This window comes from Rhinolophus ferrumequinum, chromosome X, assembly GCF_004115265.2.
Source record: "Rhinolophus ferrumequinum isolate MPI-CBG mRhiFer1 chromosome X, mRhiFer1_v1.p, whole genome shotgun sequence".
Classification (NCBI taxonomy): domain Eukaryota; kingdom Metazoa; phylum Chordata; class Mammalia; order Chiroptera; family Rhinolophidae; genus Rhinolophus; species Rhinolophus ferrumequinum.
Genome location: NC_046284.1, coordinates 52,191,691 through 52,263,779, shown reverse-complemented (window position 1 = coordinate 52,263,779; position 72,089 = coordinate 52,191,691). Strand labels below are relative to the sequence as shown.

The 72,089-nt window shown below is 39.2% G+C and overlaps 2 protein-coding genes across 2 annotated transcripts; one reads left to right on the top strand and one right to left on the bottom strand.

Moving 5' to 3' along the window:
• Positions 1-15,315: 15,315 nt before the first annotated feature.
• TMSB15A (thymosin beta 15A) lies at positions 15,316-16,776 on the bottom strand. The gene is made up of 2 exons (XM_033103886.1): positions 16,677-16,776; positions 15,316-15,353 (listed from the first exon to the last, which is right to left on the bottom strand). The coding sequence occupies exons 1-2, from the start codon at positions 16,774-16,776 to the stop codon at positions 15,316-15,318; spliced, it is 138 nt and encodes a 45-aa protein (XP_032959777.1).
• Positions 16,777-30,717: 13,941 nt separating this feature from the next.
• On the top strand, positions 30,718-62,463 carry LOC117037842 (nuclear RNA export factor 2-like). Its single transcript, XM_033134379.1, is given in 24 exon segments — positions 30,718-30,800; positions 32,901-33,015; positions 33,100-33,155; positions 33,295-33,402; positions 33,522-33,580; positions 33,684-33,839; positions 56,102-56,228; positions 56,824-56,908; positions 57,016-57,120; positions 57,237-57,317; positions 57,437-57,506; positions 57,652-57,740; positions 57,840-57,947; positions 58,116-58,156; positions 58,158-58,227; positions 59,934-59,999; positions 60,083-60,138; positions 60,287-60,406; positions 60,512-60,565; positions 60,665-60,785; positions 60,887-60,894; positions 60,896-60,927; positions 61,668-61,740; positions 62,259-62,463. Coding segments are annotated over 24 exon segments (2,088 nt in total).
• The last annotated feature ends 9,626 nt before the right edge of the window (positions 62,464-72,089 follow it).

Sequence of the window (72,089 nt, the reverse complement as noted above, 5' to 3'; positions counted from 1 at the left end):
TTAAGTACACACTGTATATCCAAGGCTTAGTAAGAAATAAAGAATGGAGAATAACTAATTGATAGTTTTCTTATGCTGTTTACATGTTGAAATGATAACATACTGCATATCAAAGACAGTAAAGAAAAAAGAATGTAAATTGACTGGTTTATATTGTTTACATGTTGGAAATATAGCACTGCCTTCCAAAGACTAAGAAAACATGTTAAAGTAACTGATGTTCTTTTTATGTGTTTCTATGTCAAAATGATAAAACATTGCATTTCTGAGACTTACTGAGAAAAAACAATGTGAAATTAATTAACAGTTTGTTCCTATTGCTTATATGTTGGAATGATAACCCACTGAATTTCAGTGACTTTGTAACAAAAAAATAAATGGAAAGTAATCCATAGTTTGTACACAGTGTTTTCTTGTTGAAATGAAAACCGACTGCGTTTTAAAGACAGACAGAAAGAAGAATGTAAAAGTAATTAATGATATGTTTATGTTGTGTCCAAGGAGAAATAACTCATGCTTTTCCCACACTTAAAGACTATAAAAATTAATTATTAATAAAATGGTTAATATATTGCACTTATTATGTCCATTTTGCTATAACACAGTGCATTTCTGACTTAGAATGACAAACATATTCAATTCACTAATAAATGAATTGTGTATATTGTTTCTTTGTTAAATAATAACACGTGGCATTTCAGAGACGTCGTAAGAAAAACAGAATGAAAAAATAATCTGTTCATATTGCTTACATGTTGAAACAAAGATGTACTAAAAATAACTTTATTTCTAATTTGTTTATATTGTTTCTGTGTTGAAATTATAATTTTTTAAAATTTTGTGTTAAGGATTAAAATTAAATTTAACCTGCTCCTTTCACCTTCTTCTTTTGGTTCTTTTAGGTGAAGTCACAGGTGATACTCACTTTGGGTATATCATGAAAGTGGTGTGGAATGAGTAAACCTGATCAGACAGCAAGATTGTGCTTATATTTATGCAGGATTTAAATACTTTTTGACACACGACTCAAGAACGTTGTCGCTTGTGATCGTTTATATTACATGTAGCCTAAATTAATCTACTTGATTTTTCAGCATTGTCAGCATTTCCAAGTGTGCGCTGCAAAACAGTAGGGCCAAGAAACAGCAACAGCAAAAATGTATTCTAATTTAGTACATTTTAGTATGTCCCCTGTGTGGAATACACAGGACTGAAGGTAAATGAATATCCATACCGTGTTTCCCTGAAAAGAAGACCTAGCCCGACAATCAGCTCTAATGCATCTTTTGAAACAAAAATTAATACAAGACCCAGTCTTATTTTACTATAATATAAGACCAGGTCTATGGTATGATATGATAATATAATATAATATAATATAATATAATATAATATAATATAATATAAATACAATTAACATAACCATATAAATAATATGGTGTCATATTAATTTTTGCTCCAAAGGATGCATTAGAGCTGATTGTCCAGCTAGGTCTTATTTTCGGGGAAACAGGGTAGTGTAGGATTTTTTAAGGTAATATGCTAATATGAGATATAAATCTCAAAGGGAGAGTTAGTTACCCCAACGTACATGGGAATGGAACGTTTTTCCACAGAGCATCTGAAATACTGTGTTGTTCAGAAAATAGTTTGGGAATCCCCGACCAAGGCAAGTATTTTACCACTTTAAAATGCTTTGCCTTTGTTTACTATGAGTAATGGAATGCATGTTTTTAAAAATTATAATCTGTTCTCGATAAGAAATTACTTCTGGCTCTTTAATTCATTTGATCTTATCTCATTGGCCAGTCTCTCTCCTGCTTAGATCTTTTCACTTTTTCATTCTTCAGAGATAACCCCAATTTCTAAGCATGTCTCTGCAAAAGTAAGTGCCTAAGTGCAAATCATTATAGTCTTATCTATAACAACAAATACAGTGCCTCGCTCAAGAAAGTGAGATACAACTTACCTGTCAGGATCAGCAGACCCAATACCTTTCATTTTATACAAATACTCCACACTTTTTTAAAAAAAGCTTTGTTATTATTTAATAATTATAGCTGCCATGTTGTATGTCCCTATTACATATCAAGCACGGTGTTAACCCCGTCATATGAGTTAACTCACTTAATCCTCAGAAAAGTCCTGAGAGGGTGTTCTTTTAATTTACGGAGGAGATATCTGAGTCAAGAGAGTCTGCGATATGACAATCCCAAATCTCAGTGGCTTATTCCTCACTCCTAGTCCATGTCCATGGCTGGTGCACATGCATCACAGGAGGGGGGATGTTTGGGGGATCAGAGCGACACTTACAGAAATGACTTGGAGATGAATGATCTAGAAAATGGTTAGTCACTGTGCCTAAGGGATAGAAAGCCCTTAAGGGAGGAGGTCTCAAACTAGCAACCATTATGTTCTGATCTAGAAACAACACATTTCACTCCCAACCCAATAGCCAGACCTACTCACATACACATCCCCACTCAAACAAAGGGGTCAAGCAAGAAGTACAGGTCTACCAGGTGCCTGGGACAGGGGAGATATGGAAACACATGGCAAACAGCACTACTGACTACCACATGATGGAATTGAAGCTCAGAGAGACTGAGTACCTGTGTTAAATCACAGGCAGGAAGTGACAGTCCCAGGATTTGAATGTAGGCAGGTATGTTTTCAAAGTCAATGTTCTTTCTCTACTCCTTTCTACATCGTATGCTATTTTCTTAAATGAAATGCATATAAATTTATAGTAGAGATCCCATTACGTCAATGCTCCAGTTCTCTCTTCAATGTTCATCTGATGTCCCAATGATGGAAGTGAATAGACTTGACGGCATTGGCTAAAAACACCAGCATTGCTAAGCCGCAGGTCTCTTTCAAAGAAATGAGTGCATCGGATATTTGAGTGTGCTTTATATTCAAGGATGTAAATTAGGAAATAAAACCCTATCGTAGATGTGAAGACTGTTCATGGATCATTTGCTTGATGAATGTCTTTCCACTATTGTCAAGGAAAAGTAATAAAAATAAGCAGAATTTCATGAAACTGATAACAGAAGTGGCAGAGTTTAACAAAAATGCTAAACGTCAACACTGTAGAAAAATGAGACAATAAAGAAACCCCCGGAAACTTGGGTCAAGAAAATTAAAGATACAAAACACAAAAGCTGCTTTGGGAATGAAAAAGCTGTCATGCTTGCAGTTACAGCAAAGATTCAAAACATAAGAAACAGATGAAACAGATATGTTATGAAACAGATAAGCTGATAAAGTTTAGACTAAATAGATACATCCTAGAAAAAGACTTAACTTTCCATATTGAAGAAAAAGAAAACCTTAATATTGCTAAAAGTATTCATTGTCCAATCTCAGTTAGTTATATAGTGCAAAAAGTATAGATAAATGAATAGCAAACTTCTGGTTCCACACCTGCGTGTGAACATTAAAAATCAGGAGGGATATCTCAGCTCTGGAGGTACCCCTCAGAAGAGCAAGGCACTCCAGACCCACACTAGGCTTTTTAGCCCAGGGTTCCAGTGCCAGGGAGAGAAGTCCCCATAACTTTTGGCTGGGAAAACCAGCAGAGATTGTGCCTGAGTGAGACAGAGGGCAGCTAGATTTCCAGGTGTTCCTATTAAAGTACCCATGCACGGACAACTTGCTGAAGGACTCACTTGCTCTGAGCTCCAGCGCTGAGGCAGGAGCTCAAATGGTACTAGGGACATACAGCGAGCAACTGAGTTGTCTGACTTCAGGGAGGGGCATAAAGGGGCAGCTTTGTTCCAGACAGAAGTGCTGGCAGAATCCATTGTTTCTTTGTGGAGCCATTCCCCTTTCTGGCATACAGAAGCAAGCGGGCGCCATGTCTGGGTCTCCATCAAACTTCCTAACATCATTTGTACCCCCTGCCCTGGAGATTCCCTGAGACCCAGCCACACTCAACTTTTGGGCACACCCAAGCTGCTTCCAGTCACTTTTCCATATAAATGGCCTGTCTTGGCTCACACTGCAGACTTTCCTAAAATCTTTCAAGGTTCACAAAACCCAAACAAGGAGCATCTGACCTCAACATTTCTTGGACTTCTTGGTGAGCGGCCCCTAGCCCAGCACACACATAAAGAGTAGACTGGGAAGACACCAGAACCTTGCCAAATCAAATCCTCCTTTATAGGGTCAGACCCTGCACAACACCTCCAGGGAGCCTGTGCAATAGAGTCGAATACAACATGCTATATAAACTCACTTTACCAATACTGGGAGACATACCAGCTGTACCTACCTAATACATAGAAACAAACAGGGAGGCAGCCAAAATGGGGAAAAAACATGTCCCAAATAAAAGGAGAGAACAAAGCTCCAGAAAAAGAACTGAACTGAATAGAGACAAGCAATCTACCAGACACAGAGTTCAAAGCACTTGTTACAGGGATGCTCCATGTTTGAGGGAGAATTTCAACAAAGAGATAAGAAACATGTAAATGGAGGGAGAAAACATAAAAAAGGACCGAGTTAAATGTGATATAGAAATGGTGGCGTGAGGTGAGCCTCTTGAAATCTCCCCTGGAATTTACAACAAATTGAACAACTATAATTCCACAAAGGTCTCCCGGTGCAGCCGACAGGCAAGACTAAGAGACCCATAACTGAAATTATCTAAAGGTGAGCTAATTGGGAGAGCAGAGGAGGAGTGGAGGGGGAAGTGCAGAGACAAGGGCCGTGCAGGCACAGGACATAAACCAGAGCTCAGCGCTCCCAGCGCCCTGCATTCTGGAGCTACTGTAGTCGTGGGGGAGGGAAGAATTTGAACTGTTAGTGCTCCCATTATGGCCCCCGGTTCTGCCTGAGGGATCAGCTGAATATATATGTATATGTGTGTGTGTGTGTGTGTATATATATATATATATATATATATATATATATATATATAACACAGCTGAATCCAGTGCTCACAGCAGAGACTTCTGAGCAAAGACTGAGGAAAGAAGGGTGAAAATAGTGGTTTAAGCATTCACTGCCTAGCAGAGGATAGAGGTTACAGGCACGGAGCCCAGCCAGCCGCCTCCGCTCCACCTTCCCAGAGCTCACTACACCTCCACTTTCCCAGTTGTAGAAGTGGAACAGCAGCAGTGTCAGAACAAATGAACATAATATTTGCAGTTCTGAGAACTGCAGCCCACAGCCATGGACTCGCAGCCCAACTAGTTCCAGCGAAGGGCAGAGAGCCTTGGGTGCAGGACTGGCAGTGGTGGTGGTCCCGCCATTGCTGAGACCCACTTCTCACAACCCACTCCACCCCTGCCCACACCAACTGAGCAGATTCCTGTAGGGGTAAACAGAGCCTTTGAAACACAGGCCCTGAATCTGGTCCAGGCAGAACTTCAGAACACCACATCCCCCAATGGAGGCGGTGCGCTGAGACCCAGGCAACCTGCTTCCAGAGGAGAAGCCCATCTTCCAGGGAATCCTCCCATTGTGTGAGAAGCCAGAACAGTACAGAAAAAAATATAACACTACAGCATGACAGAATAAAAGCTTGAAGTCGGAGAGAAAGTAAAGCATTCTACGAACACCTACTAGAAAGCAAAAGAAAGACCTCTTCTTACCAACTTGTTGCAGAACCCAATATTGTAGATGCCTCAGAAGAGAAATAGTAATTCATAATTTGCGATGAATAACCAAGGTAAAAGGCAGCTGAGGAAGAAAATGAAAACTCTCCAGAAAATGAACTTAAAAACATGGAAGTATGTCACTTAAATGACAGAGAATTCAAGATTTCAAGAAAACACAGACAGGCAGTTTAATGAACTCAGAAACACAATCAAATAACAAAATGAACATATTACCAAAGAGATTGAAATTTTAAAAAAGACCCAAATAGAATATCTGGAGATGAAGAACTCAAAAGAAATGAAGAATGAAACAGCCAGCTTAAGTATTAGAGCCGACCAGATGGAGGAAAGAATCAGTGACATCGAAGATAGAAATCTAGAAATGACACAGATGAAAGAAGAGAGAGACTTGAGAGTGAAAAGAAATGAAAGAACTCTACAAGAACTTTCTGACTCCATCAGAAAGAGCAATATAAGAATGATGGGCATACCAGAAGGAGAAGAAAGAGAGAAGGGAACAGACAGTCTATTCAAACAAATAGTTGATGAGAACTTCCCAAACCTGTGCAAAAAAACTGGATCCTCGAATCCAAAAAGCAAACAGAACACCTAATTACCTCAATCCGAGCAGGCTGTCTCCAAGCCACATTGTATTGAAGCTGTCAAAAATTAATAACAAATAAAGAATCCTAAAGGCAGCTAGGGAAAAGAAGATGGAAACCTACAAAGAAAAGCCCATTAGATTATCATCAGATTTTTCAGCAGAAACTCTGTAAGTCAGGAGGGAGTGGAATCAAATATTCAAACTATTGAAAGAGAGAAATTATAAGCCAAAAAATATTTATCCAGCAAAGATATCCTTTAGCTATGAAGAGATGAATAAAGACCTACAGACATACAGAAGCTGAGGGAATTCTTTAACACATGACCTGCACTACAGGAAATACTGAAGGAGGTTATTCAACCTGACACAAAAAAGTAAAAGAATAGAAAAACATGAGTAGTATTTCGACCAGATGGACAGAAGCAGGAAATGGCAAACCCTGCACCAAATAAGACACTATACACTTACACATAACATACAGGACAAAGCAGGGGTAAAAAAAACACTTCAAAAAAAAAGCAGAAAAGACAACTTGCTACTGCAGCACAGAAATCAACTCAAAGAATAAATAGGGATAATTTGTGACAACAAAAACACAAAAGGGGAGAGAGTAAAGGCATGAACGGCACTGGGGAATGGAGAAAGTAAGCATGCTGAAGAAAATGGAATATTCTACATATGAAACTTTCTTTTACATAAATTTAATGGTGACCACTCAAAAAAAATACAGAAGTGAAATACATAACATAAAAAAGAAGAAACTGAGGGAAAAGTCATAGAATGCCAACACATTGAAATAATAGACAGCAAGAAAAAGACAAGAAACAATGGAGACACAGTTCTAACAGAAAAACACAGATAGAATGACAGGAAATCTTCATATATCAATAATCACCCTAAATGTAAATGGATTGAACTCACCAATGAAAAGCCACAGAGTATCAGATTGGATCAAAAAACAAAACCCAACCACATGCTGCATCAAAGAGACACATCTCACCTTCAAGGACAAACACAGACTTGAAGGGAAAGGGTGGAAACTGACACTTCAAGCAAATGGTATTCAGAGAAAAGCAGGTGTACCTATACTGATATTAGATGAAACAGACTTCAGGATAAAAATGGTAACAAAACACAAAGACGGACATTTCATAATGATAAAGGAGACTATACAGCAAGAAGACATAGCAGTTATCAATATGTATGCCCCAAATCAGGGAGCACCGAAATATACCAAGCAACTCCTAACAGAACTAAAGGGAGAAATTGACCAAAAAACAATTATAATAGGGGACCTAAATACATCATTGACAGCTATGGATAGATCATCGAAACAGAAAATAAACAAAGAAATAGCAGCCCTAAATGAGACATTAGATGAAATGCATGTAAATGACATTTATTGAGTACTTCATCCAAGAACATCAGATTATCCATTTTTTCCAGTGTACATGGAATATTCTCAAGGATAGACCATATGTTCGGATACAAAACTAGCCTCAGCAACTTTGAGAAGATTGAAATCATACCAGGCATATTCTCTGATCACAAGACTTTGAAACTGCATATCAACTGCAAAAAGAAAACAAGAAAAACCACAAATATGTGGAGATTAAAAAAAAGACTTTCAAAGAATGATGGTTAAAGAAGAAATACGAGGAAAGTTCAAAAGATACATACAAACAAATGAGAATGAAAATACATCCTACCAAAATTTTTGGGATACAGCAAAAGCAGTATTAAGAGTGAAATTTATATCGTTACAGGCCTATCTCAAGAAACAAGAAAAATCCCAGACAAATAACCTCATGTTACACCTTAAAGAACTAGAAAAAGAAGAACACGTGAAACCCAAGGTCAGCAGAAGAAAGGAAATAACAAAAATCAGAGCAGAACTAAATGAAATAGAGAACAAAAAGACAATAGAAAAAATTAATGTGACAAAGAGCTGGTTCTTTGAAAGATTAACAAAATTGACAAACCCTTGGTTAGACTCACTAAGATAAAAAGAGAGAAGACACTAATTAACAAAATCAGAAATGAAAAAGGGGAAGTTCTCACGGACACCACAGAAATATATAGGATCATCGAAGAATACTATGAAGGACTATATGCCACCAAATTCAATAACCTAGAAGAAATGGACAAGTTCTTAGAAACATATAGCCTTCCAAGGCTGAACCACGAAGAACTGGAAAATCTAAACAGACCGATCACCAGTAACAAAATTGAATCTGTCATCCAAAACCTTCCCAAAAGCAAAAGCCCGGGACCAGATGGCTTCACTAGTGAATTCTACCAAACCTTCAAAGAGGATCTAATACCAATCCTGCTCAAACTCTTCCAAAAAATTGAACAAGAGACAGTACTGCCTAACTCATTTTATGAGGCCAACATTACCCTGATACCAAAACCTGGAAAGGACAACACAAAAAAAGAAAACTGCAGACTGATATCTCTGATGAATACAGATGCAAAAATCCTAAACAAAATTCTAGCAAATCGAATACAACAAAGCATTAAAAATATTATTCATCACGACCAAGTGGGGTTCATCCCCGGGGCACGAGGATGGTTCAACATCCGCAAATCCATCAATGTGATACATCAAATAAACAAAATAAAGGACAAAAATCACATGATTATATTAATTGATGCAGAAAAGGCATTTGACAAGATTCAACATCCATTTATGATTGAAACACATAATAAAATAGGTATAGAAGGAAAACAACAACATAATAAAGGCCATATATGACAAGCCCTCAGCTAATCTCATAATTAATGGTGAAAAACTGAAGCCCTTTGCTCTACATTTAGGAACACGACAGGGCTGTCCCCTATCACCTCTGGTTTTCAACATAGTGTTGGAAGTCCTTGCCAGAGCAATCAGGCAAGAGAAAGAAATAAAAGGCATCTAAATTGGAAATGAAGAAGTTAGATTGTCACTCTTTGCAGATGACATGATGCTATATATAGGAAACCCTAAAGACTCCACCAAAAAGCTATTAGAAACAATCAACAAATACAGTAAAGTTGCTGGCTACAAAATCAATGTACAGAAGTCCATTACATTCCTATACACTAACAATGAAATCTCAGAAAAAGAAATATAAAAAAAACAATTCCTTTTGCAATTGCAGCAAAAAGAATAAAATACCTAGGAATAAAGTTAACCAAGGATGTGAAAGCCCTATATGCTGAAAACTATAAGACATTTTTGAAAGAAATTGAAGAAGACACAAAGAAATGGAAAGACATTCCGTGCTCATGGATTGGAAGAATCAACATAGTTAAAATGGCCATATTATCCAAAGCAATATACAAATTTAATGCAATGCCCATCAAAATCCCAGTGGCATTTTTTTTAAAGAAATAGAACAAAAAAAATCATCATATTTGTTTGGAACCAGAAAAGACCCCGAATAGCCAAAGCAATTTTAAGAAAAAAGAACAATACTGGAGGTATCACACTCCTTGACTTTAGCTTGTAGTACAGGGCAACAATAATCAAAACAGCATGGTATTGGCAGAAAAACAGACACATAGACCAATGGAATAGAATTGAGAACCCAGAAATAAAACCACATAAATATGGACAGACAGTTTTTGAGAAAGAAGCGAAAAACATACAATGGAGAAAAGACAGCCTCTTCAATAAATGGTGCTGGCAGAATTGGATAGCCATGTGCAAAAGAATGAAACTGGACTGCTATTTGTCACCATGTACCAAAATTAATTCAAAATGGATCAAAGACTTAAGCATAAGACCTGATACAAGAAACTGCATAGAAGAAAATATAGGTACTAAACTTATGGACCTTGGGTTCAAAGAGCATTTTATGAATTTGACTCCAAAGGCAATGGAAGTAAAAGCTAAAATAAATGAGTGGGACTATATGAAATTTAAAAGCTTCTGCACAGCAAAAGAAACCATCAACAAAATAAAGAGGCAACCAACTGAATGGGAGAAGGTTTTTGCAAACAGTGCCTCCGATAAAGTGCTAATATCCAAAATATACAAAGAACTCATGAAACTCAACAACAAAAAAACAAACAACCCAATTGAAAAATTGGCAGAGGACCTGGAGAGACATTTCTCCAAAGACATACAGATGGCAAATAGACATATGAAAAAATGCTCAACATCACTAATCGTCAGAGAAATGCAAATACAATCCACAATGAGATAGCACCTCACCCCAGTCAGAATGGGTATCATCAACAAGGAAAATAGTAACAAGAGTTGAAGAGGCTGTGGAGAAAAAGGATCCCTTATACACTGTTGGTGGGAATGCAGACTGGTGCAGTCATTATGGAAGGCAGTGTGGAGGTATCTCAAAAATCTGAAAATTGGACTACCTTATGACACAGCAATTCCACTCCTAGGTATCTATCAGGAGAAATCCAAAACTGTAATTCAAAAATCTTTATGCACCCCTATGTTTATTGCAGCACTATACACAATATTGCAACACTTATATCTGACAAAATAGACTTTAAAATGAAGAATATATTAAAAGACAAAGATGGGAACTATATAATAATAAAGGGATCAATCCGACAAGAGGACATAATCCTAGTAAACATCTATGCACACAACATAGGAGCACCTAAATATATAAAACAGATATTGACTGACATAAAGACAGAGATCAACAGTGACACTATCATAATAGGGGACTTCAACACACCTCTAACAACAAGGGACAGGTCTTCCAGACAGAAAATCAATATGGAAACAATGGCCTTACATGACACATTGGACCTCTTGGATTTAATCGATATTTTCAGAGCATTTCACCCCAAAACTGCACAATACATGTTCTTCTGAAGCACACATGGAACATTTTCCAAGATAGACCACTTTTTAGGCCACAAAACAAGTCTTGATAAATTTAAGAAAATTGACATCATACCAATTGTCTTCTCTGACCAGTGCTATGAAATTAGAAATGAACTACAGGGAAAAAAACTGGAAGACACACCAATTCATGGAGGCTGAATAACACGTTAGTAAATAATGAATGGGTCAAACATGAGATCAAGGAAGAAATCAAAAGATATCTCAAGATAAACGGAAATGAAAACTGGACAACCCAAAATCTATGGGATGCAGCAATAGCAGTCCTAAGAGGGAAATTCATAGCATTGCAGGCCTACCTAAAGAAAAAAGAAATATCACTAATCAACAGTTTATCTTCACACTTAAGGGAACTGGAAAAAGAACATCAAAATAAGCCGAAAGGGAGTACACGGGAGGAGATAATAAAGATCAGAGCGGAAATAAATGGAATAGAAACCAGAAAAGCAATACAAAAGATCAATGAATCAAAGAGTTGGTTTTTAGAGACGATAAACAAAATCGAAAAACTTTAGCCAGACTCATCAAAGAAAAAAGAGAGGACCCAAATTAATAAAATCAGAAATGAAAGAGGAGAAGTGACAACAGATACCGCAGAAATCCAAAAAATTTTAAGAAATTACTATGAGCAACTATATGCCAACAAATTTGACAATCTGGAAGAAATGGACAATTTTCCAGAAGCATACAACCTTCCAAGGCTAACACAAGAAGAAACAGAAAATGTGAATGGACTGATTAACACCAGATAATCGAATTAATAATCAACAATCTCCCAACAAACAAAAGCCCTGGACCAGATGACTTTACAGGTGAATTTACAAAACATTCAAAAAAGAATTATCACCTATTCTCTTCAAGGTCTTCCAAACAATCCAGAAGGAGGGAAGGCTCACAAACACTTTTTACAAGGCTACTATTACCCTGATCCCAAAATCAGACAAAGACACTACAAAAAAAGAAAAGTAGAGGTTGATATCTCTAATGAACATACATGCAAAAATCCTCAACAAAATATTAGTGAACAGAATTCAGCAATACATTAAAGAGGTCATGCACCATGATCAAGTGGGATTCATCCCTGGTATGCAAGAGTGGTTCAACATCCACAAATGAATTAATGTGATACACCACATTAACAAAATGAAAAATAAAAACCATATGATCATATCAATACATGCAGAAAAAGCATTTGACATAATCCAGCAGCTATTTATGATAAAAACCCTTCAGAAAGTGGGAATAGAGGGATCATATCTCATCATAACAAAGGCCATATAGGATAAACCCACAGTTAACATCATACTCAATGGGGAATGCTAAAAATATTCCCCTTAAGATCAGGAACAAGGCACGGTTACCCACTTTCTCCAATTCTATTCAACATAGTGCTGGAAGTTCTAGCCACAGCAATCAGACAAGAAAAAGAAATAAAAGTCATCCAAATCGGTAAGGAGGAAGTAAATTGTCATATGCAGATGACATGATACTCTATATAGAGAACCCTAAAGACTCCACAAAGAAACTATTAGAGCTGATAGATGAATTCAGTAAAGTAGCAGGATACAAAATTAATATTCAGAAATCAGTTACATTTGGATGTACCAATAATAAAACATCAGAAGGAGAAATTTAAAAAAAAATCCCATTTACAATTTCTCCAAAGACTATAAAATACCTGGGAATAAATTTAACCAAAGAAGTAAAAGATCTGTACTCAGAAAATTATAAGACACTGAAGAGAGAAAGTAAATAAGATACAAATAGATGGAAACACATACCATGTTCATGGATAGGAAGAATTAATATAGTTAAAATGTCCATACTGCCTAAGGCAACATACAGATTCAACGCAATTCCCATCAAACTACCAAGGAACAGAACATACAATCCTAAAATTTATATGGAACCAGAAAAGACCCTGGATAGCCTGGGCAATCTTGAGAAATAAGAACAAAGTGGGAGGTATAACAATACCTGACATCAAATTGTACTACAAGTCTACAGTAATCAAAATAGCACGGTACTGGCATAACAACAGACACATAGATCAATGGAACAGAATAAAGAGCCCAGAAATAAATCCATGCCTATATGGTCATTTAATCTACGACAACGGAAACAAGAATGTATTAAGGTGGGTAAAAGCAGTCTACTCAATAAATGGTGCTGGGAAACCTGGACAGACACATGCAAAAAAATGAAGCTGGACCACCTCCTTACAGCATATACAAGAATAAATTCAAAATGGCTTAAAGACTTAAATGTAAGATCTGAAACCGTAAAATTCCTATAAGAAAATATAGGAAGAAACTTTACAGACATTACCCAGAGTAAGATTTTTACTGATCTATCCCCTCGGGCAAGGGAAGTAAGAGAAAAAAACAAACATGTAGGATTACATCAAACTAAAAAGTTTTTTTTCACAGCAAAAAAAACCATCAATAAAACAAAAAGAGATCCTACTGAACGGGAAAAGATATTTGCCAATGATATATCCGACAAGGGGTTAATATCACAGATTCATAAAAAATTCACTCAAGACAACTCCAAAGAAACAACCCAATTAAAAAATGGGCAGAGGACATGAAGAGACGTTTTTCTAAAGAGGACATACAGATGGCAAACAGACATGAAAAAATGCTCAACCTCACTAACCATCAGAGAAATGTAAATAAAAACCACGAGATACCACCTCACCCCAGTCAACATGGCTATCATCAATAAATCAACAAACAAGTGCTGGCGAGGATGTGGAGAATAGGGAACCCTTGTGAACTGTTGGTGGGATTGCAGATTGGTGCAGCCACTATGGAAAACAGTATGGAGGTATCTCAAAAATCTAAAAAATGGAACTACCTTATGACCCAGCTATTCCACTCCTAGGTATCTATCTGGAGAAATCCACAACTCTAATTCAAAAATCTTTATGCATCCCTCTGTTTATTGCAGCACTATACACAATAGCCAAGACATGGAAACAACCGAAATGCCCATCGGTAGATGACTGGATTAAGAAACTGTGGTACATTTATACAATGGAGTATTACGCAGCCATAAAGAAAGAAATCTTACCATTTGCAACAACATGGATGAACCTAGAGAACATTATGTTAAGTGAAATAAATCAGACAGAGAAAGACAAATACCATATGATCTCACTTATAGGTGGAATCTAAAGAAAAGAATAAGTTAATGAACTAATCAGAAATAGTTTTGGAGACATAGAGGAAAAACTGAGCGTTGCTAGATGGGAGTGGGGGTGGGGATAAGGGGGAAGGTGAGGGGATTAGAAAACAGTCAGTAACCACAAGATGGCCATGGGGTTTGAAAATTAATCTGGGGAATGTAATCAATAATGTTGTAAAGATTTTGTAGGGTATCCGATGGACACTTGTCTCGCTAGGGAGACCACCTCAGGGAAGATGTAGATGCCTGATCACTTCACTGCACTGTATACCTGAAGATGAACAATAATGAATGTCAACTACAAGTGTATATATATATATATATAGTTACAAGAAGTGGTATAAAGCATTAGGAATAGAGACAGTGGAAATGTAATGGCTGTGTGCGATGTCAGAGAGATAGTGGATGGGGGGATGGGGCTTGACAGTGTGAGGGATATAAATGATAAATGTCTAACTATTACATTGTTTTGTGCACCTTAAACTCATAAAAAACTTATATACACAACCCTACAAAAAGGAAAATTGGCAGAGGACCTGAATAGACGTTTCTCCAAAGAGGACATACAAATGGCCAATAGACATATGAGAAAATGGTCAACATCACTAATCATCAGAGAAATGCAAATAAAAACCACAATGAGATGTCACCTCACACGAGTTAGAATGGCTGTCATCAACAAGACAAATAGTAACAATTGTTGGGGAGACTGTGGAGGAAAAGGAACCCTCATACACTGTTGGTGGGAAGGCAGATTGGTGTAGCCGCTGTGGAAGGCAGTGTGGAGGTTCCTCAAAAAATTAAGAATAGAATTACCATATGACACAGCAATCTCTCTCCTGGGTATCTACTCAAAAAATCTGAAAACATTTATCTGTAAAGATATATGTGCTCCGATGTTCATTGCAACTTTATTTACGGTGGCCAAGACATGGAAACAACCAGTGTCCTTCGATAGATGATTGGAGAAAGATTTACAGAAAAAAACAAGCTTTAAACCAAGACACTCAGGCAATGTTGAAATTTGATCTTGGGAGAAGATCCTCATTTTATGATGTTTGAACACACTGTTTCTCTTGCTGGATAGCTGGGGAGGAAAACAAAGCACACCAAAAAAATCATTAAAAGCGTGTTTTCCTAAGTGTAAGTTGTTCCTCCCAAAAGAGCTCTTTGCCAAGTCACTGAAGGCTGTCATACCTGCTTTAAATTTAGAATGCCAAGGCACTAACCACAAATCGTCTGGTGTGTGTGTGTGTGTGTGTGTGTGTGTGTGTGTGTGTGTGTGTGTGTGTCTGCAAGTTAGCCAGCTGAACATTCATTAGAATCTATACCAACTGTGTTTTTTTTCCCCCTTTTGAGAGGTAGGTCTATGCTCTTACCATTTTGCTATAGGTTATTCTGAGACTGAAGAGCAAGTGAAGTATTTCCCTCAGACTTGTTTATCACTATATACCGTGTTTCCCCGAAAATAAGACCTCGACGGACCATCAGCTCTAATGCAACTTTTGGAGCAAAAATTAATATAAGACCCGGTATTATATTGTATTATATTATATTATATTATATTATATTATATTATATTATATTATATTATATTGACCCGGTCTTATACTATATTGTATTATATAAGACCTGGTCTTATATTATATTAAAATAAGACTGGGTCTTATTTTAATATAATATATTAATTTAATATATTAATATATATTAATTTAATATAATATATTCATTTTTGCTCCAAAAGACACATTAGAGCTGATGGTCCAGATAGGTCTTATTTTCGGGGAAACACGGTAATTAGCAAGTTACATCCTTTCAGACAATTTTGACTAACTTTGGAACTCTCAAATAACACTGACATGACAAAAAGTCCCCATCAGTTTTGTGAATATGCATGGTTTCTCCATCAGGCTGTAACTCCCAAGGGCAAAACTAATCCCTTAAGTCTGGAAGCCTTGAATGCACCCCAGATCTAAACTTGTTCTCTGCCTCTTGTCATCAGGTAGAGAAAGCCAAAACTGCAGTCTGTGTGGTTCTTTAGGAATGAGATCATGGATTCAAATTGCTAGATGCTGAAAATGCCAAATAACCATAAAGTAGACAAAACTAAAATTTTTCCAATATTCCAAGATTGGTCGTAATGCGACTTTTAGTAATTTTCCAGCAAAAAAATTAGTTTTTTATTCCCCCATTACTTCTTGGGTCTATCATATAAGAACCACTTATATAACCTAAGTAAGAAGACAGCTATTTGATATTTTTCACTGTTGCATTAAATATAGTAGTATTATAATTATTTCTTACTTTGTGGCAAAAATTACTAGAAATAGTTTATTTACTGAAACTATGAAAGTTCACCATTGTTTTCACCACTAGAAACCATCCTCTTACCCCCCATCCCATGACTTACTTTCCTTTGAGGGGAGAGTATTTTTTTCTTCAGTATTAGTTTTCCTCAGTTTTGACCTGTCAAACTTCTCTACTTCAGACAAGTCTGCCTTATCACTCATTTTGACTAAAAGAAAGACTGAAAATATATTTTTTTTAACTGACAGAACTATTATCATACTAAGGGATCATAGCCAAAAATTCTCACATTTAATATTAATGTGTATTTTACGTTCAGATTTTCAACAAGAAAACAGCACATATCTTAGAAAAGTCGTGTTTTTATTAGAATGTTTTGAATTCCCCATTATTGTCCCATTTCTGATAGGCAGTAAATGCCATTGGATCGGGATGCACTAGAAATCAAGATGCTCTGAAACCGAGTCAGTAGGCTGGTCTCTTTTAAAATCACAGCAAAGGTCAAATGGAGGAGATAAAAGCACAAGAACAGATATAGATAAGACAGTAGATTACAGGGCTACAATAAGAGAGGGAGGGATTTAATCCAGTTATAACTAATTAAACGTTATTGTGGCACTGGTTTGTAAACACTGCAGGAAGGCACAGCTAATTAGGACCAAGGACTTCAGCAGAATAGGATAAAACCAAATAGAGTTGATTTTTATTTTATTTCAGTACGTTTTCTCCACAGAGGGAGAGGCGAGGAGATGAAGCTAGGAAATGAGGTGCCCTGTGACCACTCAGTTTGTCGCGCAGAGACAATAGGAGACCCCAGAGACCCGAGAACAGAGCTCTCATGCGAACAGAGCTCTCATGCGCGTGCCTGACCCCAACCTGGAGGTTTTAATGCACATCTAGTGCCCAGGGTTGAATGGCAAGGCCCCAAGCAGCCAGAAGTTCCGAATATACCTCCTTTCCCTCGAGGTCACCCTAAGACCCTCCTATGACCAGCGATCAGACGCCAATCTCCAAAGGTGAGAAACAGGGACTTCAAATAAATAACAGGGCTTGGCGCAAAGGCCAGTTTGTTGGCAGCACTTTGCTTATATTTTAAAATAACTATCATCCTAATCGGACGCCCATCCTCACCTATCGGCCACGGGAGGGGAGAGAGCGCAAGGCCAGCCACCAAGGGCCCATTCGGGAAGGTCCCCAAGCTCCCAGTCCTCACAGCCTGGGACCTGCAGCCACAGCGGACAAGTCGCTCTGCGGACCGCCTCCTCAGGTCTCGGGACCAACTCGGGAGGACTCGGCATCGCGCGCAGAAGGCGGCGCTGAGGAAGACAAAGACACTTCTTGCCCAGTTAGCTTTGAATGTCTGAACTCCGAGATTCAAGCTGAAGGAGCCCTAGTCAGGCTCTCTTGGCTTTTTATAAACATAGGGGCCTAAATACGCTGCGAGGACCAAACAATGATTTGGAAGCGATGCTGTGTTATCTGTTCTAATCTTTGGCCAGGTCATGGAGGAGGGGTGCTCATGGAGACGGTAGCAGTTCAGGATCATTCACCCCCACAGCTGGACATATCAGTGACAGTGCTGCTCTCCTATGTAAAAGTCACATTTTCAACACTCAATGTGATATATAGATGACGTATTACAGAATAGTACACCTGAAACATACATAACTTTACTAACCATTTTCACCCCAATAAATTTTAATTAAAAAAAAAAGAAAAACTGTAAAACCATTTAAAGCAAGACTAAAGGAATACAGTTGCTTAGGTATCTTTACTCAGTCATAAGCAACTTACAATAACGATTGCTTAGTCCAACCTATTTTTCTCTTATAATTGAGTAGAATATACTAACTCACCCTGACATTTTTAGTTTTGTTTTTGTGTTTTATTTTGTTTCATCTTGGCATGTCCACGGCACCAAGATCTCTATAGCTATCTTGTAGTAAAAACTTCACATTGGGAAAAAAAAGTCACATTTTCGATTTTCTCACCCACCGGACATGGTGGTAGCCAGTTTAAGGTAATCAGACGAGAATCTACTGAAGCTATTCATCTTTATATCCTGATCCCTAGTACTTTGCTTGGCCCGTAGGGGACACGGGATAAATACGTACCAGTTTGTAGATTGAAATAATAAATCCATGATAGAGCAGATGTTTCGGATAGCAGCACCACCCAGTGTCTATGTTGGGGGAGAAAAGTGAGGATCCAGTAGTTACTTGAAAGGACTAAATCTTCAATGTCATTTTCTGGATACTCACCCAGAACCTTAGAGCATTAAGGTAAAATGGAGTAGGGCTATGTCTTTAGTGTCAACCCATATTTTCCATATGGCTCATGTATGGTGGTAGAGTTCTACATAGATCACCAATCACTCTCTACAAGGATTTCTCAACCCTTCCCCACCTCTCTCCATTATCTTTTCTATGTTCTTGTAGCACATTGCGTTAATTTGGGAATTTTGTCTGTTGGAGAAAGGCAGACTCATTCAACAAATAATATTCATTATGGGATATTATGTCCCAGGCATTAAATATAATAAACACCAGTGTTTCCACCACCCAGATTTGAATATTGCTAACATTTGGCTATATTTACTTTTTCTTCTTTTAGGAATAAAAACATTACAGAAAAATCGAGGCATCCTTGCCTCGGGCCCCAAGGCCATTCATTCAGCTTCCCACTTCCCAGCAGTAGTCGTATCCTGAATGTCAAGTGTAGTTTCTAGCCCATTTTTCTATCACTACAGATTTATGTGATCTCTGCTTCCAGGAGCAATATGTAGCATTGTGTGAACCAGTGCCATGGGTGTATGACTGAATTTCCACATCACTAGGGGTTGACAGGAAGCCCCAATTCCCTCCCCCTCCCTAGCCCAAGCTTCAAAATCCTGCAGCCCCTACCTGCCCTGAATCCATCAGAACTCATCCAATGATGATGTTTATCCCCATTTGTACCAGTCACCACAAGAATCCCAAGATCCCCAGACATCCCTCAACTACCACATTCTAACCTCAATAAGGCTGTGACCACATCCCCTCTTTAGTTTACTTCACGAGCCCCTCCCCTACTCCTCAGACACAATGCCCCCTCGATAATTCTCCATATCCTCAACCTCTTCTCTGAATGTGCCCTTCATTGTCTTCCCCTAACAGAAATCAGGCTCTTCCCTGAGGATTCTGTGTCCCCTGAAGCCCACTCAAGAGGAGATGATTTCTCTCTTACCACCATTGTACCACAGAGACTGAAGTTTGGGTAAATGTCATCCTTGCTTCTCATTGCTCCCTTTAGACCATTCCTCTCCCACCTCCCTGAAAACTTCCAGCTATTGACAGAGTGTATCACTGACTAACCTTCATTATTGTTGTCATCTAGCAAACTTTAGTCACCCCCCACCTTATTTCTCAAATATTTTAGCTCCTGCAACACAGTCAGTCTCAAAAGTGATAGTCTTGTCTTAATTCCCGGTGAGCTCAAGAATGATAATTCTGACACACTGGCTCCTTCAGTTCCTTGAATATTTCTCCTCCATGACATTGCCCTTGACCCCACCTCAGTTACTCACTGGCATGGCCATAACCCTAGGCCTTGTCATTGCGATTATAGCAATCCCTTTATAATGTCAATTTCAAACATTCCTCTCTGTGACAATCACCTCCTCTTTTTTCAGCTCACTCCTTTTGGTACTGAACCAGCTCACTCCTTTTGGTACTTCTTTCAACCTCACCTGAATCTCCAATCCATTGATCTTACCAGATTTCACCATCCCCCTCTCTCTTATTGTTTTCTCTACTTTCCTTCCCTAATTTAAATATCATGCTCTTTCTTTACAATCACTTCTTTTCATATACCCTCCAGTATCCTGCCCCTCTCTCACTTTGTATTGCTTCCATGGAAAAATCATAACTCTGGGTAAGTCCAAATACACCTCAAGGAGCCTAAATCCATATATCTAAACTTAGCTGGAGGCAAATACACACCACATGACTAATTTCAGTTTAAATTAATGACCATGAACCTCATTTGGGCCCTTAACGCTGCCAGTCAATTGCTCTATAGGTCTCCTGTCCCTTAACTTTCTTAATTTTCTAAGTTACTATTTCATACTTTTTCTCTCCTCAAACTCCCAACATCACTTTCCCATCCTAACTTTTCTCTTACTTCCTATTTTACTAGCCATCAAAAGAGCACTTCCACAGACTCATAACACCACATTGCTTCACCTACCCACACGTGCATCTGTATCCATGGTCTTTTGACAACTGTATTACTCAGAGTTCTCCAGAGAAACAGAATGAATAGGATAGAGATATGAGAGAGACAGAGAGAGAGAGAGAGAGAGAGAGAGAGAGAGAGAGAGAGAGAGAGAGAGAGAGAGACGAGATTTATTATGAGGGATTGGCTCACATGATTAGGGAGGCTGAGAAATCCCACAATCTTCTATATGCAGGCTGGCTGTCCAGGAAAGCTGGTGGTGAAGTTCTAGTTCAAGTCTGAAAGGCTGATAACTGGGGGCCCATGGTGTTAGTCCCAGTCTGAGTCCAAAGACCCGAGAACCAGGAGTACCAATGCAGAGGGCAGCAGAAAGATATTGCAGATTAAGTAGAGAGAGTGAATTCGACCTTCCTCTGCCTTTTAAAAAAATATTTGAGCACTCAAGAGATTATATGATGACAACTCACATTGTTAAGTGTGATCGTTTTTACTCAGTCTACAGATTTAAATTCTAATCTCCTCTGGAAACACCCTCATAGACACTCCCAGCTATCTGAGCATCCTAGTCAAGTTGATAAATAAAATTAACTATCACAGAAATTGTCATATATAACTTGGCCAAAACAATCTTCAATATGAGTAAAATAGGAAAGGATACCTTTGAAAGGACGTCAGAAATGTCAAGGAAGTTCAAAACGTGCTAGCAATAGTATACAGGATGCTGTTAATTTTAAATGCTTTTTAAAAATAAGAAAATAAAATGGTTCTGTCCTCAAATTGATTAAAGACAGTTTTGGGATATTTAGATTGTCAAAATATAAAAAGAAAACTGAAGGGACAGAAAAACATCTCAGGAGGAGTTAAAATGATGAAGCATAAATAAAATAAATTTTGACAAAATGGATTTCAGATAACGATGTCATTAAATAAATCAATAAGGAAATAAGTCAATATAGTCCCATATGTGACAGGAAGCAAGTCCAATATTTAAAAGACTGGAGAGACAATATCATTTCAAAAAGACTTTAAATCTCTGTAGCACATACTATTCTATGCCAAAGCTCCTATTTTATTCTAGTAAATAACTGTATCATTCAGGGTTCTCCAGAAAAACGAAACCAGTAAGACATATTTTTTCAAAGAATTTTATTTATTTAGAATTATTTCAAGGAATTGGCTCCTGCAGTTGGGGGGGCTGGCAAGTCCGAAGTCCATAAGGCAAGCCAGCAATTTCAGGCATGAGTTGATAATAAATTCTAACAGCAGAATTTCTTCTTCCTCTGGGAAGTCTTAGTTGTTTGCTCCTAACGCCTTTCAGTTGATTGGATGAGGTCCACCCACATTATCAGGGTAATCTTTACTGAAAATCAACTGATTGCAGGTGTTAACCACATCTACAAAATATCTTTATAGCAACATCTAGATTGGTGTTTGATTAAATAACTAAGTACTATAGTCTAGAGAAGTTGACACATCACAGTAACTAAAATGCCTTATTCAAGAATCCTCTTTGAAAGATCATCTAAATTCCTTCTGAATCTTCTACTTTCACAATTTCAAATCTGCTCCAGATATTTTCAATATATAGATTGCCATACACCATTCAATTTAATAAGTATTTATAGAATATCTACAATGTGTTAGGCACTACTGGAGTATCTGTCTCCAAGAAGTTCCACCAATTTGAGGTTTTGTGGGCAGTGAATTTATTTGATCTATCATTACCACTTCCTATTACCTTTAAGCAAATGTGTCGGCTTTCAAAGGATACATATGAATAGACTACTGTAAAAGTTTCACCAACAAAATTTGAGAGGTGGCTTTTCTATCAACATTATCTCTTAGTGTTCAGCATTAGGAGTCCCTTTGCAGTCTCAAAAGTTTCCTCTACCTTGTTGATTGAAAATTTAAGGATGACTTCACCATTACATGAATACAATGAGGCCACACCATCCCCTCTATATTCTTGCTTTTATATGACATACTATATTCCTTATCTTTCAAGTCCATCCTGTTTTGTCTACACTTATCTTTTCTTCTTGTATATTTATTCACTTTTACTACACTACTTGGTCTTTGCCAAAATCATAAAGTGAGACAAAAATAAAGAATTTTATTCCATAAAAGCCAAAGTGTAATGGGGATGATGCAGCGTCATTATGTTGACCATTTGTAATGGCATTTTCTTTTTGGCCTATGTAACTGAAGTTGTACCATAAGATAAAACTATAATTCTTGGAGTATCACAATTGCTGAAGTGAGACTATATGTAAGAAATATTGTGGCCACTCTGTTTCTGCAGAATTTCAGTGCTGGCAACCATATCATCTTTGTTCCTATAGCTATGATCCAACCTCAGGCTCAGAGTTAGGCCACTTTAATTGTTGGTTCTCAATTAACTTCGGCCTAGTTAATTGAGCTTTGTCTTCCAGTTCTAAGACATTGGCCTCAGTCTTACTTCCCCATATTTTTCCAATTCCATGGCTCTTAGGACCAAACTCCCTCCATGATCAAGGTTCCTCTTGGTTCTTACCAATCATCCCATCTAGTTTCTTGTCTCTGGGCTCCAGTTCCCTAGTATTAGACCTCCCTGTATTTGACTGCCTACTTTCCTGGATCTTCATCTCCTACCTGAAGCCAGAGCTACACAAACTCTCCTCCATAAAGGTGTGCTCTGTCTGCTGACCAGAATCCATTTTGGCTGTTCATGAAACTGAATTTTTGCTACACTTAACATTTTTTCATAGACCGTGAAAAGTCTTCCCTAACTGCCTACTACATTCATTCCCTAAATATGTCATACCCTAAATATGACATCAGCTGCTATTTCTAGATCTACAAGGAAAAGACAGAGGCAAACTTGAAAAATGTATTTCATTATTGCTTTCTTTAAATTTGGCATATTATATTATGGAAGAAATGCATGTGCTTATCAAATATATTATATATAAAATGTAAACATCCCGTCTTCTCCTTCCTCTGATCTCACCCCTTGGAGAATAGTAAATAGTCTACCAGCAGTAATTTTTAATCTCAACTGCATTTGTATCACCTGAGGAGTTTTAAAAAAATACTGATACCTGGTCTCTGCCGAGTGGTCTGCTGCTAAATGTTTAATAACCACTCTGCAGAAGAGGCTGATTTTTATTTTATTATTATTATTATTTTTTAATTTATTGGGGTGACAATTGTTAGTAAAATTACATAGATTTCAGGTGTGCAATTCTGTATCACATCATCCATAAATCACACTGTGTGTTCACCACCTGGAGTCAGCTCCCCTTCCATTACCATACATTTGATCCCCCTCACCCTCATCCCCCGCCCCCCAACCCCCTTACCCTCTGGTAACCACCAAATTACGTTCCCCAGATTAATTTTCAAACCCGTGGCCATCCTGTGGTCACCAACTGACCTCCAATCCCCTCACCCTCCCCCCCACCCCCCACCCCTCCCGCCCATCTAGCAACCCTCAGTTTTTCCTCTTTGTCTCCAAAACTGTTTCTGATTAGTTCATTCACTTATTCTTTTCTTTAGAATCCGCGAATAAGTGAGATCATATGGTACTTATCTTTCTCTGTCTGACTTATTTCGCTTAACATAATGTTCTCTAGGTCCATCCATGTTGTTGCAAATGGTAAGATTTCTTTCTTCTTTATGGCTGCGTAATACTCCATTGTATAAATGTACCACAGTTTCTTAATCCAGTCATCTACCGATGGGCATTTCGGTTGTTTCCATGTCTTAGCTATTGTGTATAGTTCTGCAATAAACATAGGAGTGCATAAAGATTTTTGAATTGAAGTTTTGGGTTTCTCTGGATAGATACCTAGGAGTGGAATTACTGGATCATAGGGTAGTTCCATTTTCAGATTTTTGAGATACCTCCATACTGTTTTCCATAGTGGCTGCACCAATCTGCAATCCCACCAACAGTGCACAAGCGTTCCCTTTTCTCCACATCCGCGCCAGCACTTGTTGTTTGTTGATTTATTGATGATAGCCATTTTGACTGGGGTGAGGTGGTATCTCATTGTGGTTTTTATTTACATTTCTCTGATGGTTAGTGAGGTTGAGCATTTCTTCATATGTCTGTTTGGCATCTGTATATCCTTTTTAGAAAAATGTCTCTTCAAAGTCCTCTGCCCATTTTTTAATTGGATCGTTTGTTTTTTTGGAGTTGAGTTGAGTGAGTTTTTCATAGATTTGTGATATTAATCCCTTATCAGATATATCATTGGCAAATATCTTTTCCCATTCAGTAGGATCCCTTCTTGTTTTATTGATGGTTTTTTAAATTTTATTTTTAAATTTTATTTTTAATATTTTTAAATTTATTGGGGTGACAATTGTTAGTAAAATTACATAGATTTCAGGTGTACAATTCTGTATCAGTGTTTTAAACTCTGTCTCTGGTAGGTTGGTTGCCTCCATTTCATTTAGTTCTATTTCTGGAGGTTTCTCCTGTTCTGTTTTTGGGGGTCATATTTCTTTGTTTCCTCAATCTGGCTGACTCTCTGTGTTTGCTTCTATGTATTAGGTAGATCTCCTATGTCTCTCAGTCTTTGATGGGTGGCCTTATGTAGTATGTGTCCTGTGTGCTCCAATGGCACAGTCTTCCTGATCTCCAGTGCGTGTGTTCCAGGAGTGTCCCATAAGTGTGTTTGGTGTGTTCTCCTGTTGTAGTTGAACCTTGATTGCTTTTGGTGCATCAGTGGGTGGGATTGACTCCCAGGTGTACTGACTGTAAGGATTGGCTATGCCCATGGTGTTTGAACTGCTGTGTGGGGGCTTATCTCTCAGAGGAAGATTCGTTCCCATGGACTCTTGTGCCTTTTGAGACCACCCTTTGGGTGTGCTGCTTGTGTGGATAACCAGGTGTGCTGGTTTGGTCTCAAGCTGACCTCAGAGTGTGTTGCTTCTGGTGTCTCTTGGGAGGGAGCCAATTTCAGCCTTGCCTGTTAGTGCTCCATGGCTACCTAGTAGGATCCAAAAAGCTATATGTGGTTGGTTTCTGTCTGTTCTGTATCTGGAGGCATGTGGAGATGGCATCTCTGTGAACCAAGGTCGGCTGCCAACAGTAGTGGGTCTGAGGCACTTTAGCAAAAGGCCCAGGGTCCTCTGGGCCTATTGCCACCCACTAGCTGTCCATAAGGCCCAGCCATTGAAAGAGCATCCTTAGGTGTGCAGGCCAGGCCCTTGATGATCCAGCACTAGCTGGCCAGGGCAGAGTCCCAAGGAATCACAAGACCTGGCTGGTGGTGTTTACAAAATTAATGCAGATTCAGTTCTTATGCCAGTGCCTGGCCTTGACTACTTCACACAGCACCCCTGAGAACACACAGCCAGTCACTCCTTGCCTCAGGCTCGCAAATCCCCAAGAGCTACCTAAGAGTGGCTGCAGCACAGGTTTTTGTCACTGTCCACCACTAAAATCTCCCCGGGCTGTCCCAGGACATCTGCTTTTGCAAAAGGTCTCTGTGACTTCTGGGGTGAGGCTGGCCACCCAGGTGCCCAGACTGCCCCTGGTAATGCAGCTGTAGGTGGGCAGGGTGAGGTTCCAGGGTGCTAAGGGGTGTGGTCGGTGGTTTCTACAAAGTCAATGCAGTCTTTCTCCTGCACTAGTGCTGGACCCATGATCACCGCACAAAAACACCCCAAGAACTCCATGGCTAGTCACCACCCATCTCAGTCCCGCAGGATCCCAAGAGCTGCCCAAGTAATGCTGAGGTGCAGGTCTTGTGTTATCACCCACCAGCAAATATTTCCTGGGCCACCACAGGCTGTCCACCCACCACAAAAAGGCTTCCACAGCCTGTGGGGTGGGGCCAGCAGCCCAGCAGTCAAGAGTGTCCAGCTGTAGCACCAGCTGTGTGGGGGGTAGGGACCCAATGCATCACCAAAGCAGTGCACAGGGCAGATTCAACTAGACCAATGCAGTCCCAGACTTGGCCCTTTGGGGGAGGGCTTAACACTAAAAATATGGCACTTTCCTGTAAGCCACAGGTCTATAAGTCTCCACACAGGGATAACAATGGCTTCTGTCCATCTAGCTCCTGCCCTGAAGCCACACTATTCAGTCCTTCCCTGCACATCCCTGGGGCTCCCGAGCTGCCACCCTTCCACCAGAGACCAGGCAAGTGCCTGCAAGCGAGTGAGCTCATGTGCCAGCTCTATAAGAGAGTGTCTAGGTTTCCAGCTGCCCTCTACCCACCAGGAAGGGCAGATAGTCCTCGCTGATTTTCATTGCCAGATACTATGGGAACTCCTCTTCCCAGCACAGGCCGGGAAGCCAGGCATGGGGCTGGGACCCCTCCCTCTTAGGCAGGTACCTCTGCCACTGAGGTGTCCCTCCCAGCATTCAACCACCTTCCACAGGCTTAGGGTCAACCTCCTTTACAATCTTCCCCCCTCCTACCAGTCTCGATGTGGCCTCTTCTTTATATCCTTAGTTATAGGGATTCTGTTCAGCTAGTGTTCAGATGATTCTTCAGGTTGATTGTCCTGTAATTTATTCATAATTTTGGTGTGATCCTGGGATGCAGTAGGCATAGCGTTTCCCTAATCCACCATCTTGGACCTCTTATCCAGAGTCTGTGGCTATCATTTTTAAAGTTATTTTTTGTGTGCATTGGGTAATCCAAACCAACTCAGGAATTCTGTGCTGGAAAAAAAAATTAACATGGGAAAATGGATTTAGATTAAGAATTTAGACTGAGGACATTTAAGAATTTTAATTAAAACTATAACTAAAGTTCATAGAATAAGATATTTCATTCCTTACTCGAGGATGAGGTGAAAAGGGTTAGTGAACATTTGATCAGCTAGAAATATATCTTATTCACTGATATGAACCTAGGTTAAAAATACCAAGGGCACACTCTTCAAAAGACGTTTTACTCCATGGATTAGGTACGGGTTTGGGTTTTGATGAAAACTAAAGGCATGAATGAATACCTTGAAATGAATTTCTGAAGGACAGATTAAGATTTCATACTCACTGCTAATATCATTAGAAAGCTTAATCTCTTAAGAAAACCCCATTCACTTTTCATGAAGAAATCTTAGAGCCTGAAGTCACCTTTGAGATCATTCTTTACTCACTTAAAAGGGAAGGACTTGTTAATTAGTCTGAGGTATAAGCAAGTTCTGAATGAGCCCATGGAATTTTCTCAAATATTCTTAGCCTCTCCATGTTTCCCTTCATTAGCTGAGCTTTCTAAATGGATTTTTAAATAGATATTGAAAATGTGCTGAAAATTTCTGCTAACCACACTTTACCAGGTCACTCTAATGAAAGAGAGACTTAGTGAAGAAGAAAATAAAGGAAAAATAGTAAAAGGATATTTCTAAATAACATCATTGTACCAGCTTTGAAATACTCTCATACAGCAACATACAAAGTCAGACTATTAAGTTCATGAACTCATCCTAGAAAAAGTGCTACATACCTCATTGCTGAATATCACTAAAGTCACCTTCAAAGTACTCCCCTTGGGAAGCTGTGCACTGACCCCAGCACCTAGTCCACCCTTCAAAGCAATTTTGGAACTCTTTTTCTGGAATGGCCATCAGAGCTGTAGTCCTGAATGTCATCAAAATGTCTTTCTTTCAATATTTCCTTTATTTTCAGGTAAAGAAAGAAGTTATTGGGGGCCAGATCAGGTGAGTAGGGAGGGTGTTCCAATATAGCTATTTGTTTACTGACTAAAAACTCCCTCACAGACAGTGCTGTGAGAGTTGGTGCATTGTCGTGATGCAAGAGCCATGAATTGTTGGTGAGAAGTTCAGTCGTCTAACTTTTTCACGCAGCCTTTTCAGCACTTGCAAATAGTAAACTTGGTTAACTGTTTGTCCAGTTGGTACATATTCTTAATGAATAATCCCTCTGATATAAAAAAAAGGTTAGCAACATCATTGCAACAAGTTCGTGAACTTAATTGTAGCTTATGCTATTATACATATGACTCGACTCCAAAGGAAGCTATAGTTATTGTTAAATGATAATGAAACATTCAGCTTGTATAAATGATCCAGATCCCTACAGCTCTTTTACTCATAGACTGAAAACTATTTACAGTGGAAGATGTAGGATAAAATTACTGCATAGTTAGTTAACAGAGAAGCAATTATGCTCCCAGCCTTGGACATTTTACTCTGTAGTTCATAAATCAGGACTTTCAGCTCCTTAAAAGTGTTTTTAAATTCCAAAAACTGATGTGAAATATCAGGGATGAAAAGGAAGAGAACAAACACTTTTTTTTTTAAGTTTTTGTTTTACACCGTGTACTGTGGTTAGTGCTTTCCATATACTCTCACACGAAGCCTCATGATAACTATGGAAGTTAGGTTTTGAAATTCATTAAAGTCTTAGGATTAATACATCATGAAACTGTTTAATACACTCCAATCTGACTCCAAAACTCTTGGCCAAAACTATTAGACCCATGCTGTTTATGAAAATGCAGGATAAATGCAGTATTTCTGTATGGGCATTACTTGTTTAGGGATCTGCCTTGTGCATGCTTTTGTAAGCTCCACCAAGAGTAGAAATCACATATTATTAATCTTTAAAACGATGACAAAGCATTATTCCCTGAAACAAAAAGTTGCCCATTAATGGTCTGTTAACAGAACTAGTGACATCAAAGCAAAGCATTAGGTCTGGAATAACTAAAAATATGGTGATACTACCATATGATTACATAATTATAAGCTTTACCAGGCTTTCAAAAACTTGATTTTCAAAATCCATACCAAATTAAGTGGGATTTAATATACTGTCTCACCTCAGCACTTAGTAGGTGCACAATGAGGGTTAGTTTCCTTATGGTGTGTATTTCACGCTTAAAACACATCTCAATCTAGATAAGATATATTTCAAATGCTCAATGGCCACATGTGACTAGTGACTAACTTATTGGACAGTGTAGTTCTATATTATTTGGTGTATATTAAAATGTTCATAATAACATTTTTATTAATAATATTCAGAAAATAAGAATACATATATGATGTATTCATCATACATATATGATGAATTTCCAGAAATGTTTCTGCAGGTTTGGAGGCCTTTAAATTATATAAAATTTAAGTGGTAAAATATTTTTCAAACATAATTTATGATATGTAACTGAAATAAGATAATTTTTAAAAATTTATAGACCAAATAAAAATATAAGAAAATCATGATTACTCCATTACTCAGCAATATCATCAATATTCTACACCTTTATTACTACACACACACACACACACACACACACACACACGCACACACACACACATAGTAGTATGTTTTTCCTCTCTTACGTAAGACTGGAGGACACTAGATGGAAAGTGATCTACCCAACATCCAATAAAAAGGAACAGGTCTGGTTTTCACACCAGTGTTCTTTGTAGCAGACTCATATTTATCATTTATTCTGCTGAATACCTTCCTTAGTCAGCTTCCAGAGAAATCAAGACATTATTTTGCTGGACACTGCCAGTGTTCTTCAGAGGGTTAAAGAATAGGGAAAAAAGAGTGTACACCAATTAAATGCAAAAGAAAGAGGTGAGATATGTCTTCAAGATCCTAGATAACCTTCACTCTAACTCTTCTTCCCCAAAAGCTGTTGTCCGTGAACTTGCACAACAAGCTGTACTAGCTGCATGGCCAATCGGACATTATAAAGATGGCCCCCACAGTCAAAAATCCTGAACCTCTCCAAAAAAGAGGTGAGAAGAGGAAGCCAGATCAAAGTTAGGTTGAGAGTGGGGAGAGAGGAAGTGCTCATTAGAGTGATGACAGTGGGCAAGTGAAGGCACCTGTGGGGGAGGGAGGGAGCTCTGGGTGCAGGGGCCCAGGTGTCTATCTTTCCCTGGGACTCTTTTTCCATTTTCAGTCCCTTATTTCTCATCTGAAGTCAGTCTGGGAGTTGGACAAGATGACAAGGCTGAAGCTCGAAGAGTTGTGGCTGGAAGGGAACCCCTTGTGCAGCATCGTCCCACATCAGTCCACCTACATAAGGTTGACGACAACCACTGTCACCCTTCCTAGGGATCTTTGCTCCCTGGAAGATTCAACTGCCCCTTGAGAATGCACGTGTGCAGGAAGCTACAACACTTGTCCTCTAGAAGGACCACAGGCCCCACACTCTTCTCTCTCTGTGTCCTTCACCTGTGAGGTGTTTCCTTCCTCTTACCTGCCTACCTGTTCTCTTGGTCTGGGATCTGTTTGCCACCTCCTTACACCCAGTTTTCTCTAGCATGCCCTTCCAAGAGTGTGCTGCAGGAAGCAGGATATCCCTTCCTCACCAGGACCAGGAAGGTCCAGCCTTGAGCCAGATGCTGGTGCCCTGCACTGAGAAGGGTCCTCCAGCCCAAGGCCTCATGCTGAGACAGGCCTTCCTACTCCAAGCTGAGATGGGGCTTCCCTCTCCTGCCCTAAGAGCGGCTCTTTTTTCCGTGCTCCAAAAGGGTTTCCCCTTGAATCCCAAGCTGACATGGGGTATTTCCTGACCCATGCTGAGGACTGAGGCTCTTCTGAGTAGCTGCCATCATGATATCTGTTCCTCTGGCCCAATGCCAGGAGCTGGGCATTCCTTGGAGGGAAAAATAACGGTTCCCTGAGTCCGGGGGCCAGAAGTGGGCCACCGCCAGTGATCAAAGGGCCTCCTGAGGCAGCAATGGAAGGTGGAAGGCAGAGGGCAGAGGGGGTTGAGGAGACAGAACGACAGACCTCTTAGGGGCACTGCTCCTTCCTCCCTCCACAGATCATATCCTCTTGACTGGTCCTTCAGAGGATCCTAGGGTAGCCCAACATGAGTATGATTACTTGCACAAGGAGAATACTCAGACAAGGACAGGTGCACAGGGGCCATGAGGAGAGAAGCCTGTGATCATAGGGGGAGAACAAAGACCCTCAGCCCCATGCTGAGCTAAGACCTGACCATTTTCTCCATCTGGGAAGGTCTCTTGCATCCAGGGCTGCTTCGTTTCCCATGTCCAGGTCAGGATGAGCTCCCACAGGTGACAAAGTTTCAACCAGCATCCAGTGGGCCCTGAGCCCAACAGAGGCATGTTTTTTCTTCCTACCTGAGGTCCCAGGATCAGCCAGGAGAAGGTGAAGGAAAGGGCTGCAGCAGGGAAGCCATGTCCCCTTTCTTCTCTCTTCTTCCCTAACCCCACCTCTGTGACAGAGCTTCTTTCTGTTCCCTTTAATTTGCTTTCTCTTTCTTCCTTGATTCTGCTCCCCTATGTCTCCCCCATCTTTCCCCTCCTATCTTCACTCTCTTTCTGTTTTCATTCCCTTCCTTTTCCCTCCCTGCTTCCTGAGTCCTTCCTCACTCAGCCCCTGCCCCAGCACCTTGGGACATACCTGGGCGGAGGTGTCCTGGTCCTGGCAGAATGCTGGAGCCCCAGTGAGGTAGCAGAACACTGGGCTTCCACCCCATTCCCTCTCCAGAGCCTTCCATGGGGACCTGGAGGAAAGAAGGACAGCAGATGATGGAAGAAGCCCTAGATCCTGGGATCCAAATACCGTTCCTTAAGACACTGGAGAAGGGAGTCAAGGCATCTAGGTGGGAACTACCCAGGAAGACAGAGGTGGGGGTAGGAGGGAGAGTGAGTGCTCTTCTTATGTGTCAGTCCATGGGGAAGGTGCCCAGGTCCCTGGAAGGCTGGGGCACTGGTATAGGTGGCTTTGTGTCTGGTGTAGGTGTGCTTGCTCCCATGAGGCAGGGCTGCTCTGCAGGTTCACTTACTTTTTCTGTTTTGTTGATTTTGGCAGCTCCATCCTGGAATTGTTCCCCAAGTTATTATGCCTGGTAAGTGTATTCCGTGATCATTGACTCCTCTAGGCGGCACTGACACTGCCCACAACCTACCCTGAACCCCCTTAGGACTGGCCCAAGTTACATTTTTGGATCTCACCCTTAATTCTCATTGGTGGATAGACCCATGTGAGCACCTGACAAAGGATGTGAACCTTCTTCACAGGAATTCTCCTTAGGCTTCCGGGACCCCATAATGACCATCCAAATATAGTCTTGCCCATGGAATTTCCTGGGCCCTTTTGCACCTGACCTCTGACCCTCATACTCTCTTGGGCCTTTTCCTGATCATCCAGGACCACCTCCCTGGTCTCCACTGCTGACTTCCTCTCCCTTCCGCAGGATGGCCAGGAGCCACTCCCATCTACTAACTTTGGTATTGAAGCTCACAAGAAGTTACCAACCTGCAAGGTGAGGAGTGGAGATCCAGGAGGTTTCAGGTGGTGCATGAGGACAGAGTATCAGCCATAGTCCTGAGGACTGTTTTGATTCCAGGGAAGCTCCTTTGGATCTGATGTGCTGAAGAGTCTAGTCCTGCAATTCCGGCAACAGTAAGCACTCCTGGGAATCTGAGGAAGGGGAGGGCTAGGACTGTGAGGTCACCCAGGCTCAGGAGTGCTGACTGGGTCTATCACATCTCATCTGGGGCCCGTTTCACACAGACAACCTGCCACCATTACTCCCCCACAGGTATTACTTGATCTATGACTCTGGAGTCCGACAGGGTCTCCTTGGTGTTTATCACGATGAGGCCTGCTTCTCCCTGACCGTTCTCTTCAATTCCCCGGACCAAGCCCCGTGAGTATCACAGCTCAGGCCCTGCTCTTGGGCCGTCTGGCTCCCCAGTATACACCAGCCAGCTTCAGGAAACACCCACACTGGCCAGACCACCACCTCCTGTTCCTCTTTTCTCCTAGAAGCAGCTTGTTTGAGTACTTCAAGGATAAAAGGAATATGAAAAACCTCAAGGACCACTGTGCGTGTGTGATGAGTTAGATTGGGCATGGAAAGGGGACATGAAGGGGTCAGTCATGGGGCCCAGGGTGTGGCAACCATGACTTTTGCTGTCCTCCCCACAGACCTGTGGATTCAGCTGCTGAAGCATACAAAACGTGACATTGTGTGCTCCCTCTGTGTGTTGCCCAAAACTCAGCATGACCTCCTCTCCTTTGTGGTGGACATGTGGTTCCAGACAGTGAGCACCTGCTTCCTCTATGGGGCAGGCCCAGAAAGCTGTAGGTGGGTAGGAGGCGTAGGTGGTGACTGAGCACCTGGGACCTTCCCTTTCAGGAAAGAATGCTCTGCTTCTCCGTCAACGGGGTGTTCAAGGAAGGTGAGTGTGTGTAGAATCCTCTCCCCAGATGTCCCACTGCTGCCTCCCCCCGGCTGGGCTCCCTCTCAGAACTCTTCCAGCTTCCCTGATTCCTCTCCTTTCCTTCCTATTCTCTCTGTATTCTCCCGAATCCCTTCTGCCCCCAAAGAGTGACTTGTGTTATTTTTAAATCATAAATTCAATGAAAATTTAGAAAAACTTTAAATGCTGCCCCAAAAAACTAAAATGTGAAAAGCCGGAAGACATATTTGCAAACAATATTGCAGACTTTGTGCTAATATACTAGTACATAAAGGACTTTTGCTAGCCAGGAGCAAGAGAGACAAAGATATCAAAATTAATTTAACTAAAAAGCAAAATATTTCTTCAGTAAACATCTGCACAGAAGCCAAACCACATTGTCCAAAGAAATGAACATCCAGAAATGTCACAATGAGTGAAAAATTCAATTTGCAGAAAATCATTTATGTGACTACAAATTTAAAATATATACATATATGTGTGTGTACATACACACACATATATACAAATGTATGTATGTATGAATGTATGTATGTATATGTGTATACATGTGTATCTCTATATATAAGAAATATTTTTTTTAATTTATTGGGGTGACAACTATTAGTAAAATTACGTAGATTTCAGGTGTACAATTCTGTATTACATCATCTATAAATCCCATTGTGTGTTCACCACCCAGAGTCAGTTCTCCTTCCATCACCATATATTGGATCCCCCCGCCCCTTACCCTCTGGTAACCACTAAACTATTGTCTGTGTCTATGAGTTCGTGTTTCTCATTTGTTTGTCTTGTTCTTTTGTTGTTTTTGGTTTATATAACACATATCAGTAAAATCATATGGTTCTCTGCTTTTTCTGTCTGACTTATTTCGCTTAGCATTATAATCTCAAGATCCATCCATGTTGTCACAAATGTTCCTATATCATCTTTTCTTACCACCGAATAATATTCCATTGTGTATATATACCACAACTTATTTTATCCATTCACCTATCGAAGAACATTTTGCTTGTTTCCATGTCTTGGCCACCATAAAAAAAGCTGCAATGAACATTGGAGCACACGTGTCTTTATGTGTAGATGTTTTCAGATTTTCTGGGTAGATACCCAGGAGAGGGATTGCTGGGTCATATGGTAATTCTATTTGTAATTTTTTGAGGAACCTCCACACTGCCTTCCATAGTTGCTGCACCAGTCTGCATTCCCACCAACAGAGTATGAAGGTTCCTTTTTGTCCACAGCCTCTCCAACACTTGTTACTATTTGTCTTGTTGATGATAGCCATTGTGACTGGGGTGAGGTGATATCTCATTGTGGTTTTTATTTCCATTACTCTGATGATTAGTGATGTTGAGCATTTTTTCATGTCTGTTTGCCATTTGTATGTCCTCTTTGGAGAAATGTCTCTTCAGGTCCTCTGCCCATTTGGGTTGTTTGTTTTTCTGTTGTTGAGTTTCATGAGTTCCTTGTATATTTTGGATATTAGCCCCTTATCGGAGGCACTGTTTGCAAAAATCTTCTCCCATTTAGTTGGTTGCCTCTTTATTTTGTCGATGGTTTCTTTTGATGTGCAGAAGCTTTTAAGTTTCATATAGTACCATTCGTTTATTTTAGCTTTTACTTCCATTGCCTTTGGAGTCAAATTCGTAAAACACTCTTTGAACCCAAGGTCCATAAGTTTAGTACCTATGTTTTCTTCTATTCAATTTATTTTTTCAGGTCTTATGCTTAAGTCTTTGACCCATTTTGAATTAATTTTGGTACATGGTGACAGACAGCAGTCCAGTTTCATTCTTTTCCACGTGGCTTTCCAATTCTCCCAGCACCATTTATTGAAGAGGCTGTCTTTCCTCTATTGTATGTTTTTCGCTTCTTTCTCAAAAATTATCTGTCCATATTTATGTGGTTTTATTTCTGGGTTCTCAATTCTATTCCATTGGTCTATGTGTCTGTTTTCCTGCCCATACCATGCTGTTTTGATTATTGTAGCCCTGTAGTAAAAGCTAACGTCAGGGAGTGTGATACCTCCAGTATTGTTCTTTTTTCTTAAATTTGCTTTGGCTATTCAGGGTCTTTTGTGGTTCCAAACAAATCTGATGATGTTTTGTTCTATTTCTTTAAAAAATGCCATTGGGATTTTGATGGGGATTGCATGAAATCTGTATATTGCTTTGGGTAATATGGCCATTTTAACTATGTTGAGTCTTTCAATCCATGAGCACGGAATGTCTCTCCATTTCTTTGTGTCTTCTTCAATTTCTTTCAAAAATGTCTTAAAATTTTCAGCATATAGGTCCTTCACATCCTTGGTGAAGTTTATTCCTAGGTATTTTATTCTTTTTGCTGCAATAGCAAAAGGAATTGTTTTTTGTATTTCTTCTTCTGAGATTTCATTGTTAGTATATAGGAATGCAATTGACTTTTGTACATTGATTTTGTAGCCAGCAACTTTACTGTATTCGTTGATTGTTTCTAAAAGCTTTTTGGTGGAGTCTTTAGGGTTTTCTATATATAGCATCATGTCATCTGCAAAGAGTGATAATTTAACTTCTTCATTCCCAATGTGGATGCCTTTTATTTCTTTCTCTTCCCTGATTGCTCTGGCAAGGACTTCCAACACTATGTTGAAAAGCAGAGGTGATAGGGGACGGCCCTGTCGTGTACCTGAACGTAGAGCAAAGGGCTTTAGTGTTTCCCCATTAATTATGAGATTAGCTGAGGGCTTGTCATATATGGCCTTTATTATGTTAAGGTATTCTCCTTCTATACCTATTTTATTAAGTGTTTTAATCATAAATGGATGTTGTATCTTGTCAAATGCTTTTTCTGCATCAATTGATATAATCATATGATTTTTGTCCTTTATTTTGTTTATGTGATGTATCACATTGATGGATTTGCGGATGTTGAACCATCCTTGAGTCCCGGGGATGAACCCCACTTCGTCGTGATGAATGATCTTTTTAATGCATTGTTGTATTCGACTTGCTAGAATTTTGTTTAGGATTTTTGCATCTGTATTCATCAGAGATATTGGTCTGCAGTTTTCTTTTTTTGTGTTGTCCTTACCAAGTTTTGGTATCAGGGTAATGTTGGCCTCATAAAATGAGTTAGGGAGTACTGTCTCTTCTTCAACTTTTTGGAAGAGTTTGAGCAGGATTGGTATTAGATCCTCTTTGAAGGTTTGGTAGAATTCACTAGTGAAGCCATCTGGTCCTGTACTTTTGCTTTTGGGAAGGCTTTGGATGACTGATTCAATTTCATTACTGGTGATCGGTCTGTTTAGATTTTCCAGTTCTTCATGGTTCCGCCTTGGAAGGCTATATGTTTCTAAGAACTTGTCCATTTGTTCTAGGTTATTGAATTTGGTGGCATATAGTCCTTCATAGTATTCTTGGGTGATCCTTTGTATTTCTGTGGTGTCCGTGATAACTTCCCCTTTTTCATTTCTGATTTTGTTAATTAGTGTCTTCTCTCTTTTTCTCTTAGTGAGTCTAGCCAAGGGTTTGCCAATTTTGTTAATCTTTTAAAAGAACCATCTCTTTGTCACATTAATTTTTTCTATTGTCTTTTTGTTCTCTATTTCATTGAGTTCTGCTCTGATTTTTGTTATTTCCTTTCTTCTGGTGACCTTGGGTTTCCCTTGTTCCACTTTTTCTAGTTCTTTAAGGTGTAACATGAGGTTATTTATGTGGGATTTTTCCTGTTTCTTGAGATAAGCCTGTAATGATATAAATTTCCCTCTTAAAACTGCTTTCGCTGCATCCCCAAAATTTTGGTAGGATGTATTTTCATTGTCATTTGTTTCTATGTATCTTTTGATCTCTCCTCTAATTTCTTCTTTGACCCAGTCGTTCTTTAAAAGTATGTTGTTTAATCTCCAAGTATTTGTGTTTTTTCCTGCTTTCTTTTTGCAGTTGATATCCAATTTCAAAGCCTTGTGATCAGAGAATATGCTTGGTATGATTTCAATCTTCTTAAATTTGCTGACACTGATTTTATGTCCCAATATACAGTCTATCCTTGAGAATGTTCCATGTACACTAGAAAAGCATGTATAGTCTGATGTTTTAGTATGAAGTGCTCTATATATGTCAATTATGTCCATTTCATCAAATGTGTCATTTAGGGCTGCTATTTCATTATTTATTTTCTGTTTGGATGATCTATCCATAGCTGTCAGTGATGCATTTATGTCCCCTAGTATAATTCTGTTTTGGTCAATTTCTCTCTTTAGTTCTGTTAGTAGTTGCTTGGTATATTTCGGTGCTCCCTGATTGGGGGCATAAATATTGATGACTGTTATGTCTTCTTGTTGTATAGTCCCCTTTACCATTATGAAATGTCCATCTTTGTCTCTTGTTATCTTTTTCACTCTGAAGTTTGTTTCATCTGATATCATTATGGCTACACCTGATTTTCTCTGGGTACCATTTGCTTGGAGTGTCAATTTTCACCCTTTCACTTTGAGTCTATGCTTCTCTTTGTAGCTCAGATGTGTCTCTTGGAGACAGCATATGGTTGGGTTTAGTTGTATGATCCAATCTGCTACTCTGTGGCTTTTTATTGGTGAGTTCAGTCCATTTACATTTAAGGTGATTATTGATATGTGAGGATTTCCTGTCATTCTATCTTTAGTTTTCTGGTAAGGCTGTGTCTCCATTGTTTCTTTGCCATTTTGTTGTTGTCTATTATTTCTGTATGGTGGTATTCTATGATGTTTCCCTCTGTTTCTTCTTTTATTATAGTATGTATTTCAGTTCTGGACTTTTCTTGAGTGGTTACCCTTAAGTTTAGGTAAAAGAAAGTTTGATATTTAGAGTATTCCATTTTCTTTAGCACTCTTACTTTCTCCATTCCCATATTCCGGCCTTTACTCTCCCCCTTTTTATGTTTTGGTTGCCACATATTGTCCCTGTTGATGTGGTCGAATAGCCTCCTTTAGTATTTCTTGTAGTGCAGGTCGTGTATTAGAAAATTCCCTCAGCTTCTGTATGTCTGGTAAGGTCTTTATTGCTCCTTCATATCTAAAGGATATCTTTGCTGGATACATTATTCTTGGCTCATAATTTCTCTCTTTCAATAGTTTGAATATTTGGTTCCACTCCTTCGTGGTTTGTAGAGTTTCTGCTGAAAAATCTGATGATAATCTAATGGGCTTTCTTTTGTAGGTTACCGTCTTCTTTTCCCTGGCTGCCTTGAGGATTCTTTCTTTGTCGTTGATTTTTGACAGCTTCAATACAATGTGCCTTGGAGAAGGCCTGTTGGGGTTGAGGTAATTAGGTGTTCCATTTGCTTCTTGGATTCCAGGATCCAGTTCTGTCCACAAGTTTGGGAAGTTCTCATCAACAATTTGTTTGAATATATTCTCTGTTCCCTTCTCTCTTTCTTCTCCTTCTGGTATGCCCATTATTCTTATATTGCTCTTTCTGATGGAGTCAGAAAGTTGTTGTAGAGTTCTTTCATTTCTTTTAAGTCTCAAGTCTCTTTCTTCTTCCATCTTTGTAATTTCCAAGTTTCTATCTTCGATGTCACTGATTCTTTCCTCCATCTGGTCAACTCTACTACCTAAGCTGGTTATTTAATTCTTAATTTCTTCTACTGAATTCTTAATCTCCAGAAATTCTATTTGATTCTTTTTTTAAATTTCAATCTCTTTCGTAAAATGCTCATGTTTTTCTTTGATTGCGTTTCTGATTTCATTAAACTGCCTTTCTGTTTTCTTGCATCTCATTGAGTTTTTTCAGAACTGCAATCTTGAATTCTCTGTCGTTTAAGTCACATATTTCCATATCTTTAAGTTTGTTTTCTGGAGACTTTTCACTTTCTTTCTGTGCTGTCTTTTTGCCTTGGTTATTCATGGCAATTACTGATTTATTATTTCTCTTCCCAGACATCTACAGGAGTGGCCTCTGCAACAGGTTGATAGGAAGAGGTCTTTTTTTTGATTTCCAGTACTTGTTGGTAGAATGTTTTATTTTCTCTCCGACTGCAGCCTTTTATTTCTCTCACACGGTAGTGCTATGTTTTCTCTGTACTATTCCAGCTTCTCACGCAATGGGGGGATACCTTGGGAGACGGGCTTCTCCTCTGTTAATAGTTCGCTTGGGTCACAAGGCGCAGTTCGCCTTGTTCGTGTGGGTATGCGGAGAGCTTTTGAAGTCCAAAGCTCTTTCTGCACCAGATTCAGAGTCCGGACGTTTCAGCAGTTCTGTTTACTCCTGCAGGGATCCGCCCAGATAGGTGGGGCCATGGGTGGGGTGAGTTGTGAGAGGTGGCCCAGAGCAATTTTGGTGACCACCACCACAGCCAGCCCTGCTTCTACAGCTCCCTCCCCTCTGCCGGAACTAGTTGGGCTGCGAATCTGTGTGTGCGGTCCACAGTTCTCAGAACAGCAAATATTCTGTTCTTTTGATCTGACACTGCTACTGTTCTGCTTCTACCACCGGGCAGGTAGGGGCGGGGCCAGCTCTGGGAGGGTCGGGAGGGGGCGGCTAGTCTCAGTGCCTAAAGCTTCCATTCTCTGCTCGGCAGTGAGGGCTTAAACCACCGTTTTCAGCCTTCTTCCCTCAGTCTTTTCTCCGAGGTCTCTGCCGTGAGCATTGGGTTCAGCTGTGTTATATGCTGCCCCCTCAACCCTGTGGGCCATAAGCGGAGCCCTAGCAGTCCGAGTTCTTCCCTCTCCCGCAGCTGTGGTAATTCCGGGATGCAGCGAGCTCGGTGCACTGAGCTAGGTCTGTGTCATGCATCCCCCCCCTCCACCCCCCACCCCCGCCCTCCTGTGCGCTCCGTCTCTGCACTTCTCCCTTCCCTCCTTCCCTGCTCGTGTGATTCACCCACCTTTCAGTGAATTCAGTAGTGGGCCTCTTCATCTTGCCTGTCTTCTGTGCAGGGAGTCCTTTGTAGAGTTATTGTTGTTTGATTAGTTGTAAATTCCAGGGGAGCTTTACAGAGGCTCACCTCATGCCGCCATTTTGATGAGGTCACTCGAGAAATATTTTAAGATAAGTAAACATATACCTTACACATCTAGAAAATGTGCACCAAACTATTTAAAGTGGATATCTTTGGGTCATGGTGAGGGGATAATATAGATGAAAGATATAGGATAAGTTTATTTCCTTAATACATATTTAATAGTGTTTAATATTTTGTAATTAGTCAAATTTGTTGAAATACTTGAAAATATGTAACATGTTGACAAAAACTCACATATATTTACTAAGAGAAATTCTCATGTTACTGTTTTATAAAAAATATAAAAATACAATTTGACGGTTTTTCTGCATATGTGTATGTGTTTTGTCATATGTTTCCCCCACCCCAAATATTCACATTCTTATACGCTTATTTCTCTTCAGCTCACTCAGAAGTTGCCTCTCTCAGGCCATTGAAACCCAGGAAGAGACTGCTGTGGTATGAGCTGGGGAGTGGTGAAGAACACCAGTAAGTTCTGACTGATGCACTGAAGCCCAAGCCCCTATCTCTCTCATGTACAAAGCCTTCTGGTCAGAACTTCAGAGCTGCAATTCTGGGTCTGACCATCAGGGAGCATCTTTCTACATGACTTTTTTCTTTTTTCTTTTTCCCCCCCCGAAGGAAAAGGCGTGATTTATTTTTCTACTCTCATTCCAATGCCCCACCAAACTCCGTTTGCTATTTCCTTTATAAATTTCAGTTCGGTCCCTTAGTGTGACCTCTCTAAGATGGACTGGTGTTATTTTCTGCCATGTGACTATTTACAGATCTTTAACTTTACCCTTCTTTAAGTAAATCTGGTACATTGTGCAGAGAGTTTATTAAGGCTATGCATGGCGGGATAATTCCCATTCTATAAAGCTCAGTTCCAGTGTCTTCATCACCATGTAATGTCTGAATTATTCTAAACAAATTCCTACATCTCTCTAAGCCTCAGCAACTTCAGAGAGGGCAAGGAGTGGTGAGTCTGCAGATAAGAGTCTCCTTGTGAGGAACACATGAAAGAACACAATGTAATACAGCCCACACAGAGCCTGGTCACAGTTGACCTTTGGAATTCTCTGGGTTTGCAGGACTGGGAACAAGTCCTCTTAACTCTAAGCCTCTGTGGAGGTGGCTTGGTTGGAAAGAGTTTCGTGGGTGTTATGCTGGTAGCAAACTCAGGGGGCAGTAGAAACAGAAAGTTAAGACTCCTCTGGTTGCCAGGACTCTCCTCTGTATGCCCTTGGGGAAGGAACTTCCTGTAAAGACTCCATCTTACTTGTGTGGCCTTGGTAAGGGTTTAGGGCCTGCTCTCAGCTTCCTCAACAGCTCTCCTTAGACCTGACAAAACCCCCGAGCTCCATACTCCACAGATGCTCCTCACAAATACCCTGTGAGTACAGTAGTGACAGGTCACTGCCTTCAGGCCACACCATGGGTGAGTTGGTAAGCATGAGGCCTTAGCCTCAGGTCCTCATGGGGCTGGAAGGATTCTGGGACCCTCCCCCACCCCAACCTACAGGACACCCAGTCAAGCCCACTTAGATGAAGGAGGGGTGGTGACTGCCCAGGCGGACTATTTTCCACTCTCTTGAGGAAATGGGCAGAGTGGGCCCTGACAAACCCATTCTGGTTCCACATTGAAAATTTCTCCTCCTGTGCCTATGGTCGTGACAAAGCTGAGATGTTCCGGTTAGTTGAGGAGAAAGGTTGTCATCCAGGATTTGGGGAGTGGAGAGGGTCATTTTGGGCCGGGGAGTATTGGAAATTAACATTCTTCAGATGCATACTATAGGTAGGCGAGGGACAGGAAGCCCAGTATTACTCTTCAATTTTTACACCAAGTATTCAGCGTATATTGTATTATCACATAGAAGTTTCTTTTTTAAATTTTTTTTTAATTAAAGTTTATTGGGGTGACAATGGTTAGAAAAGTTACATAGGTTTCAAGGGTACAATTCTGTGATACATCATCTATATATCACATTGTGTGTTCACCACTCAGAGTCATTTTTCCTTTTGTCACCATACATTTAACCCCGTTTACCCTATTTACCACCTCCCTCCCTACTTACTCTCTGGTAACCACTAAAATGTTGTCAGATAGAAGTTTCTTTAGACATGCATTATAACCCAGCATATGATCTATTCTGGAATTTTCCATGGGCTGTCATGTGCAGTGTTCTGTCAACAAAGTAAATTTTGTTACTCATGTTGTTTAAATCTTCATCTAACTCATTTTATGTCTGTTTTATCTATCACTTAATAAGGTGTATTAAAATTTCCCACTGGGACTCTGGACTTGTTCATTTCTTTTACTGCTATCATTTTTTGCAGTGTATATTTTCTCCATTTATTTCTATCAGTATTGCTGTATATATTTTGGTTCTATGTTAAAAGATGTATACAAATTTAAAATTATTTTATTAATATTTTCATGTTGAATCAAATCTTTAGTCATAAAGAAATCTCCCTTATATTTTTTCTCTTTTGAATACCAGCTTTCAGTAAGTGTTTAAATGGTGTATCCTGTGCCATCATTTTTTTTTTTTTTACTTTTGAAAATTTCTATACCCTTATATTTACATAAGTCCCTTTAAAGGAGCATTTGATTAAATGAATGTTTTTATCTAGACTTATGACGTATGCTTCTTTCATTCGAAATCTTCAGTCCATTTGCATGTAATGTAATTCCAGATACAATTTGGTTTAAATTACCTTTCTCTTGCCTTATATTTATTTTTCTGTTCCAATTTTCTTTTTGTCTCTTTCATAACATTCAATATTAATTTGCTTTATCACAGTTTAACATAAATTAGTTCTTTTACATCTCCTTAAGATAACACAAGTACTTTCCAACATTTAACTCAATTGATGCTCCTCTGGTTTATTGTTATGTATTATACATACAGAGCATGCCAAACAATGTATACACATTTTAAGAAAGGAAAAAACCGTATTAAAATTGTAATACTCAATATATACCCATAACAAAAGATGAATACAAGTCACGTTTGACTTCTGCAGTTACAAGAGGTGCTCAAAGTGGTTACCATCAGTGTAATTTTAATACAGTTGTTTCCTTTTTTAAAATGTGTATACATTTTTTGGCTCTCTCTCTCTCTCTCTCTATGTATATGTGTATACATATATATATGTATATAAGAATATATATATATATTCTTTAAAGAAATTATCACTATATTATACAGTTAATACTCATTTATATTTTCCAAAGTCGTTATTCTTCATTCTTCTTGTATCTATGTGCCTCCACTCGGATCACATTATTTAGCCTGGGGATGAATCTTTTTAACTTTTTTATTAGTTTCAGGTGCACAAAACAATGTAATAGTTAGACATTTATCATTTATATCCCTCACACAGTGACAACCCCTCTGCCCCCATCCACTATCCCTCTGACATCACACACAGCCATTACATTTCCACTGTCTCTATTCCTAAAGCTGTACTCCACTTCTTGTACATATATAAACTTGTAGTTGACATTTATTATTGTTCAGCTTCAGTTTCAGGTGTACAGTGCAGTGATCAGGCATCTACATCATCCCTGAGGTGGTCTCCCTAATGGGACAAGTGTCCATCAGATACCCTACAAAATCTGTACGTATTATTGATTACATTCCCCAAATTGACTTTCATATCCCTGTGGCAATCTTGTGGTTACCCATTCTTTTATTATTATTTTTTACTAGTTTCAGGTGCACAAAACAAAGTAATACTTAGACGTTTATCATTTATATTCCTCACACTGTGTCAACCCCCCTCCCCCCATCCACTATCTCTCTGATATCGCACACAGCCATTACATTTCCACTGTCTCTATTGCTAATGCTGTACTCCACTTCTTGTAAGTATAAATATATATATGTATATATATATATATATATATATATATATATATATACACACATATATACACACACACACACACACACATATATATATATATATGTGTGTGTGTGTGTGTGTGTATATATAAATAAACTTGTAGTTGACATTCATTATTGTTCAGCTTAAGCTTCAGGTGTACAGTGCAGTGATCTGGCATCTACATCATCCCTGAGGTGGTCTCCCTAATGAGACAAGTGTCCATCGTATACTGTACAAAATCTTTACAACATTATTGATTACATTCACCAAATTAACTTTCGTATCCCCGTGGCAATCTTGTGGTTACTGACTGTGCTTTCTAATCCCCTCACCTTCCCCCTTATCTCCACCCCCTCCCATCTAGCAACCTCAGTTTTTTCTCTATGTCTCTGAGACTGTTTCTGATTAGTTCATTCATTTATTCTTTTCTGTAGATTCCAAATAAAAGTGAGATCATATGGTATTTGTCTTTCTCTGTCTGACATATTTCCCTAGCATAATGTCCTCTCGGTCCATCCATATTGTTGCAAATGGTAAGATTTCATTCTTCTTTATGGCTGCGTTAATACTCCATTGCATAAATGTACCACAGTTTCTTAATCCAGCCGTCTACTGATGGGCATTTTGGTTGTTTCCATGTCTTGGCTATTGTGTATAGTGCTGCAATAAAATAGGGGTGCATACATTTTTTCGATTAAAGTTTTGGATTTCTCCAGATAGATACCTAGGAGTGGAATTGCTGGGTTATAAGGTAGTTCCATTCTCAGATTTTTGATATACGTCCATACAGTTTTCCATAGTGGCTACACCAATCTGCAATCCCATCAACAGTGCACAATGGTTCCCTTTTCTCCACATCCTTGCCAGCACTTGTTGTTTGTTGATTTATTGATGATAACCATTTTGACTGGGGTGAGGTGGTATCTCATTGTGGTTTTTATTTGCATTTCTCTAATGATTAGTGAGGTTGACCATTTTTTCATATGTCTGTTTGCCATCTGTATGTCCTCTTTAGAAAAATGTCTCTTCATGTCCTCTGCCCATTTTTTAATTGGCTTGTTTATATTTTTGGAGTTGAGTTGAGTGAGTTTTTTTTTACAAATTTTGGACATTAACCCCTTATCAGATATATCATTGGCAAATATCTTCTCCCATTCAGTAGGATCCCTTTTTGTTTTATTGATGGTTTCCTTTGCTGTGAAAAAACTTTTAAGTTTGGTGCAATCCCACATGTTGATTTTTTCTCTTACTTCCCTTGCCTGAGGGGATATATCAGCAAAAATCTTACTTTGGGTAATGTCTGTAAAGACTCTTCCTATATTTTCTTCTAGGAGTTTTAAGGTTTCAGATCTTACATTTAAGTCTTTAATCCATTTTGAATTTATTCTTGTATATGCTGTAAGGAGGTGGTCCAGCTTCATTTTTTTGCATGTGTCTGTCCAGGTTTCCCAGCACCATTTATTTAATAGGCTGTCTTTACCCTACCGTAAATTCTCGCTTCCATTGTCGTAGATTAAATGACCATATAGACATGGATTTATTTCTGGGCTCTCTATTCTATTCCATTGATCTATGTGTCTGTTTTTATGCCAGTACCATGATGTTTTGATTACTGTAGCCTTGTAGTATAATTTGATGTCAGGTGTCGTGATACCTCCCACTTTGTTCTTATTTCTCAAGATTCCCGAGGCTATCTGTAGTATTTTATGGTTCCATATAAATTTTAGGATTATATGCTCTATCTCTGTGAAAAACGTCCTTGGTAATTTGATAGGAATTGTGTTGAATCTGTATATTGCCTTGGGCAGTGTGAACATTTTAATGATATTAATTCTTTCTATCCATGAGCATGGTATGTGTTTCTATCTATTTATATTTTCTTTAATTTCTCTCTTCAGTGTCTTATAATTTTCTGAGTACAGATCTTTTACTTCTTTGGTTAAATTTATTCCCAGGTATTTTATAGTCTTTGAAGCAATTGTAAATGGGATTGTTTTTTTAATTTCTCCTTCTGATGTTTTATTTTATTATTGGTATATACAAATGCAACCAATTTCTGAATATTAATTTTGTATCCTGCTACATTACTAAATTCATTTATCAGTTCTAATAGTTTTTGGTGGAGTCTTTAGGGTTCTCTCTATATAGTATCATGTCATCTATATATAATGACAATTTTACTTCCTCATTACCAATTTGGATGCCTTTTATTCCTTTTTCTTGTCTGATTGCTGTGGCTAGAACTTCCAGCACTACATTAAATAGAAATGGAGAAAGTGGGCAACCTTGCCTTGTTCCTGAGCTTAAGGGGAATGGTTTGAGCTTTTCTCCATTGAGTATGATGTTAGCTGTGGGTTTATCATATGTGGCCTTTATTATGTTGAGATATGATCCCTCTATTCCCACTTTCTTAAGAGTTTTTATCATAAATGGCAGCTGGATTTTGCCAGATGTTTTTTTCTGCATGTATTGGTAAGACACATGATTTTTATTTTTCATTTTGCTAATGTGGTGTATCACATTAATTGATTTGTGGATGTTGAACCACCCTTGCATACCAGGAATGAATCCCATTTGATCACGGTGTATGATCTTTTTTAATGTATTGCTGAATTCTGTTTGCTAATATTTTGTTGAGGATTTTTGCATCTATGCTCATTAGGGATGTCGGTCTGTAGTTTTCTTTTTTTTGTAATGTCTTTGTCAGATTTTGGCATCAGGGTGATAGCAGCCTCATAAAACGTGTTTGGGAGCCTTCCCACCTTCTGGATTTTTTTGGAATAGTTTGAGGACAATAGGTGATAATTCTTTTTGGAATGTTTTGTAAAATTCACCTGTAAAGCCATCTGGTCCAGGGCTTTTGTTTGTTGGGAGCTTGTTGATTACTGATTCATTTTCCCTGCTGGTAATTAGTCTATTCAAGTTTTCTTTTTCTTCTTGAGTTAGCTTTGGAAGGTTGTACGCCTCTAGAAAATTGTCCATTTCTTCCAGATTGTCAAATTTGTTGGCATATAGTTGCTCATAGTAATTTCTTATAAGTTTTTGGATTTCTGTCGTGTCTGTTGTCACTTCTCCTCTTTCATTTCTGATTTTATTGATTTGGGTCCTGTCTCTCTTTTTTCTTTGATAAGTCTGGCTAAAGGTTTGTCAATTTTGTTTACCTTCTCTAAAAACCAACTCTTTGATTCACTGATCTTTTGTATTGTTTTTCTGGTTTCTATTTCATTTATTTCAGCTCTGATCTTTATTATCTCCTTCCTTGTACTCCCTCTGGGCTTATTTTGCTGTTCTTTTTCCAGATCCCTTAAGTGTGAAGATAATCTATTGATTAGTGATTTTTCTTGTTTCTTTAGGTAAGCCTGCATTGCTGTGAATTTCCCTCTTAGGACTGCCTTTGCTGCATCCCATAGATTTTTGGGTCATTGTGTTTTCATTTTCATTTGTCTCAAGATATCTTTTGATTTCTTCCTTGATCTCCTTGTTGACCCATTCATTATTTAGTAACATGTTATTCATCCTCTATGTATTTGTGTGTCTTGCAGTTTTTTTCCCTGTAGTTAATTTCTAATTTCAAAGCACTGTGGTCAGAGAAGGCTATTGGTATGATTTCAACTTTGTTAAATTTATCAAGACTTGTTTTGTGGTCTAACATGTGGTGTATCTTGGAAAATGTTCCACGTTTGCTTGAGAAGAACATGTATTCTTCAGCTTTGGGGTGAAATGCTCTGAAAATATCGATTAAATCCAACTGGTCCAATGTGTCATTTAAGGCTGTTGTTTCCATATTGATTTTCTTTCTGGAAGACCTGTCCCTTGTTGTCAGAGGTGTTTGAAGTCCCCTACTATGATAGTGTTACTGTTGATCTCTTTATGTCAGTCAATGTCTGTTTTATATATTTAGGTGCTCCTATGTTGGGTGCATAGATGTTTACTAGGATTATGTCCTCTTTTTGGATCTATCCCTTTATTATTATGTAGTGCCCATCTTTATCTTTTAATATATTCTTCATTTTAAAGTCTATTTTGTCAGATCTAAGTATTGCAACTCCAGCTTTTTTCTCATTTCCACTTGCATAAAATATCTTACTCCAACCCTTCACTTTCAGCCTCTGTGTGTCTTTTGTTCTGAGGTGAGTCTCTTGTATACAGCATATACAAAGGTCTTGCTTTCTTATCCACTCAGCCACCCTATGTCTTTTGATTGGAGCATTTAATCTATTTAAAGTGGTTATTGATAGGTATAGTTATTGCCATTTTTTTATTTGTAGTTAGATGGTTTTCATCTTTCTTCTGTTTACAGGAGCCCTTTTAATATTTCCTGTAATGCTGGCTTGGTGGTAATAAATTCCTTTAGCTTATTCTTTTCAGGGAAGCTCTTTATCTCTCCTTTAATTTTAAATGATAGCCTTGCTGGATAACAGTCTTCCCAAGGTAGGCTTCTGCAGTTTCCTTCATCTTTGTCAAAGCCATAGATGACACTTCTTCTTAATAGAAACTTTTTGTCTCTACCTTGTATTCTACTTGGACCTTGGGCCTGACAGCATCATCCACCACTATGAAGGGCCAATTCTTCATATCGGATTGAACAACAGCATCATCAAATCTACGTGTTTGGCAATCAGGTGTTTGGCATCAAAAACCATGTTGGTGGGGTTCATTGTAACTTGATTCTTTGCAGCATCACTGATCAATTGTTCAGTGTCAGTAAAGGCGACATAACTTGGGATGGTTCTGTTTCCCTGATCATTGGCAATTATTTCCACTTTTCCATATTGGAAGACACCCACACAATAGTAGGTGGTGCCGAGATCAATGCCAACTTCAAGTCCCTCAGATATGGTTGCTTCAGTGTAAATGTGTCTCGCGAAGAAGACAGAACCCAACAGCTGCCCCCTTGTTCAATGAGTGAGGATGAATCTTTAGTTTCAGTTGGATGGTGATAAATTTGCCTAGCTTTTGTTTGCATTGTGTTTATTTAACTTCCATTTTCAAAAGATAAGTTTTTGTAAACACAAAATTCTGAATATGTAGTTATTTTACTTTAGCACTATGAAGATACAATTTCACTTTCTTCAAACTATCATTATTTCTGTTTTAAATTATATGTCAGTCTTATTTTTGAGTATTTGAAAATAATTTATTGTTTTTCTCTCTCATCTCTGAATGGTTTCTCTCTTTATTTGAGTGTAAACAGCTTTGCTATGATAGGCCTGGGTTTGGTTTTCCTCATACCCCACTGTATGTGGTATAGATACTGCTTCTTAAATCTGTGATTTGATGTCTTTTGTTACTTTTCAAAACTTCTCAAACATTGTATCTTGAAATATTGTTTCTGCACTCTTCTCTCTCCTTCTTTGTAGGACTCCTATTAAACATATGTTTGATTTATTTATTATACCCCCTTTAACTTTGCCCTATTTTTTTGTATTATTTATTATATTGTCTCTTCATATTTCATTTTGCATATTTTTTTCAGATACTTAATTGTTTTCTCTAATTCTCCCTTCAATGTTTCTAATATGCTGCTAATCTCATCATTGTTCTTAATTCCACTTATGGCCTTTTTGAGTTCTAGAAATTCTGTTCATTTTTCATATTTTCAAATTCCTGGGTGAAAATTTCAATTTTTATGTTCTTGAAAATTATAAGTATGGTTATTCTAAAGTTTATATTTAACAATACCATTATCTAGACTTCATGTGGGTTGTTTTTATTGTCTTTTTTTTTTGATTCCTTGATTTTCAATCATGTCTTATCATTTTTTTCATCTAGTTATTTAAAAATTTTTTTCAAGAAACTATCAATGGTAAATTGTAGATTTATTTATTTCAGTCCTAGGAGGTTATCTCCCTTCAGGAAAGAATTTCTTTCCTTTTTTACTTTCTAATAACCTGCCAGATGCAAACAAACAATCCCAAATCCCTTTAATTCCATTGGTGATTGAAATGATTAATCTGGACTTCAGTCCTTTGAGCAGGAGTTGGTCTATTTCCAGTTTACCTTTACTTGCCTGGCATAGCTCTTGGAAGACCCTACCTAAGCCTGAGTGGTTTACCAGGGTCCCCTCTCCTTTGCAGGCCCAACTTCAACTTTTATGCACTTAGCCCCATGACTGTAGAAAATTTGGCACAAATTTGCAGCATTTAAGCATCATAATTGCTTCCTTAGAAATCATCAACTGAAGAAAAAAAAGAAACCCAGCCCCAAACATTGAGATTACCTTCTGGGTTTCTTTTTCCCCTGATCTTTGCTCCATATCATCTTATGGCATTGTTAGCTCTTTGACACCTTTAAACAATTTTTATTTTAAATAATTTTTCACTCTTCTCTAGCTGTTCTCTGATGGAAATTTGGTCCAACTTAGCTAGTCTCATTTCTGGAAGCAAAACTCTACATTTACTTTTTTAACACTTAGTTTGGCAGAGTCCTTATTATCATTGCTATCTTCTGCACTCTCTTCTTTGTAATGTTTAGAAAATAAGCAACAGGCCCAAGAAAACACATGTAATATACTTTTAATTAAGTTTTCCAGATGGACATATCTTGCCAGCAGAGATTCAGTACCTCAGATACATCATCATCTTGGCCTCTTGGACTCTTACCTTTGGCACTGTTTTTCTAAAAATAAATTTAGAAAGAGGCAATTGTTTTATCAGCATGTGAACTTTTTGATTTGTTGGTGAACTGGTGAGGCAATAGACTCATTCATTCACTCTTGAAAGCATGCAAATGTACAGAGGGTGCCAAAAATTGTATACACATTTTAAGAAAGGAAAAAAAAACTGTTAAAATTGTAATACCCAATATATACCAATAACAAGAGGTAAATACAAGTCACGTTTGATTTCTGCAATTACAGGAGGTGCTCAAAGTGGTTACCAGTAGCATCCAGACACTTCTGATTATGGCGAGCTACTGCTTGGGCAACATTGACCAAAGTGTCCACTTGTATACATTTTTTTGGCATCTTTGGTATATATATGTGTGTATGTGTGTGTGTATATATATACATATATATTTACATGTATATGTAAATATATATATATATATATATATATATATATATATATATTCAAACAATTAAGTTCGCGCACTTGTTTACAACAATGTTGCTAACCCTTTTTGATATTAGAGAGATTATTCATTATGAATTTGTACCAATTGGACAAACAGTTAATCAAGTTTACTATTTGGAAGTGCTGAAAAGGCTGCAAGAAAAAAATTAAATGACCTGAAATTTTCACCAACAATTTATGGCTCTTGCATCATGACAATACACAAACTCTCACTGCACTATCTGTGAGGGAGTTTTTAGCTAGTACACAAATAACTGTTTTGGAACCCCTCCCTACTCACCTGATCTTGTCCCCAATGACTTCTTTCTTTACCCCAAAATAAAGGAAATATTAAAAGGAAGACATTTTGATGATATTCAGGACATGAAGGGTAATACGACGACAGCTCTGATGGCCATTCCAGAAAAAGAGTTCCAAAATTGCTTTGAAGGGTGGGCTAGGTGCTTGTGCCTGTGCATAGCTTCCCAGGGGGAATACTTCGAAGGTGACTGTAGTGATATTCAGCAATGAGGTATGTAGCACTTTTTTCTAGGATGAGTTCGCAAACTTAATTGTCAGACTTCATATATGGCATATGTATATATATGGCATATATATATATATATATATATATATATATATATATATATATATGCCACTTATAAAAGTTTCTTAAAATTGAAAGCATTCGTGTTTTGACCAAAATGATCTACTTATGGGAATTATTGCATGGATAGCTGTAAACAAATAAATAGAATGTGTGTATTCTTTTCATAGTAGCACTGTTTGTAGTAGCAAAAACTTGGAAATGTTTGTTAAAATTTGAAACTTTATTAGTAGGTTAAATTTTATGACAATTAAAATTTTAACTGGAATAATAATCTAACATAAATTATATGAAAATCAGAAATTGTTATTTATACATTTTTAAAATATGAAAAATATATATTTCAGATTAATCATATTTATTCTTTCCTGAGCTTCTTGTTCAGTGAAATTCAACCCTCAGTTCTTGCTCTGGTAAACAGATGACCTTATCTTTAATTTCTATGATGTCTTTAAAGGAAAATCATGTTAATTTGGTAAATGATAAAAAAGTCAATTAAGTATTTCTGAACATACAATGACATCAAAAAATTGTTAAATGAAAACATCAGGTTACAGATATATTTTACCATATGATTACATTTTAAAAAGATATCTGTGTAAATGCATAATATGCCCCATAGCCTACAAACATACAATGCCAAATATATTCACATATGTCCTCTCTCTCTGTTAAGAAAACTGGTTTATTGCGTCCCAATGATGGCGCAAGACTTTGTTGCTAAGGCTTGATCAGATTCAGGTTTGATGGTTGTGGCAAGAATACTTCAAAGATGATGCCTATAATATAGCACATGATGTCTGATTGCTTCTCTTTTTTTGGTATTTATCAATCATTGATGACTATTATATAGATTTCTTATTATGAGTCTTTAAATGATGATATTCAAATTCTATCATGCCTTCTTCATATATTAACCAGAATACACATGCAAAGAGAAATTCTCTCATCAACAAATTGGATAACAAATTGGATAAGTACAGTTTGTACATAAAACAATAGCATTTCATTCTTCCTCTTTATTTACAAATTTTCACAAAAAATAAGTTGGCTTGCTGGCATTCTCCAAATGTCACCAGTAGGGCTTCTTTTTGTTGTTGTTGAGTATCATTATGAACTCATACATTTTCACATATTGATGGGCTTCAAACCCCTGTTATAAGATTTTGAGAAAAAGAGTGAAAGATTTGGCTTATGCTTTAAAATATCACTCTGCCTGCTGAGTAAAAAATAGATGGTAAGGGAGCATGGGTGAAAGTAGAGGGACCAGTTGGAAAGCAATATAATACAGGAGATTGATGTTGATGAAACCCAGGGTGGTAGCAATAGAGGTGGTAAGAAGTAGCTGGATTCTGGATATATTTTGAAGGCAGGGTCAAGAGAATTTTCTTATAAGGTAGGTGTGGAATATGAGAAAAAGAGAATACTCCAGGCTGACCTCAAGTTTGGGGGACTGAGCATGTAGAATTTATGGATCAAATGCTTTAATTTCATTTCTAAGTGCCACACAAGCAAAGTACCAAAGTTTGTAAGTAGCAGGACTTTACTGATAGCAGGTCACTCAGTAAACGTAATTACTTCCCAGAGGACTTAATCCAAGGACTGGTAATAATCAGAACATCATGGAATGGCCAGAAGTAAATAGATTGTTAGTCATAAGTGTGCTCTGAGACAACATGGAATAATTAATGTACAAATGTACAATAAAAAAACCTAGGGAACCTTAAATGCTAAAGCCCAAAGATAATCTGCTTTCTACCTGTCTAATTGCCTTAATTCTCCCTCCCCCCAAACCATTAGTATTATCAACTGTTACATTTTTTCGGTTGAATGTTGCAAAAATAACATACCCTTGGTTATTCTACTAATGGTAGAGATAACTGAGACTATCCTATTTCTGTAGATGGAAAAAAAAAAAACACAAGTCTAAATCTTGCCACATTGTGAATTAAGTATGTTGGCAGCAAGTGTAGGGGCTGAACAAGGAAACTCCTAAGAGTGAATTCAGCGTGAAATATAACAAAAATACTTTTATAAGCATACCTGAGGCCACAATATCTGATAAAGTAGACTTTACCACACGAAAATTAGTAGAGACAAAGAGGATATTACATAATGGTAAAAGGTTCAATCCACCAAGAAGACATAACAATCCTAAATGTGTACACATCCAAACAACAGATATTCAAAATACAGAAAGCAAAAACTGATGGAACTGAAAGGAGAAATGGCCATATCCACAATTATGTTGGAGCCTCAAAACCCCCTTTTCAGCAAGTTATAGAATTACTAGAGAGGAAATCAAAAATGTAAAAGATCTGAATAATACAATCAATATGATAACAGAATCTACATAACATATACAGAATACTATACCAAACAACAACAGAGTATACATTTCTTTGAAGTTCCCATGCATTATTCATTAGGATAGACCATCTCCTGGGACATCAAGCAAACCTCAACAAATTTAAAAGAATTGAAATCATACAGAGTATGTTCTCTGACCATAATGGATTCAGACTATATATCTATAACAGAAGCAAATAGAAAAATATCTAAACACTTGGAAATTGGAGTTGACATCTATGATTCCAGTTCATTGTTGACATCTTTGTTATAAAAGAGCAGAGTTTAGAAAGAATTGTCCCCTGAGCTGAAATATATTTCTGGCTGAAAAAAAGACAGTTCACTCTGGATATTTCAAACAGACCATTGGTGAGGGCAAGGCTGGAAGACTGTTACATTAGTCCCAGCTGACATTAAAGCTTGGATTATGCTAAAAAAGAAAGTACAGCTTGCTAATACTTAATGAAATCAATTTGGTAGCTGACTGTATTTGGAAGGTATGAGAAAGAGTTTGCCTACCACGTTGTGGTGAGGTTATTAGATTAGAGAGGCCTGAAAGAAGGCAAGATTCAGATGCCTTCCTAGTGTATAACCTATGAATGTTCATCTCTGTTTTTTTATAAATCCTGTCTCATTTTCTAAATGGTTCCACACAGTTACCTCTTACTTCAAGATTTCTTCTCTGATTATGCCATCCATCAAATAAGACTCTCATATCTAGACAGGTAGAGGAGTTTGCTTTCTGGGGTTTGTGTGATTGTTCCATTCAGGCAGATTGACACTTGGCTTGCACTACCATGATGTTAGGCCAAGAGGTGATACGTGCTATGTGACCACTGATGTGTCTTCCACATTGTATTTTTTGTTCTCAATTTCAAAATACAATGATGGTGGTAGCTTTCCTCAAGGAAAAATAATAGTTGGGATTCTTTTCCAGAATTTTGGCAAGGAGCAACTTCATTATGAACATGGTGGGTATGTGCCTTAGCCTTCCCACCTTCAGAAGGATGATGGAAACATGGTGATGAAAGATTCTCAGACAGTAGAACAGTAGATGACCAGGCAGCCTGGTTTGCACATAGCAGACCCTGGGACTACACAAGTCTGCATGGTCTTCTTTTTCTTCCCCCACTGTAAAGGTGAAGAGTGAGAGAACTGGAATAATGGTTGAGCATTCCAAATCATAGCCCTGGTATGACTGAGATGAGAGTATATAGAGACTTTGTAGCATTTCTATACATTTATGAACTCTCACTTCTATGCACTTCCCCACAGCACCCTCTCCTAACTTCCACCCCAACAATAGCAGTGTGAAATCATGTAAAGAATACCAAGATAGAACTCCAGAAAGACAAATGGAAAACACGCAGGATGGGACCCTGAGGAACTGGTTCAAGATCACAGTGAGTAAACTGACAAAATGTAGGGACTGTACAGGGGAGTCAGATCGAGGGGAGTTGTGCTGATCTCATGTAGAGATGCTAAAAACTTTGTTGAGGACAGGAGGAGTTAACATCTGTGATTATCTAAGTGCAGGTTCAGAGAAGCACTATAAAGGGAACAGGATCACTGAAGGAAGGTCATGGGAGGTTGTCTAAAGGCAAAGTTAAAAACTACTGCCAAGGAGATGAAGTATCTCCTCACCAGATGTCTGTTTGGCTCAAGCTGAGTGTGGGGGTGTAGATTCCCTAAAGTCCTCATCAGAAGCACAGGTAGGGTCTTCAATAAGTAGGTTCTCCCCTGGAAATTTATTAAAAGAAGATCATTTTAAGCATCTAAGTTTGATTATTTCAGAGGTAAATATTGGAATAGAGAGAAAGGAAAATTAGAAAATCCATGTCTGACAAAAAAAGAAAGTTGAAATCATGTCAATGGTCCCACTTTAGAAGTCTTTTAAAGCTCGGTAGAAGGTCAGAATAGAACACAGTGTTGGGTCTGTTCTCCAGCCTTATTTCCATGTTGTCTCTTTTATCTTCCATCCTTTCTTTTTACCTTTAAATTCCTTATGGGATGAAGTATGACAAGATATGGCTAATGAATTCAATCTAGGGCCATTGCAGTGTCCCTTTCACTCCAGTGGATGTAAGAGAGGATGGTGAAACCACATTAGGGCACACAGGGAAGGGGGAGAGACCTGGCTCAGCAGGGGCCATTGGCTTATGTCACTATTGTTGCTTCAATCTCTGTAGTTCCACTATGCAAACAACTGGGCCCGGTTCTTTGTCCAGCGAGCTAGCGCTGCCTTTGCATTGAAGGATGTCAGCTACAAGATTTGTGATGAGGAGAACCAAAAGGTGTGTGTGGAGGGCATTTCCTGTAACTAGTCCAGGGGCAGAAAGACAGGTCAGGGGCTGGTCATCTTCTTTGGAACTGGAGTTCCTAGTGCTCACTCCAACGTTCCTTCCTGCAGATACCTATCTTTGTCAGTACTTCTGCTGTACCCTACTCTGTGCGGGATAAGTTGGAGCCAAAGGAAATGGAGCAGCTAAAGGTAATGCAGACTCAAGGCATGTTGTGTGCCCACACCCAGAGCCACCTCTTCTTCCTCGAGCCCGTGACTTCCCTGTCACCACCATAGCCTCAGGGATTTCTCTCCATCTTCCTCTGCAGCTGACCATGAACAAGCGATATGATCCTTCCAAGAAAGCTCTCGAACTTCATAAGCTCTGCTTTGACCCAGGTATGGCTGACAGTAGTAATTCTAGAATAGGTAGAGGCAGAGGGCTGTGCTTAGGAGGGAGACTTAGGGATGGTAATGAGGTGGAGGTTGGTTATGGTCGTGAACCTCCTCAGCTTTCTGATTTTCTCCTCTCATCTTCGTGAAGACTTGGTGGGCATTAATATTGATATAATCCTGAATCGAAGAAACTGCATGGCTGCCACCCTGCAGATCATCGAAAAGAATTTCCCTGAGGTGAGGCCTGGTATTACGGTAAGGCATAGAATAGATGGGGTGAAGGGCAAATTTGTCCCCAAGGCCATAATCTTCATTCTAACTCTTCTCCTCCAAAAGCTGTTGTCCTTGAACTTGCGCAACAACAAACTGTACCAACTGGATGGCCTCTCTGATCTTATACAGAGAGCCCCCACAGTCAAGATCCTGAACCTCTCCAAAAATCAGGTGATAAAAGGGAGCCAGATCAAAGTTGGGTTAAGGGGGGGATGTTCATCAGAATGACGACAGGAGGTAGTGGAAAGCACCTGTGGGGGAGAGAGGCTGTGGGTGGAGCAGTCTGTATGTCTTTCTTTCCCTGGGACTCCTTTTCCATTTTTTCCCCCTATTTCTCAGCTGAAATCAGTATGTGATTTGGACAAGGTGAAAGGCCTGAAGCCCAAAGCTGTGGCTGGTAGAAAACCCCTTGTGCAGCACTTTCCCAGACCAGTCCACCTACACAAGGTTGGTGATAATCACTGTTACCCTTCCTGGGGACCTTTGCCCCCTAGGAGCCAAATTACCCCCGACAGTGCCCCTCAGCAAGAAGCAGCAGCTCTGGTCCTCTGGGAGGACCACAGGCCCTGCCCTCTCCTATCTCATTATATGTGTCTCTAACCTGAGCTTAGAAGTCTCCTTTTCAACCTCTGACCTGCTTACCTGTTCTCTAGTCTAGGGTGTGGTTCCTCACGCTGCACCCAGTTTTCTCTAGCATACCCTCCCAAGAATGTGCTCCAGGAAACAGGATATCCCTTCCTCACAAGGATCAGGAGAGCCAGCCTTGAGCCAGACGCTAGTGCCCTGCACTGAGAAGGGTCCTCCAGCCTAGGCCTCATGTTCAGACAGGCCTTCCTACTCCAAGCTGAGATGGGGTTTCTCCCCTACTGCTCTGAGAGGGGCCTTGTTTCCTGTGCTCCAAAAGGGTTTCTCCTTGAATCCCAGGCTGACATGGGGACTTTCCTGACCCATGCTGATGGCCGAGTTCCTTGGTGGCTGCCATCATGACATCTGTTCTTCTGGCCCAATGCCAGGTGCTGGGTCCTTCTGGGGGGATGCTGGGGTTCCCTGAGTCAGGGGGCCAGAAGTGGGCCACTGCCAGTGAGCACCGGTCCTCCTAAAGGAGCAATGGAAGGCAAAAGGTGGAGGTCGTTGAGGAGACAGAAGGACAGACCTCTCAGGGGCACTGCCCCTCCTTCCCTCCACACATCACATCTTCCTGCCTGGGCCTTCAGAAGACCCCTGGGTAGCCCGACATGGGTATGATTCCTCTGGCAAGGAACCAACTAAGACAGGCACAGGTGCACAGGGGCCATGAGGAGAGAAGGTGGTTTTTATAAGAGGGGACCACAGATCCTCTACCCCATGCGGAGCTGGGGCCTGACACTTTTCTCTGTTTGGGGAAGGTCTCCTGCCTCTGTGGCTGCTTCGTTTCCCATGCCCAGGTCAGACTGAGCTCCCACAGGTGACAAAGGTTCACCCAGAATCTAATGGGCCCTGATTCCAACAGGTGCATGTTTTCCCTTCCTACCTGAGGTCCCAGGATCAGCCAGGAGCAGGTGAAGGAAAGTGCTGCAGCAGGGAAGCCATGTCCCCTTTCTTCTGTTTTCTACCCTGACCCCCACCCCCATGGCAGAGCTTCTTTCCCTTCCCTTTGCTTTGCTTTCTCTTTCTCCCTTGTCTCTACTCCCCTACGTCTCCCCCATCACTCCCCTCCTATCTTCACTCCCTTTTTGTCTTCATCCCCCTCCTTTACCCTCCCTTCCTGCACACTGCCACAGTCACCCCCCTGCCCCAGCATCCCAGCCGATCCCTTCGGTGTGTCCTCGCCCTGACAGAATGCTGGAGCCCCAGTGAGGTAGCTGAGCCCTAGGCTCCCACCCCTTATCCACTTTACAGGACATGGACTCCTGAAAAGGACATGAATATACTCTCTGGAAAAATGTTCATACAAACACACACACACACACACACACACACACACACACACACTGCATATAACAGTGGAGACTTCCAGGACTTCATAATGCAGACACCCACTGTAATCATGCCCATGGAATATCCAGGGTCCTTTCACACCTGACCTCTGACCCTCACCCTTTCTTGGGCCCATCCTTTCCTGATCATCCAAGACCGCTTCCTTTGTCTCCATTGATGACTTTCTCTTCTCTTCTCCAGGATGGCCAGGAGTTACTTCCAATTGTAACTGACATTGTAGGCTTAGAGATAATAAAACTTTGTAAGGTGAGAACAGACCAAGCAAGATTTGGGGTGTTGCAAGGCATGCTTTGTCTACCACATTGTTGGAAGGTGTCTTTTGATACCAGGAAAGCTATAAAGGATCTGAGACTCTGAAGAATCTAGTCTTTCAATTCCTGCTTCAGTAAGTATCCCCTGGGACCATGAGGCAGAGGAAGGCTGGGACAGGAGAAGCTACCCAAGCCAGCTGTGCTCATGGGTCACGGTGAAGCTTCAAGGCCCCTTGGAGGTCCAAATCACAGTGATAGCCTGTCCCCTTTGTTCCCTCACAGGTATTACTTGATCTATGACTCTGGAGACCAACAGAGTCCCCTCAGTGCTTATCACGATGAGGCCTGCTTCTCCCTGACCATTCCTTTCAACCCCGAGGACCAAGCCCCATGAGTATCACAGCTCAGACTCTGTTCCTAGGCCCGGTGGCTTCTCTGCAGACATAGGCCAACTCTTGGAAACACCCACACTGGCCAGAGTATCACCTGTTTCTCTTTTTCTCATAGAAGCAGCTTGTGCAAATACTTCAAGATTAGCAGAAATATGAAGAAAGTCAAGGATTGTGGTAATTGCATGATGAGGGAAGATCAACATGGGAAAGGGGGTGTGAAGAGGTCAATCATAGTGGCTAAGGGCCCAACCTTCCCTTCTCCTGCCCCCACACACCTGCGGGTTCAGCTGCTGAAGCACAGAAAGCATGACATTGTTGACTCCCTCAATGCATTGCCCAAAACTCAGCATGACCTTAACTCCTATGTGGTAGACCTGTGTGTCCAGACAGTGAGCACTTGCTTCCTCCCTCATACAGACCAAGAAAGTCAGAGGTAGGTAGGAGGCTTAGAAAGATACTGAAAGCCTTAGTAACTGTTCTCCTCTTTCAGGAAATGATGCTGTTTTTCTGTCAATGGGGTGTTTGAGGAAGGTGAGTGTCTGTAGCCTGGATCCTCCACTACTCCTTTTCTTTTCCCTAACTGGACTTTCTCCCAAACATTCCCAGCTTCATAAGTTGCTTCCTTTCCTTTCCTTTCTTTTCCTTTCCTTTATTTCTTTTCTTCCTTTCCTTTCCCTTCCTTTCTCTTCCCTTCCCTTCTCTTACTTTCCCTTTTTTACACTTTCCTTCCCTTTCTCCCACCCCCACCTTGCCCCTCAACTGTCCTGGCCTGACATACATTTTTGCCTTTCTGCCCCAATGCAGCTCACGCGTCAAAGACACAGCCTATGCGGTTTTTTTTTTTTATTTTTTATTAATTTATTTTTAATTTATTGGGGTGACAATTGTTAGTAAAATTACATAGATTTCAGGTGTGCAATTCTGTATCACATCATCCATAAATCACAACCTTGGGTCCATTATCTAACCTTCCAGTTTCCTCATTTGCAAAGTGGGCTGGTAATACCCTTCTCTTGGACTGTTTTAAAAAATGATTCAAGGAAACATGTGTTTGTCAGAGGATCTGACACGTTAGGGGTCCTATTACTGGGAGTTGATTGTTGCCCTCTCAGTCCTTGAAATCCTTTCCAGAATCCCAGTGAAAATATGTGCGTTTATGGTTCCCATCAAGGTACTGCTAGAATATCAGGTAAGATCCTGACTAGGGAATGCTACTTGTATGAAAAGTACGTACAACTCTAAGAGGGGTTTGCTGTTTGTTGTCATTGAAGTGGAAGTCAAGTCTCAAGGGTCTGTACGTGCCTTCACCCGAACCTTCATCTTGACTTCTGGCGGCAATTCCAGGTAAGTGCTGTGTTGTGGGTGCAATATAGGAATGAACGTGCATCCTAGACTAAGTTCAGTGGTGTAGGAATGTGGCGATGCAGCCTGGAGGTTTTCTCATTGTGTAAAGATAACAACAGGTAGACCCAAAGAGAGGTCTATGTTCATAGTTAAGAGCATGGGCTCTGGAGTCAGAATACCGGATTCTTTTCCTGACCTCAACACTCACAAGCTAGTTAAGCGACCTTGGTCAAGTTATGAGACCTCAGTGACTCACTGTCCTCCTCTAAAAATGGGGATTAAAGCCCATTCCTTGGGCAGCTGTAGAGGGTATATGCATTAGAATTAAATCTACAAATCTAGTGAAGATAGTAGACCATCTCTCCAAGGGTGGGCTCTGTGGGAGGGGCAGAGCTAGCAGCCAAGGAACCTGGGGGGCAGGCACAGTCGGGGTATGGAAGGAATCTAGTTGCTGAGTGGCACTGGGAGCAGGATCATTGTTGGGAGTATGGGGTTGTCCATTTCTCCTGTTGTCTAAGGGCCCATCTTTCTTCCCGTCTGTGCATCGTGAATGATGAACTGATTGTGGGGAATGCCAGGACAAAAGAAACCCAGAGCACCTTATCCATTCCAGTACCCTCATCCACCTCCAGCTCCATGCCCAGCCTCTCTGCAGAGCAGCAAGAAATGGTGCAGGTTACCTCCACCCAGTCTGAGAGGAACCTCCAACTGTCTCAGAAGTGAGTGGTGGGAGTCGATGGGGATAGGTGGGTGCTAGAAGGGCAAGGGAGAGGGAGTGGATAATGGGAACTTGCAGTTAATTTGTAAAAATAACTTGGATGTGGTGCTTCCAAAAAAAGTGAGCTCATGAAAAATGTATATTACTTTTATTTTGATGTATGTAAATAATTTTAAAACAATATAATGTTCAGATGACATGAGCTTGCATATATAAAATCCTAAGGAAACGACTAAAAAACTATTAGAATTAATAAACAAGTTCAACATGATTGCAGGATACAAGATTAATAAACAAAAATCAATTGTATTTCTATACACTAATAAAGAACAATCAGAAAATGAAATTAAGAAAACAATTTCATTTACATTAGCATCAAAATATAACATATTTAGGAGCAAATGTAAAAACAATGCAAAACGTATACTCTAAAATCTGCAAAACATTGTTGAAGTAAATTTTAGACGACCTAAATAAGTAAAAAGGCATCCCATGTTCCTCGATCAGAAGAATTAAAAGAATTAATATTGTTATGACAATATTTCCCAAATTTATATGCAGATTCAATGCAATCCATATCAAAATCCCAGCTGGTTTCTTTGCAGAAGTTGACAAGTTAATCCTAAAATTCATAGGAAAATGCAATGGACCCAGAATAGACAAACTAGACTTCAAGTAGAACAAAGTCAGAGGACTTACATTTCCCTGTTTCAAAACTTAGTACAGATAATGACGTCATAGGAATGGCGGCAGCAGGGCACACTTTCTGAGTTCTCCTCCGGATCTTATTACAAACGGGACCTATAACCCATCAAAGAACTCTTTGCTTATCACACAGAACAATTAAGAGACTCGTGGAAGGATTACTTGAAAGTGCGCTAATTGGGCGAGCAGAGGAAGGAAGGAAGGGAGCGGAGTGAAAACGCGCGGGCCCGCGGTGGGGTCTCGGCAGGCGGCGGCGCCGAAAACCGTGGTGGCACCCGAAGTTCCCGGGCACGCACGGGATCCCAGGGCGGAACGGAGAGCACAGAGACCAGGAGGTGGGCTCTTTCCCTGTGTCCCACGGCTGATTTCTCCCGCCGGGAGGGCGGCTAGTGGGACCTAGGGCGGACAAAGAACACAGACTCCATACCTGGGCCACTCCCCCCTCCCGCTCTTCCAATCCTACACCTGCCCTTCCAGAGACTTAAACTGGACCCTGAACTGAGGAGTAGTGTCAGATTACAGAGGAGCCATAGTAGTGCTCAGGCTCTGGGAAGACTGACAGGCAGCCCTGACCCAGGGAAGAGGCTGGGAAGAGTGTGATTTTGGCTGGGCTAGGAGAGAAGAGACTCCTCCACCCCAGCCCCCACCCTTTCTGGCCTGCCTAGGGCGGGGCAAGTGCAACTGGAGAGACACTCCCAGGGATCAGCAGTAAGCAGCAGACGCAGCTCTGGGCTTTCAGCAGCTCAGAAATCTCCCGCCCACACCCCGCCATACACACACACACTGAAGAAGTGCCATAAGATTCAGGAGTACTGGATACGGGGCTGGTGGTGCTACTCTCAGCGTGCATATATGCAGGCAAGGGCAGAAACTGCACTGACTTTGTAAAAACTATCATCCAGACCCCTCAGGCCCACGCATTTAAATCGACAGTCCCAAAGTCACTCTGGACACCAGGTGACCGGCTCTGCCTGCGCAATAAGCAGGGGGCTCTTTGGTACAGCAGAGGACAACCTGGACATTACTTGGTGGGCTTAAGTCAAGACTGGGGCTGCTTTTTGTTTTGCTTTGTTTTGTTTTGTTTTGTTTGTCTTTATATCTTTGATATCTTTGCCTGTGTCGAGTGGGGGTTATCGGGTGTTTTTACATGTGAATGTATTTGATTTTTTTTCTTTGTTGTTGTTGTTGTTTTTCTGCTTGGTGATTTGCTTTGTTCTGAAACTGCCCTACCAGGGCCCAGCTTAAGAGGCACAAGATTCAACATATCCAGAGGCCAACTCCAGACCAAACCAGAGTACTACTGGGTTTGACCTACAAGTCACACACCCAGAGGGAATTCTCTGCAGGCACTAGAGCCCATAGAGGCCAAACCACATTTAAGTGGTCAACCCTCACGCAGCAGAACACCCTGCGGTGGGCAAAGCCAAGTCTCACAACGAGTCAGCCTAGGAGTTAACCCCACCTACGCACAAGCAAAAAGCAATTAAAGATCTTCTTCAACAGGACAATATACACAACACAAGAGTCACCTTTGGAGCACACGCAGAGGAGAAGAACGAAGTACTGCAAGTCAAATATAAAGGACACATACTACATAAGATAACCTAGCAAGAACTAAGAACTCTAGGAGATCTACCTAATATATCAAAGCAAACACAGAGAGTCAGCCAGAATGGGGAAACAAAGATACACGTTCCAAATAAAAGAACAGAAGAAACCTCCACAACTGGAACCAAATGAAGCAGAGGTAACCAACCTTTCAGAGACAGAGTTCAGAACACTGGTGATAAGAATGTTTAAGGAGCTTAGAGAAGACATAAAGAAGGATGTAGAAATCATAACGAACAACCAATTAGAACTAAACAACACAATTACCAAAATTAAGACTCACTTGAAGGAATTACCAGCAGGTTAGATGAAGCAGAGGATCGAATCAGTGACTTAGAAGACAAGGTAGCAGAGATCACCCAAACGGAACAACAGAAAGAAAAAAGAATAAAAAACAATGAGGATGGCTTAAGAGACCTCTGGGATAACATCAAGCACAACAACATGCGCATCATAGGAATACCAGAAGGTGAAGAGAGGAAGCAAGGGATTGAGAACATATTTGAAGTAATAATGTCTGAAAACTTCCCCAACCTGATGAAGGAAACCAACATACAAGCCCAGGAAGTGCAGAGAGTTCCAACCAGGATAAACCCAAACAGGTCCACACCAAGACACATTATAGTTAAAATGGCAAAGCTGAAAGACAAAGAGAGAATCCTAAAAGCAGCAAGAGAAAGACAGAGGGTTACATACAAGGGAACTCCCATGAGACTATCAAATGATTTTTCTACAGAAACATTGAAAGCCAGGAGGGAGTGGCAGGAGATACTCAAAGTGATGGAAAACAAAAGCCTACAACCTAGATTGCTTTATCCAGCAAGGCTATCATTTAATGTTGATGGAGCGATAAAGAGCTTTCCAGAGAAAAATAAGCTAAAGGAATTTATTACCACCAAGCCAGCATTGCAAGAAATACTAAAAGGACTTCTGTAAATAGAAGAAAGACCAAAACAACCTAACTACAAATTTAAAAATGGCAATAACTATGTACCTATCAATAATCACTTTAAATGTAAATGGATTAAATGCTCCAATCAAGAGACATAGGGTGGCTGACTGGATAAGAAAGCAAGACCCTTGTATATGCTGTATACAAGAGACTCACCTCAGAACAAAAGACACACGCAGGCTGAAAGTGAAGGGTTGGAGTAAGATATTTCATGCAAATGGAAATGAGAAAAAATCTGGAGTTGCAATACTTATATATGACAAAATAGACTTTAAAATGAAGAACATATTAAAAGATAAAGATGGACACTATATAATAATAAAGGGATCGATCCAACAAAAGGACATAACCCTAGTAAACATCTATGAACCCAACATAGGAGCACCTAAATATATAAAACAGGTACTGACTGTCATAAAGACAGAGATCAACAGTAACACTATCATAGTAGGGGACTTCAACACACCAATGACAACAAAGGACAGGTCTTCCAGACAGAAAATCAATATGCAAACAACAGCCTTAAATGATACATTGGACCAGTTGGATTTAATCGATATTTTCAGAACATTTCACCCCAATGCTGCAAAATACACGTTTTTCTCAAGCGCACATGGAACATTTTCCAAGATAGACCATATGTTAGGCCACAAAACAAGTCTTGATAAATTGAAGAAAATTGAAATCATACCAATTGTCTTCTCTGATCACAATGCTATGAAATTAGAAATGAACTACAGGAAAAAAACTGGAAGACACACCAATTCATGGAGGCTGAATAACTTATTACTAAATAATGAATGGGTCAAGCAGGAGATCAAGGAGGAAATCAAAAGATATCTCAAGACAAACGAAAATGAAAACATGACGACCCAAAATATATGGGATGCCACGAAAGCAGTCCTAAGAGGGAAATTCATAGCATTGCAGGCCTACCTAAAGAAACAAGAAACATCACTAATCAACAGTTTATCTTCACACTTAAGGGATCTGGAAAAAGAACAGCAAAATAAGCCCAAAGGGAGCACAAGGAAGGAGATAATAAAGATCAGAGCAGAAATAAATAAAATAGAAACCAGAAAAACAATACAAAAGATCAATGAACCCAAGAGTTGGTTCTTAGAGAAGATAAACAAAATCGACAAACCTTTAGCCAGACTCATTAAAAAAAGAGAGAGAGGACCCAAATTAATAAAATCAGAAATGAAAGAGGAGAAGTGACAACGGACACCGCAGAAATACAAAAAGTTTTAAGAAATTACTATGAGCAACTATATGCCAACAACTTTGACAATCTGGAAGAAATGGACAATTTTCTAGAGGCATACAACCTTCCAAGGCTAACTCAAGAAGAAACAGAAAACCTGAATAGACTGATTACCACCACGGAAATTGAATCAGTAATCAACAATCTCCCAACAAACAAAAGCCCTGGACCAGATGGCTTTACAGGTGAATTTTACAAAACGTTCAAAAAAGAATTATCACCTATTCTCCTCAAGCTCTTCCAAACAATCCAGAAGGAGGGAAGACTCCCAAACACTTTTTACGAAGCCACTATCACCCTAATCCAAAAATCAGACAAAGACACCACAAAAAAAGAAAACTACAGGCCGATATCTCTAATGAACATAGATGCAAAAATCCTCAACAAAATATTAGCGAACAGAATTCAGCAATACATTAAAAAGATCATACACCATGATCAAGTGGGATTCATCCCTGGTTTGCAAGGGTGGTTCAACATTCGCAAATCAATTAATGTGATACACCACATTAACAAAATGAAAAATAAAAATCACATGATCATATCAATAGATGCAGAAAAAGCATTTGATAAAATCCAACAGCCATTTATGATAAAAACCCTTAAGAAAGTGGGAATAGAGGGATCATATCTCAACATAATAAAGGCCATATATGACAAACCCACAACTAACATCATACTCAATGGGGAAAAGCTAAAACCATTCCCCCTAAGATCACGAACAAGGCAAGGTTGCCCACTATCTCCGCTTCTATTCAACATAGTGCTGGAAGTTCTAGCCACAGCAATCAGACAAGAAAAAGAAATAAAAGGCATCCAAATGGGTAAGGAGGAAGTAAAATTATCATTATATGCAGATGATATGATACTATATATAGAGAACCCTAAAGACTCCACCAAGAAGCTATTAGAGCTGATAGATGAATTTAGTAAAGTAGCAGGATACAAAATTAATATTCAAAAATCAGTTGCATTTGTATATACCAATAATAAAACATCAGAAGGAGAAATTAAAAAAAACAATCCCATTTACAATTGCTCCAAAGACTATAAAATACCTGGAAATAAATTTAACCAAAGAAGTAAAAGATCTGTACTCAGAAAATTATAAGACACTGAAGAAAGGACTGAAAGAAGATATAAATAGATGGAAACACATATCATGTTCATGGATAGGAAGAATTAATATAGTTAAAATGCCCATACTGCCTAAGGCAATATACATATTCAACGCAATTCCTATCAAACTACCAACGACGTTTTTCACAGAAATAGAACATATAATCCTAAAATTTATATGGGACCATAAAAGACCCCGGGTAGCCTCAGCAATCTTGAGAAATAAGAACAAAGTGGGAGGTATAACAATTCCTGACTTCAAATTATACTACAAGGCTACAGTAATCAAAACAGCATGGTACTGGCCTAAAAACAGACTCATGGATCAATGGAACAGAATAGAGAGTCCAGAAATAAATCCATGCCTATATGGCCGTTTAATCTACGACAATGGAAGCAAGAATGTACGATGGGGTAAAGACAGTCTATTCGATAAATGGTGCTGGGAAACCTGGACAGACACATGCAAAAAAATGAAGCTGGACCATCTCCTTACACCATATACAAAAATAAATTCAAAATGGCTTAAAGACTTAAATGTAAGATCTGAAACTATAAAATGCTTAGCAGAAAATATAGGAAGAAACTTCACAGACATTACCCGGAGTAAGATTTTTACTGATATATCCCCTCGCGCGAGGGAAGTAAGAGAAAAAATAAACATGTGAGATTATATCAAACTAAAAAGTTTTTTTCAAAGCAAAGGAAACCATCAATAAAACAAAAAGGGATCCTACTGAATGGGAAAAGATATTTGCCAATGATATATCTGATAAGGGATTAATATCACAAATCTATAAAAAACTCACTCTACTCAACTCCAAAAAAACAAATGACCCAATTAAAAAATGGGCAGAGGACTTGAAGAGACATTTTTCTAAAAAGGACATACAGATGGCAAACAGACATATGAAGAAATGCTCAACCTCACTAACCATCAGAGAAATGCAAATAAAAACCACAATGAGATACCACCTCACCCCAGTCAAAATGGCTATCATCAACAAATCAACAAACAACAGGTGCTGGCGCGGATGTGGAGAAAAGGGAACGCTTGTGCACTGTTGGTGGGATTGCAGATTGGTGCAGCCACTATGGAAAACAGTATGGAGGTATCTCAAAAATCTGAAAATGGAACTACCCTATGATCCAGTAATTCCACTCCTAGGTATCTATCCGGAGAAATCCAAAACTCCAATTCAAAAATCTCTATGCACTCCTATGTTTATTGCAGCACTATACACAATAGCTCAGACATGGAAACAACTGAAATGCCCATCAGTAGATGACTGGATTAAGAAACTGTGGTACATTTATACAATGGAGTACTACGCAGCCATAAAGAAGAAAGAAATCTTACCATTTGCAACAACATGGATGGACCTAGAGAACATTATGTTAAGTGAAATAAGTCAGACAGAGAAAGATAAGTACCATATTATCTCACTTATATGTGGAATCTAAAGAAAAGAATAAGTGAATGAACTAATCAGAAACAGTTTTGGAGACAAAGAGGAAAAACTGAGGGTTGCTAGATGGGCGGGGGGGTGGGGGTAAGGGGGAAGGTGAGGGGATTAGAAAACAATCAGTAACTACAAGATGGCCACGGCGTTTTGAAAATTAATCTGGGGAACGTAATTTAGTGGTTACCGGAGGGTAAGGGGGTTGGGTGTTGGGAGATGAGGGTAAGGGGGATCAAATATATGGTGATGGAAGGAGAACTGACTCTGGGTGGTGAACACACAATGTAACTTATAGATGATGTGATACAGAATTGTACACCTGAAATCTATGTAATTTTACTAACAATGGTCACCCCAATAAATTAAAAAAAAAAAACATGACCCATAAGATAAAAAATTGATGTTAGACTTCATTAAAATTAAAAAATTTCACTCTATGAAAGATACACTTCAGGGGGGAAAAAGACAAGCCACAGAGTGAGAGAAAATATTTACAAAATACCTATCTGATAACAGACTTACCCAAACTCAACAATAAGAAAAGAAGCAACCCAATAAAAACAAGGGCAAAACCTCTGGATAACTCACGAAAGAAAACATACAGAAGGAAAATAACCATATGAAAAGATACTCAATACCATACGCCATTAGGAAACTGCAAATTAAAACAATAATGATATACCATTATATACTTATTAGCATGGCTAAAATTCAAAATACTGAGAATATTAAATGTTGACAAGGATGTGAAACTACAGGAACTGTAACTTATTGCTGATGGAGATGTGAAATGGCACAGCTATTTTGGAAGATTTTACAAAGCTAAACAAGAGCTTATATACAAAGTAATCATGCACCTACGTATTTGACCATATGATTTGAAAACTTATGTCCACACAAAAACCTACATATAAATATTTATTGCCCCAAGTTGGAAGCAACCATGATGTCCTTAACTAGCTGACTTCATAAACAAACTTAGGTGCCTCCATATTATAGAAAACTAACAATGAAGATAAATGAGCTATCAAGCTATGAAAAGATATGGAGAAATCTTAAACGTATATTGCTAAATGAAAGAAGGCAGCCTGAAAAGGCTGCATTCTGTATAATTCTAATAATACGAGATTCTGAAAAAGGCAAAACTGTAGAGACAAAAAAGTTCAGCGGTTGCCAAGGGTTGGGTGGGGAGAAGGGATGAATAGGCAGAGCACAGAGGATTTTTAGGGCGGTAAAATTATTCTGTATGATGCGGACACATGACATTATATATTTGTCAAAACCCATAGAAATATACAACACAAAAAATAAACTTAGTGTAAAGTATGAAAAAAAAAACTTAGTACAAAGCTACATCAATCAATGCCATATCGTACTGGCTTGAGTATAGATATATAGAACAATGGAACAGAATTAGAATCTACAGACACACACACATACACCTCATTTATGGATAATTGATTTTCAACCAGGATGCTAGAAATATTCAATGAACAAAGGATAGTCTTTTCAACAACTGATTCAGGGACAACTGGATACCTGCTCAGAGAAGAATTAATTTGCATGTCTAAGTCACACTATATCCAAACATAAATCAAAAGTTAGAGCTAACACTATAGAAAACCTTAAAAGAAAATATAGGGGTAAATTCTTTGTGACCTCGAATTATGCAACAGTTTCTGTACAATGCTAAAAGCACAAACAAAAAAGAAAAGTTAAATCAATTTGACTTCATCAAATTTTAAAACTTTTTGTATCAAATGACACAAACAATAAAGTGAAAAGACAACCCACGGAATCAGAGAAAATACTTGCAAATTGTATATATGGTAAAGGATGTGTATCCAGAATACATAAAAATAACCGATAGAATTCAAAAATTAAAAGGCAAGTAACTCAATTAACATGGACAAAGATTTCAGTAGACATTTATTAAAAAAACGGCCAAAAGTTACATGAAAAGATACTCAACATCATTAATCATTTGCAAAATGCAAAGCAAAAATAGAATGAGATACTATTTTACACACACTAAGGTATATATAAATATATATATATGTATATATACATATATGTGTGTGTGTGTATATATATATATATATATATATATATATATATAGAGAGAGAGAGAGAGAGAGAGAGAGAGAGAGAGAGAGCGCCAAAAAACTGTATACACAGTTTAAGAAAGGAAAAAATGTATTAAAATTATAATACTAAGTATATAGTCACATTTGACTTCTGCAATTACAAGAGGTGCTTAAGGTGGTTACCATCAGCGTTCAGACACTTCTAATTATGACAAACTACTGCTACACAGACAACATCTCTTAAAGTGTGCATACATTTTTTTTTGGTTCTTTCTTTCTCTCCTCCATGCCCCGTGTGTGTGTGTGTGTGTGTGTGTGTGTGTGTGTGTGTGTGTGTGTGTTGGCAAAGATACGGAGAAACTGCAACTCTCCGTTGCTCGTGGGAATGGAAAATGTTGTATCCACTATGGAAAAGTTTGGCAGTTCCTCA

Bases quoted from the DNA above. Each gene is read 5' to 3' on its own strand.
- TMSB15A (XM_033103886.1), bottom strand. From the start codon at position 16,776: ATGAGTGATAAGGCAGACTTGTCTGAAGTAGAGAAGTTTGACAGGTCA. The intron at 15,354-16,676 runs GTAAGTCATGGG...TTTCCTCCCCAG, and splicing joins TACTCTCCCCTCAAAGGAAA to CTATCCAGCAAGAGAAACAG.